The following is a 71,299-nucleotide window of genomic DNA, read 5'->3' as shown; positions in this document are numbered from 1 at the left end:
TACTGTTAAAGTGAAGTAATTTCTGCTATTAATATGACAAAGAGCGTATAGATAATTTTGAATGAACTATTAATATACAGACTATTAATATAGAGTGAATTTGTACTATTAAATGGAGTGAGACACTTTCTGGAAGGAAAGATATTCTTCATTGAGAAAAAGTGAGTCAAAGAAGCACCTGCGTGTATGAAAACGGCATAAAAATATATACATATATATATAAATAAAAAAGACAGGTACGAACATTGGGGCTATTAAAAACAACCGTGTACGGAGACAGGGACGCGGCTGTTTATAGGCTCCTCTGCCTCGGCGGGTCCGCCTCCTCTCCCGGTTCTCAGCCAATCAGCGGTCCGCCTTTCCAGCTGGTCTGCCTGTCAACCCACGTCCAGCCCACCGCATGACGTAACGCCCAGTCTGAAAGTGCAATGGCGATATTGGACAATAACAGCCATCGCGTTGGGGGACCACATCTGTATTATGTGGCTAACGTCGAAGAAAACACCTCGAGCCGGCTGCGACACCACATATAATAACGGCAGAGCGCACGAGCGGGAGTCTGCGAGCGGGAACGGGATTTCACAGCCTGCGCGCGGGATGACAGTTTAGACTAAAACCGTTGGTAAGTGTGAACTCCACCGCTGGCCGCGGCGCTCACAAAGAGACGGCGTTTAAAAAGCTACACGGTTTGTTACAGACGGCAAAAGCTTCACATTTCAAAGGGGCGTGGCCGCGCGCTCAGGGTACCACTCACTAAAGGAGGCTGATAGCTTAGCAACAGCGACAAGGAAGGAGCAGCAAGAAGCGAGCGGAAAGAGACAATGGATGTGCAGCCTGGCCGCTCGGTTTCTGGGCAGACTGCGAGGGAAAACGAGGGAGATCCCCAGCAGTTTGCTCCCGGTGAAGTGGAAGGAGCCGCGGATGCAGAGTGGAAATGTAAACAAAGGGTGTGGGCCTCTCAGCTGGCCTGTGATGCTCTGTCACACAAACACACATGCACACACACTACCCCTTACTACTGTAAGTCAGGTTTTACACACACAATGGAAACACATCTGCGACAGATTGTCACCATCCCTGAGTCTAATTTCTGTTGCCTTTGTCCTGGAAGAAAATAACAAACTTATTTGTTTCACTGATCGTTTAAAAGAGATCTTAGAATATTTCCACAGATCTAAGGAAAGCATAAACTATATTCTTTAATACGTTTCTGACCCTTCTGTGAAGATTAATGCATTTTTTTTGTTGAATGTCTTTTAGGATTAAAAAAAATGTCTTTTTATTAGGATGGAGCTCTTTATTGTTATTACAAAAAAAAAGAAACAAAAGTGAAATATCAATAATTATATCAGCTCACTTGGGGTCAACAGGTCTCCATTACAACCACCAGATGTGTTCACAACCCCTGTTAAACATATCACCTGTTTTGTAATTTGCAAAAAATGTGATCATGATAAATTATTTCAACATGTTCTCCGCATATGAGGTGACATTCATTTTGCACAGATGAAATATAAAATCTAAGAGTGACCATCACTAAGCTTTGTTGACTCTCCCTGTGACCACACAGGATTAAAGCCAATGGAAGAAAAAATAGAATCCTACTTCTGAGATTATGGTCAGAATTGTGAGAACAACAACAAAGTCAGGGCATAATCCAAACTCCGGTTTCTCTCTCTTGACCTTTGCCATCTCCACCCAGGTGTGACGTGTAAACAGACGCCATGGCCACACAGGAACCATCCCCTCCGTCGTCCATGGAGAGCAATAAACCCGGCTACCCCAAGAAGATCCTGGGCAACAAGCTGGAGGACAAGCACCTGTGCAACTGCTGCCACAACATCCTCAGGCGGCCATTTCAAGCCCAGTGTGGACATCGCTTCTGCTCCTTCTGCTTCAACAGGACCGTGAGGTCAGAATCGTGATTGGTCGAGGCCGGGAAAACGGGAAGCCGTGCGACCAGTCTTTGTTGCCGTGCTGAGCTTGTGCGTTTTTATAAGCAAAATCAACAACGCTATGCTTCAAGATGATCTTAGGATGCATTTAAATTTCATCTCGCATCTACAAAGGCACCAGTCAGCTCACCCACGCGCTCAGCGGTGAACACGGAGCCAGATATTTACCCCGGGATGCGGCGGAGCCTCAAAGACAGAAAGCAATAATGTTGATTCTGGAACTACGTTTCATTGAGACACAAAACTAAGTCGTAGATTTATGACTGTGATCCATAGTGGACTAAAAGGCTGCAACAAATGAGAATAATTCCAGGTTTCATTTTCTTTTCCATTTATGCAATTGCTCAGAGTAATCATCTGAAAATATTTTGTCTGATGAGCTTTGTTTTAGGCAAGATTAAACAGAAACAAGACCATTTTTCACAATCAAGCTGAGAACTTCAGTTCCTACAAAATAACAGCAAGTCCTATGTATGTAATTTTAAAGAATAATTAATAATAATAAAAAAACGTTCTTGCTGATCTCTAAACATCTGACATCACATTTTTGCAAGATAAAAGTGTAGTGGCCTTTCAGCCTCCTGACTGTGGGTGCGCAGCAACAGGTGGGGGAGGTGCAGTGCTGGGTTGCTCCCCTCAGCCCAGTAAAACGTCGATCACTCCAGCAATTTCTTTGGCATCGCAATAGCAACATTTTAATGCATTATTTTGAAATTGTAGGTTTTTAAAACTCTGTGCTGAGAGCTCCCCGACCAGCAGGGAGCGACGACGCACTCAAGTTTTTAAAAAAAGAACAATGTTTGGGAGTTGATTTTAAAAAAATCTTGTTGTCGATAACTGCACATAAAAATGCAAAGTTTTAAGTGTCAAATTCCTCATTCAACTGGCATATAGATGTCATTTTTCCATTGCTGCTTGTAAAAACAAACAATTACTCGACTTCACCTGGTCTGTATTTAAATCATAATGAATGTAGCTGCTAGCTTAAGCTGGAAAAGTTGTAATAAATAGCATGTTTCGATTTATTACATCTTGACATGTTTGTAATGAACATGTTTGGAGTCGTCAGAAGGGAGCAGAGAAGGTGTAGGGTTTCTGTTTTTAACCCTTCGTGGTGGGCGCCTGGTGGCAGTATGTATTCAAGAGAACAAGATATAAACTAACTTGTTTCATGTGAATCCGTTGCAGTAATGGACCCCAGAAATGCAACGCTTGCATAAAAGAAGATATTTTTGAGGAGCCGACATCAGTTTTGAAGCAGGGATGTGTGAGTATCACGGCACGTTGGGGTGGCTTAATTCGTCTATGTTTGTTTTCTTAATATTGAGCAGAATAAACCATGTTTATTAGATTATTTTAGTCCTTTTAAGGAATCACATTTATAGTCCCTCCTGTGTCTTTTCCAGGCATTTCCTGACAATGCCGTTCGAAGGGAAGTTGAAAGCCTGTCTGCGGTTTGTATCAATGAGGACTGTACTTGGGAAGGAACCATTAAAGAGTATGAGGTTTGTTCTACTCCTCTTTTGTTTGCATGTTTCATTGTGATTCTGGGAAACGTTTGCAATGCAAATAGTCATTGAATCATCCCTCAATAGAGACATTGCAGGCTATCAATGCAATGTAAATTTGCAAGCACCTAAAAGCACAAAAATGCACAAATTAAAAGTGAGCAAAAATATGGAAAATAAAGACAAACGTTATATATTTTGTGGAAAATAAACCTGCACAGATTTAGAGTTTTTATTTATTTTTATTTTTTTTTACATATTTTTAAAAGCCTGCTTACTGTGTCTTTAAGAAAATATGTAGCTTCTGATAGGTTTGTTTACAAGATGTAGGCCTAGTGGACAAGTAGCCGGACATCTGGAAAAATAAATCAATTCTTATATGTTTTGGCTTAAAGTCCACAAGAAAACTCTGTTTAATAACACTCAAAATGATTATTTATAAAAACTAAACATTTATGAAAACAAATTGCCACTTTAGTGGTAATTTGTAAAAACTCCATATTTCTGTGTGTGTGCTACCCGACATGGTCTTTGTCTATCCTGGCACCATGTTTACTCCCTAACAGGAAGTCGTGGTTGATTTGAAGTGATGCAGGTTTTGCACTGCCCCCTATGGGTTTAGCATGCTTAAAACACCGCTCAGTGGTGAATTTATGCGGATTCGTGTGGATGAGAACCTTTCTGAAACCTTTCATGTGTGTGCGATATTAGAGTTATTTGCATTTCTAGCCTGAGCCAATCACACCAGTTCTGTCTGAAGTTATAACCCAAAAAAATCCCAGCAAACTACAGTGGAAAGCTTTTGATGCAAGTCTCAAAGTTTGAAGGAAGTTCCACAAAGTACTTTCTGTTCTTGAAATTTCTGAACTTGAATAAATAATTTCACTTTCATTATCCTACCTTGAAGCTAACATAAACCAATTACCTGGAACACTGAAAGTTTCATATGAGTTAATGTCAGAACATTGAGGGAAAATGTTAGTGTGTCTTTAAATATTGCGTGGTTTCAACTTCATATATGCATTTTTAATATATTTATCCGGTGTTGCTCATCAGCCAGGCTGTCAAGAGATTGTACCACACCCTCACTGTGCAGATCCCCCTGCTTCCTGCTGAGATTAATAAACACACCCTGTGTTTATGCTGTAAACAGCAGTGTTTATGTGGGGAATTTCCATGAACTTGCCTTTTATGCTTGCAGGTTAATGCGGGAGCTTAATCTTCCGCTAAATGACTTGTTTGGACTGTTGCGGAGTGATTAGAACGGGATCCTTTAAAGTAGCGGCAGTGTTTGCCTTCGCGTATTTGCACAGCCGAGGGCGTCGCCGAGCCGCCGCTTCGGATTCCCCTCAGCGCCATCTCCTCTCTCCCCGCAGCTGAATCACGAGGGGAAGTGCGAGTTCATGATCATCCCCTGCCCCTCCTGCAAAGAACGAATCCGCTTCAACGAGCAGGAGCGCCACAACGAGAGGGGGTGCCCGGAGAGGACGCTCAACTGCAAGTACTGCAAAGAGCCATTTCACTTCAAAAACATCAAGGTCAGGGATCGCCGCTTTGAATTGTCGGCAGGGCGTGGGAGCCAAAAGCGTTGCTTCACTGAAAGCACTGTTGCTTCTTTTAGGCTCATGACGAAATCTGCCCCAAGTATCCGATGATCTGTGAAGGTTGTGCCAAGAAGAAAATACCCAGAGAGAAGGTACCTTTGTAAAATAATAACTATCAATGCACTGGCATTAAAATTCATCTAGAAAAACGCGTAAAACAGAAAAAGACATGTATGAAAACACTGGAAAAATACAGTCTCACCAAGTTTTCTTCTAGTTTCGTGTACAAAAGTCTTAGTACTCCTGAAATAAGACAAAAATAATTTACAAGTAATTTTTCAGCAAGAAATAGGAGCTTATTTAAAGTCAATAATTTCTCAATATTGATGAAAAAAAATACTTGTTCCATTGGGAGATTATTTCATTTAATCAAGTTTCCCACATTATAAGTGATATCATCTGCCAATGGAACAAGTGCTTTTCATTAATATTAATGAATTATTGACTTTAAATAGGCTCCTCTTTCTTTCTGAAAAGTTACTTGTGAGTAAGTTTTATTGTATTACTACTGTACTAAGATATTTGCACTAGAAACTCGAGCAAAACTAGATTTTATTCCCTATTCTACTAACTAAAGCAGCCATCAGTGCATTCATTCTTTCATCCATTTATTGACCTGGTATGAAAATTTTAGTAAAAGTGGAAAACTTTAACATTTAACAAAACCGATGAGATCGGAAAGGCGGAGAAAGGAATAATTTAAGACAGTAAAAGTTTTTTTTTTTTTAATCTCTTAAACTATTTGTAATTTTTAAAAAATAAAAATAAACAATATATCTTACCTGTTTTGGATTGTCCGAGTCAGTTGGCTTTGTTTTTGTGTTTTATTTCAGTATGTGGACCATATTAAACTCTGCACTAAATTCCGAACTCCATGTCGGTTTCATGTCGTTGGATGTGACATGTCTGTAAGTATCCTGAATATTCATCTCTTCTCTGGGTTGAATGGTGAGACTGCGTACTTGTGCACCTATTTGAGCAAAGTTTGGAAATCCTCTGAAATGTTGGATTTTGGCATGTTGCGAGAACACAGGACATAGTATTTTATTGGAGGTTTGTGTTCGTCTTACTCTGATACCCCTAAATACCGTGGCATCTGTGTGGGGTTTAGTGTCGGCATAAATCCAGCTGCTTGGCCAAGGTCAGAGATACGGTGGCCCTGAAGTGCAAAATACCTCAATAATTCACTAAGCACAACTACAAATTACAAAACACAATGACATTAAAACGGAAGAGGTCGCTCCCAGTCGGACATAGTAGAAATGCCAGCAACTGGCCTAAGGTAAAGGTGACACAGGTCAATTCAGTTGTATGGCGTCAATATAGACATAGAGATGTTGAAGTTCTCCATAATCTCACCTATGTGGAGATTATAACCACTAGATGAGGGGTGCCCAAAGTGGGTCCTCGAGGGCCGGCATCCTGCACGTTTCAGTTCTCTCCCTGAGGGAACCAACAACCTTCTCAGCATGTCTGTGTTCTGCTGAGGCCTCTAATGAGCCATCATCGGATACAGGGAGAGAACTGAAACACGCAGGGTGCCGGCCCTCCAGGACCCACTTTGGGTGTAGATGTTGAATAAAAGAGAACAGAGAATAGAGCCTTGTGGAACTCCATATGATCTTTTTTTGCCTAAAAGTCAAATAAGGTCTGTCTCGGTACCTGACAGTCTTGCTCAGCTGTCTGATCAACATCAGGATGTGGATGTTAAGCTAAAGTGGTTAAGCTATAAGTTTCTTGCATTGTCGTTCTCCACCTGTTGAATTTTCTCGCTTGTTTCTTTTTTGTTTAGGTGGAGAAAGAGAAGATTCATGACCACGAACGCGCTTACGCCTACGAGCATCTTAACCTGCTCCTGCACTACATTATGGGTATGAAGGTGAGCATGGAGGGCCTGCAGCCCCAGGGACTGGAAGTAGCCGGACACAAACTGTTAGAACTCCAACAATCCCTCAGGGAACTCGAGGCCAGAGTCTCCCAGCTCAGCATCACCTCTTCAGGGCCTCCCGTGCAGGGAGCTGCCGCTTCCTCCTCTTCTTCCTCCGCCTGCAGCGCCGGCCCGCCCGCATCGGCTCCTCTTCCTCCACCTCCCACTCTTCCTCCGACGCTCTCCGTGTCTACCTCGTTCACACCCCTGCCCAGCTCGGTGGGCGCGGCGCTGGAGCTCCAGCTCCACAGCGAGAAGACCAAGGTGGCCGAGCTTGGCCGCAGATGCACGGAACTGGAGGTCAAGGCGGGGACGTTTGAAAATGTGGTGTGCGTTCTTAACAGGGAGGTGGAGAGGTTTGCCACAACCATGGAGGCCAGCAACCGGCAGCATAAACTGGACCAAGACAAGATCGAAGCGCTCAGTAATAAGGTATGACTTCAGGCTGCTGGTGAGTTTCGGTTTCCTCGAGCCGACTGTCGTTTCAGGAGCTGAAGACGGCGCACTCACGAGTCGAGTTTTAACGTTCCCTTCAAGATCGACAACAGACTGTTCTGATCTCTCTATTCTAATTAAGAATATCACACATTTGTTCATTTTTTTTGTTCACCTTTTATTTTTCAGTTCAGCAACCTGAGAGGTCCCTGTGTTATATTTACAAATATGTCCAGGTTACAATATGAGAAAACCACAATTTTCTTAAGTTTATTCACTTTAGTAGAGCTGACACAAAATACTGTCAAATGCAATGTTCTTTTAAATTCAGCATATTATAAAATTGTTGCCCTTTAAAACTTTTAGGTGATACGAATGCATGCATGTACCGTCCAGGTGCGACAGCTGGAGAGGACCGTCGGACTGAAGGACCTCACGGTGGTGGAGATGGAGGGCCGACTGAGAGAAATGTCCGCCACCACGTTTGACGGCATCTTCATCTGGAGGATCTCAGACTTTGCCAAAAAACGACAAGATGCCATCGCAGGCCGGGCTCCCGCCATGTTCTCACCAGGTAACAGCATTTCTGACCTCGAGTTCGAAGCCCAAACAAAGAGGCCGGTTTCTTAGAAGGCGTCCCGCTGAGCGCGCCTTTTCCTTCTTCCAGCTTTCTATACTAGCAAGTACGGCTACAAGATGTGCCTGAGGATCTACCTGAACGGAGACGGGACGGGGCGTGGCAGCCACCTGTCCCTGTTCTTCGTGGTGATGAGGGGACTGAACGACGCTCTGCTCAAATGGCCGTTCAACCAGAAGGTGAAACGCATGAAGAGGCATCGTTGGCGTGCAAATGGCTTTTAAATATCTGTTTTCACTTAAAGGTCCCTGTGGATGTTTTAATCTGAGAAAAATAAATTATGTGCATACCAACATAGATTTCGGTTGTTATGGCGATCTAATAAGACCACACCCAGATGCACTTAAAAACCAAAAGCATAAATAAAAATGATAATTCATCTAATTTAGTTTGGGTAGTTTTTTTATGGAGGGACAGTTTTATGCATTTTCCTATTGATCAATCTTTTACTGTATTGATACCATTAGGTAGATTTAGTTGCAGTAAAGTGGGTGAGATTTCTCCAGAATAAGACATTTTGCACAACCGCACAATACATATAAATATAATCTGATTAAAGGCGACCGAGTGCTCAATCCTTTAAAATATTAAAAACAGTGAAATATCAAAAAAAGAAACCTCACAGTATCCTCATTAGCCACTGCAAGTCGACTCGAGCGTTTCAAAATGGATCTCACAAATGTTGTAACACCCAGGTGACACTGATGCTGCTGGACCAGAGCAACAGGGAGCACATCATCGACGCCTTTCGACCCGACGTCACGTCTTCTTCCTTTCAACGACCCGTGAGCGAGATGAACATCGCCAGCGGCTGCCCGCTCTTCTGCCCGCTCTCCAAGCTGGACGGGAAGAACTCGTACATTCGCGACGACGCGATATTCATCAAAGCCATCGTGGACCTCACCGGCCTCTAGGCGTCGACGGTTACGGCGACCAGGCAGCTCCCTGACCAATTGAGGCTTCTGTTTTCTTTGGCCAGCTGTGATCCCGTTTGGGCTCTGTGAGGGGCCCGGTACCGTCCCTCGCCCCTCGCAGGAGGAGGACGTGCTTGCGGCCGTATGCCGCATGTGGCTGCTCAGTCCAGAGGGCGCTGGCATTGTCATACCAGGTGGTATCTGTGCGAGAGCCATCGTCATTGATGTACACTTGCTTTCTTTCGACATCTTCCCCAGTGGGGAGAACATCCTTTCTTTTTAGGATTCCTGGTTGAGCAGCAGCGTGGCTCGGTGAGCCACGGCGTCGGAAGAGGGAGGCACGCTGCAGTGGCGTGACGAGGACGAATATTTTTAACCTTCTCAACTTGTTGGCTTTCAGCTCGTGAAAGATCGTCTTAGAACAGGATTGTAGATTACTAATAGTTTGTGTGGTTATTCCGATAAAGCTGGCGTGCCATAGAGGTAGGGCTTCTTCTTCTTCTCAAAGGTCGTCATGGATATCGTGAGCTTGCTTGTGTTGAGTGAATTTACATAGACAAAACGTGGAGTTACGTTACGAATACGATAACCGGCTTTTTAGCGTTTCTTTCGGCTTTTCTCAGCAAACTGCATGCCGCCAGAGATTGATTGATTTATTTATACATTTTCTTTTTAATGAACGACTCCTTTTTCTCAACCTCGCTTCGCGAAAGTCAGTCATTAAAACCCATCGGTGATTTAGCTATCCGTGATGGTGGACATTGCCTGCATGCCTTCGGAGCCAGGCTGTTTTTTTTTTTTTTTTGGTTTTGCTTTTGACATGTAGAGTTTTTGCGTGTTTGTTGCCGTTTTTAGGGTTCGGTGGTTTGGTACATCTGTGGAAGATACAGCGGAGTTACCATGGAGTCAGGGCAGCTTGCCAGTCAAGCCCGAGGCATAACACTTGCACGGAGTTCTCCTGCAGGATTTGCTCACTCGCTCACAACTCAACACATAGCACTGTGCCCCACCACGGACTTAGGTGAACGCAGATTCACAAGGAGCTGAGGAATCGTTCTTCTGTGCTCATAGTTTTTCCGGTGCGTACCGTTTCTGAACGCCGACGTGAAACTTTATGTCAGTGCAAATAAACTGCAAGAGATCGCAAAGGTCTCGAGGCCGTCCCTGACGATATTTACTGCCGATTTGATGATTAGCGCCGATAAATCTTGACGTCGCTCCCCCCCCCCCACCCCCGTTTTTGCAGCGACACACATTCGACGTTGCACCTGCTTGCGCCGTCATTTTCTTCTCCCGCTTCCCTCGATTCTTCCACTAGAGGTCGCTGTTGTCGTGTGATTTGCATGCCGAGGCGTTAAGGTTCATGCTGGCCTGTTTGGAAAACCAGTTTTGACCTGTATTGAAACCTCTCTGTGCATGGGAGGCTTCAATAAATTTTTTGCTATGGAACTTCGAGCCGGCTGACTCTGTGAGCCGCGCGCGGAAACCTTTATTTGTATTTGTTTGGATGAGGATACGTGAACATAGACTAGTAATTATGTTATATCCGGCACTGCTCCACACAGGCAGAAGCCTATATTCATAGTAATGTATAAATATGTACCTTTTATATCATAATGTTGAAATAATCTATATATTGATGTTAATATACACAAGATGTTATAATAAACATAGTATTACTCAATACCTTATTAAAGCTATATCTATAGAGCAACCTTTTTTTGTTTCTTTGATGGTTTGAACAGGCCAGGACAACCTTTTTGTGGAGTGAGGATTTGCAGAGTGCAATATATGATTACGTCCTTCAGCCAGCTTCGCGAAAAGGGTCTGAACAGGTCACACTTATTCGTTGCCGTTTGTTTACACGAGTCGCTTTTGGAGCTGATGAGTCGCGACCAGTTTTGAACCTTCTAAGGAAACGTGGCGCTTTTCTGACCACCAAACACACAACCTCGTCAACGTGAGGCTCTTTAGACATTTGTCGTTCGTGAAACTAGCTGGCGCGCTCCCAGTCAGCCAGGAAGAACCACTCAGCTGTTGGAACGTGTCGTGAAATCCGCCGCATTTTTGTTCACAATTTTAAAACCTTTTAACGAAAGTCTTAAGGATGTAAAAAGTCCGATTTACATTCACTTTTTAAACTTTTGAGTGTGCTTGTGCCGTGCCAAACTCTAATATTACCTCTATATGCTAAAAGTGTTACACTGCAAGATTTCCTTTATGTTCTATGCTAAAATATGGTGCCAAATATGCGTCTGTGTAAGTTTGGATGATTATTATTATTTTTTATTTATTTAAATGCGTATGGGTGTTTTGGCAAGCATGTGACTTTCTGTTGACATGATGCATGGGGCCATTACTAGTATTAGTAATTATTTCACACGCTTAAATTGGTCCTCACATGGCAGAGGTTTGTGAATGTAAACTTTCATTCTGCATTTGTTTTTGTTTTTTCTTGACAAGTTGTTCTGTCATGTGATGCAACTGATCAAAACCAACTTTATTTGTGCACTTTCTACCATTTGTCTAAGCAGGGTATATATTTTGTTGAGTGATTTATGTATCTTGAACTCAGAGCCATATATACATATATATATATATTCTGATGTTGAGAATTGATGTGTTGTGCTAAAACAGCTCTTGCAGTATGTAATAAAATTTGTTGTTTTTTTTGCCACCAGAGTGTTGACTGTCTCATTCTCTTAGAAATGTATTTGCTCAGGCCCGAAACCTGGGAGTAGTGAAGGACCCTGACCTGAACCTTCAGAGCCACATAAAGACAGTTACAAAGTCGGCCTTCCATTACCTGAAGAACATCTCCAGGATTAGAGGACTAATGTCTGAGCCAGATTTCGAGAAACTCATCCCTGCGTTTATCTTCGGTCGCATTGATTACTGCAACAGCGTAATCAATCAATCAACTGCAGCTGATCCAGAACGCTGCTGCTCGTGTTCTCACTTTTATGTTTGTTACGATGTAAATAAAATTCGATTGATAAAAAACAGTTGACTAAGCGGTATGGTCAGGTCACTGTGGTTCACTTTAAACAAGTCAACAAAGATGTCAAAATAAGCTGACAGGTTCACATTGCAAACCAATCAAAGCTCAAAAACAAATCACAACCAATTTTGCTGTTTGTTTTAATTCTTTCGGATTAAACTTCTCGCTTCATCACACCGGCCAGCACATTCTGTGCACATGAATCAGAGACATCGACGTTAAGTCTCCAGAACGGTTCCATCGCTAAGCTGGGCTTAAAATGTGCGCGCTTGGCTTTTTATCGCCCTCCGTAATTCCTCTCTCTTCTGTTCTCCATGGCTCCGCAGAAGAGACACAAACAGACCCTGAAGCACGTGTTAGGAAACCCGCAATGTCTCCCAAGCAATTCCACATCAAAAACCGCTTGGAAGCGTCGACAAGAGAGCCAGGACGGAAAGAAACGGGCAGATTTCGCTTTATTTCGTTTTCTGGAACCAATTCTATCCAACATCCAACAGCCACCTGCAAAACAGCATCTTCTACCATGATTACCAAGAAGAGTCGACAAGCAGACACGGACGACGGATCCAGTGGAACTTGTCTGCAGATTGAGCATGGAGCTTCCAACTGTTCATAAAAGAAATGAAAAAAAATCAGCCTTTTAGATTCAGACATAAATCTAAAAGTCAATCCGGTGAGAAAGAAAGGCTCTGAAACCTTATTAAATCTCATGCATGAGACTCATTCCTGCGCTCGCTAGAGGGCGCCACCTATCCACCAAATAATCACTACGCCTCTGCTCTGGTTTGCTTGTGCAGAACACCTTCAACAGGGACCTATAAAGTAATGAGACAGATGGAAACCGAAGACGTGGATATACATCGGGGTCGAGCCGTCGCTCAGAAACCGTTCTCTTGTCGCTCCGGATAAAATCGTTTTACCTTTCGAGACAAAGAAATCAAACGTGTGGGATTCACCATGCACTAGACATGTCAGTCTATCTTCACCTTGATATTTAAAAGGCCTCCTCGGCTCCTCTCTGAGACGCAGAGTGAAGGAAGTGAATGAACAAAGCAAACGGTTACTTCCACAGGATGTGGTCGGGCAAGTCAGCTGAAATGAGGCGTTTAATTTAAAAAAAAAGAAAAAAAAGTCTCGTCTTTCTGTTGCCTGAAACTCTTTTGAAGGTCAAGTCAGACGCTTTTGAAACTCTCAGATGTGTGGAAGCAAAAATAAATATTATGTAACACGCATTTACCCAAAGCCTAATACTTCTTTTAAACACGTGGCAAGTTCATTCCAACTGGACTTCGCCCTGAACAAAAAGAACCTGCCGTCTTTGTTTGACAGAAATGTTGAATGCATTTGTGTTTCACACGCGAGAACGAAACGTTGACGAAAAGTTTAACCAAATAACCAACACAGAAAACAGCGCAGACTGACGTGCTCAGTAAAAAAAAAACAAATAAAGAAGCGCCACAAATAGCAGAGGCACCCGAAGTGACAGCGCCAACATCGGTATCGGCCGTTATCGGTATCGGCCGTTATCGGTATTGGCCATTATCGGAGGAACTGGCTTGACGTTAATGTCCGATATTTATTTCCAACTCGTTGCCGTTTGTTTCCCTTCATAAAGACGGATCTTAATAATGGCCGCCGTCGAAGCTGGCCTCTCCAAACCTCTTGTTGTCGGTTACAGTGTTTATAACTGATGTCGTGAGGAGTACAGAACACGTCAGCCGCTGCAGTCGTCGGGAAAACGGACTGGAAAATGGCGAGCTGTCAAAAACACAAAGACCGCGTTTTGAAGAAACCGGGCCAGTTTGGTGGCAGCAGAGCGGTCGAGCTGCAAACGATTAAAGGTCACCGCGAGAATTTTCACAGGAGCAACCGCCACCAATCCCTGAGCTCTGAAGATTTTAGTACAACGAGCTGCAGCTCAGTTTTCAGAGCTCAGTCCCTGAGCTCTGAAGATTTTAGCACAATGAGCTGCAGCTCAGTTTGAGGGATTATTTAGACTTTGTTCTCCGAGAGTCGCAGTTCACACGTGGGCAGGCTAATGAAATCATTTTGTTAAATCTGTAGAGAGGAGCTTCTCTTACCTCCCAAGGTTTTAAAAACACAAAAAAGCAAAAATCTAAACATCTCGGGTCGGGTCAGTTCGGATTTTTGGCAAAGCTGACCGGCCTGCAGCGGGAAGCGACTATTTCTATTTCGTCTGGGATTAAGCAGCAGGGATTTGAAGACGCCGCCTCACTCAGAGGGAAATGTTGTGTTCACTGCCCGCCTCTCATGTCCCACATTAGCAGAGCAAATGAAGTTGCCGTTAAAATCGGGTCAGTCCTCAGGGTCTCGTCGATACATAATTAAAACAGGATGTAGACGACGGCTTCGTTTGCACTGTGAGCCGCGCGGGCGGCTGGATCCGGATCTGAGGTGGAAACAACGGCTTTGTCCTTTAACACGCCGGGAAACACGTTTGGACAAACATAGCAGCTGAGGGACATTTGGTTTCACGGTGTGACTCACTGGAAAGCAAGATTTATTTCACTATGCAGTTTTATAAACGATGATCAAGATTTGCACCAAAAGACAATTGCTTTTTCACATGTTAAAACTCAACCAATCATCCTTTTGTACGCGCTGCTAAATGAGCTCAAGGAACTGCATGCCATTACAGGAAGCTGTTTGTCCTCCATCGTTGGTAGCCATGCTAACTGGCATTAGCATTCATGACACGCCCGCTGTCGGGAGGGAGCTGTAGTGTGGCGGTGAGGAGCTGAGGGTGATTGGCAGCGCCAAGACCCTCCTCCCGGCTCTGATTGGCTGTTTCTGAGGAAGTAGTGCCTTTCTTTTTGATGTCTCACAGATTTATCTGTCAACTCCTGGAGGTAAGTTTTACAAATATGTGAAAGACATGTTTTTTTATAAGGTCGCATGCTGTCGCTTTAAGATTCACTACAGTTGTTGGAAGAAAAACAAAACAAGCTTCTAAGGGTGACACAGAAAGCCGGCAAAAAACTAAAACGTAAAACGGATATTAGAAAATCCAACTTTGCAGAAGACGCATGAACAGATGACAGAACGTTGGATTTTATCTAGTTGAACTAATTGAACGTTATGAAGTTTTGTGCGGCGTTTATTCGTCCTATTTGCTGTCCAGCATTCTTCCTTAAATCTGTCTCATAATGCGAGGTGGGGGGGAGAGAGGATATGGTTTAATTCATGACACGCAGAGAAGATTTGCCGGTTCAATTTCCACAACCACAGGAGTTTCTTGCACGCTAATGATTCCAAATGAAGCTGATCATAACTCAATAGCGCCCTGGAAATGAGCAGCTGGCAGTGAAACATTTTGACATCCTTTATAATGTTTGCACTGCTGTATTTCATCAGCGATGGAACAAGAAGCTATCCGCTTATGGAACAGGATTTTGCCATCAAAACAAATATTTGGGGGGAAAAAACAAAAACCAGTAAGCCAGTCAGAAAAAAAACACTCATATGGAGAACTGCAGGATTTCAACACAAATTGAATCTTAAAAGAGAGGCCTCTTAAAAACGCCGTTACTTGACAGATTTGTCACTTTAACTGCGTTCAGAGTTGATTAACTCGTTTCGCGTTTGAGGTTCGTTTCTGTTCGCCAGCAGATCCTCTCTTCTGTCTCCCCCGGCCAGAATGGATCAGTCTGGACTCGGGGACTTCACCTGGGCCGACCTTGGCTGCAATGGTCCAAATAATTTCCCTCCTGTTCAAATTGACGACTGGTCCGACTCAAAAAGAAAAAAACAACAAAAACAAACCATATTCTCTTTTAGCATCTTTTATCTCGGCTATTGAAACCAAAGGCGTCAAGAAGCGACCAGAGATCCTGTTCATGCATGTTGACTACATCTGAGTGCAGCACAACTTGCTGAGCAAAAAAAAAAAATGCAGAAACTTGAACGAGTTGTCAAAAACTGTAAAAAAGACAACGAAAAAGAAGGAGAATTTCTTTTTTATGACTTTATTTGTCTGCTGCCGCTTAGAGGCCGGCTAATAAAATCAAACTAATAAATCGCGCCAACAGGAACTTCATGTTCTTCTTGCAGTAAGTAGCCTACACTTGACGGCGACGACAAATAACTCAGACCAGAGAAACAAAAATCGACTGAACAAATCAAAATGTCACGACACAGTGAGGCCTGGATTCCTCCTTCCTTCCTGCTCGTTATCACCAGCATCCATATCCAACCGAAGCTAAAACCTCATTTCTTTCTCTGCACGCTGTAAAACTCCGGCGCGATCGAGCTTGTAAACTTTTGCGGCGGCGCAGGAGGATGGAAGCATCCAGGCCGCTGAGGCCGGACGCGCTTGCCAGCTCCAATCTCTCACTGTCTGCAGGCGCTGACCTCTTTCTGCTCGTCTGACGGCTTATTAGCCGTATTGATTTTTGGCCTCTTTATGTCGCAGCGCTTCCTGCAGGGAGGCAAATCCGCGGCGCACACATCAGCCACTCAAGGTCACCAAAAGCATGAAGCCAAGGCGGCTCTGGGGGGATTTCCTTTTTTTTTTTTTCCTTTTGTCCCAAGAAAGGGCTGCGATAGATGAACCTTGCTGAAGCGGTGGCGGCAGCGTGTCCGGCTCTGAGTCTTCTGCTGGACTGTTTTTTATTTATTTATTTTGTTGGCACTGAAGCAGGGGACACCCGCAGCTGGAAAACCTTCCTCTGTAAGTGTTTTCATATGGAAAAAAAAACAAAACAAAACAACCTTGTTTGCATGCAGCATCTTTTTTTTTTGTTAAAAATGACATCATTGTAAGGCGGAAGCATAGAAATTGTTTGGTGGATCGACTCTTGTTTGAATGTGGGGATTCATAGATGTTGTAGTTCTTCCTTTTAATTCTGCATAATTCATTTTCATGCACTAAATATATTGGGTTATTCTTGGATGTTGCAGCTGTGTGACTTTTATCTGTTGGGAATGTTATTGGCGTTTTTCTGGTTTTAGGGACTACAGAAATTCTCGAGACCTCTTCCAAAAATGCATATTTTAATACACCAACTATACCTTTATGTGCATTAACATGCACAGTGCAAACGTTCTTTATAACATCTTGTGAACGGTTGAAAACAGCTCATGGCTCCTTTTCTCAGCAAATTTGGTAGATGGGCAACATTATCTTCGGAAAGCGTTCCCTGATGTCTTCTAGAAATGGTCCAACCTGCAGATGCAACTGGTGACCTTCTCTCCCAGTGTCTTCCTCCATTTGGTGGTACTGATCTCTCTGATCCAGGTTCAAGGTTCAAGGTTTTCTGTGGTCCTTAATCCTGAAGATGCTCAACTCTGACCCCTCTCTGCTGAAACCAGTGTGCACTGGAAGGCCCTGAGTGCGGTTCATTGCGTGAATAACAAATCCCCAAAAGGTCCTCAGGAATCTCCGCTTCAAGCATGCTGCTTGTTAGCCAGACTGAGGGTAAATCCCTTTTAGCCACAGCGTAAATTTGGACCCATCAGAGAGAGCAGGGCAGGTCTGCCAAGGAAAGATCTGATCTAGAGAGCAATGGATGATGTCACAACAGATCTTGCGGTCTTTAAATGTAAAACTAAACGATGGATTATTTGTAAATGTAGTTTGTTAACCGGTCCAAAGCAAGCAGCTCTGTAAGATAAGCATGCCTGTCACCCTGAGGTTTCAGCAGCCAAGCAGGTCTGGATTTTCATGCCCGACCTCCAGATGTTTCGCCTCGAAAGCTGAGGCGCGTGCGGTCGAAGCTCGATTTCCAACGTAAAGTAAATATTGAAAAAGTGGCCTGACCTAAATAACTACTTCGAGCCAGAAATGGGGGGTTGGCCATGAAAATGACAACTGGTGCATCTCTAATTGTGTCGTTAAGTTGTCAGGACCAATCACCACACAGTGACATGACACGTCGTCTCACACACACACACACACGGATAAAATATATGTATGTTTAGTAACAGATTCAGAAATACTGCTCAATTTCCCAAACACAACAACAGAGCTCGTCAGGTCGAAAGCTCTCGGAGCGACGGTGAACATCCCGGTGTAAGTTCTTTGTGGTTCTGTTCAGCGGAGGGTTCGCCTTTCTCGCGGACAGATGTGACAGGGGGAGGAGGGAGAGGTTTTGTTTTTTTTTTCCACGAGGATTTCCAACCGCGAAGTGCCTGACGTCAAACTTGGATGGCACGGTTCTGCGCCTGCACACATTTCTGGCTCACGCTGTGTGCGGATGACTGCCTTCCCAGGCAGAGATCTGGCACCTGGGTAGGTGTAAAACTGGAACATTAACGTTCTGACTCGACCCAACGTCCCCGCCTCAATGCAGAGGCGACTTCAGTGGAGCAAGAAGGAGGAAAGGGGTTATATTTAGCCCCTTTGACAAAGTGAAAACTGAATAGCATTCCCTCTTAATGATCTGCACATGTTTTATGAAGCACTCAGAGCTGAAAAAATACCATACGTTGCTTTCAAAATGTTCAAAAGTGTAAAGTCACTGCGATCCATGGCCTGTAAATAAATTCCAGTGCATCCAATTGTTAAATACGTTTGATTTTTTTTTTTTTGTTAAACAGAGATTATTGTGGATCAACAAAATACAAATTTTTGCAAAGTAATATATGAATAACATTTAGTTATTATTTCTAACACTGAATACCTTCTTACTTACATCAAAGTAAAATTTATTTATGTTTGTAAAAGAAAGTGTTTTTGTGGTCAACCCGTTGGCGTGGGAACCATTCAGCTGCGCAAAACACCTGAGTGGACCTCGCCCTGCGTTCGAGGACGAAGCTCCTGCAGACTAGCCAGCAGCAATTAGTAAACACCGGGTGTAAGTGAGCATGTGTTGAGCCTGTATTTCAAGCTTCTTCACGTTGCAACTCCGGTAAAAACATTAAAGGGTTAAAAGAGGAACCGTGTCGTGATGACTTCCTGAAGGCAGAGTTCCGCAAAGAGTCAAAGCTTCTTAAAGAGACAGAGGCCCAATTTCAAGGCGCTAAGTACAAACTCAAATTTGACATATATAGCATTTTTGTAAAAGACACAGTTGCTTGAATGTGCTACGAAATGACACGAGGTGGCTCTAAAACGCAACACTGCCCCTTTAAATTGAAGGCGACAGAGCACGCCTTACACACCTGCTGGCAAGTTTCTGTGTTTACGTCATTGCTCTCCTCCGGAGTCGAGTCAAAGTGAACTTGTCTGTCTTCGTCCAGTAGACGGTGTCCTCTGATGTTTTAAGAAATCCCATATTTTACGTCCAGTACCTTTTATTTCACCTTTGAAAACATTAAGCGCTGCAGCCCCTGCCTGCAGGAGCAAACCCCGATGTTTTCTCGATTACGTTTCAAGTAAGCTCCAGTAATGAATCACCCAAGCACACAATGTACAACCTTGTTTACCTCCGGGTGGATTATTTATGAAGTCGTTTCAGCCGATCTGACGTTCTCCCGCAGCTTGTCGAGCAGCTTGTCGTACCCGGATGTCTTGAACGTGTCGGTGGAGCCGACCACCCGGCATCACTCATCTCACCCGGCGACGGCGGTCTGGAGTCGGAGATGGATCTTCCTTTCGCAAAACAAGAGAGAAGGGGAAAAAAAAATCTTTAAATCAAAACCAAAACAGTGAGACGTGTTGCTGTGCTGAGTGAGGCCTTAAATCTGATGAAACTGTTTAGAACAAGTGACGGCCGGAGTGTTAACTTCATTCCCTTCTGCTGACGCAGGAATCTTTCCTCTATCAATTTGCTGCGAAGGTAAACATTTAGTCCAAATGTGACACGTGGAGATGGTGGAGCTGCGAGCGGCTGCGTGCTGCAGCTGCCCCTCTGCTGACTCAGCGTTGGAAAGCCGAGGGTTCCTTAAATCGAAATGTTCCCATGACATCACCAGGAGAAAATGTGTTGCGCTGGAGAACCACCGCTACCTGTTACTGATCAGTCAGAGTAAATTCAGAAACTGAAAAACATTACTGAAGGAAAAGAAGAAAAATAGAAAAAGTCTGTCCTGCTTAGTGATTTTTGTTGCTGTTGTTTTTTGTCACACTGAAACGTTCTTGATGGTTCCCACATATGTCTGGTATTCACAGAAAAACGTTTTCCTGCTTTGCCCGCAGTAAACGAACTCGATTCAGTGAAGGTAGTGTGACAACCACTGAAGGCCTGCTGTCGTCACATCAGCCTTGCAGACCACTCAGGTCTTGTCGTTCCAGCATCTCTCTGGAACCGGAACCGGAACCAAACCTTCTCTGGTGACGTGAACCAGTCTGCAGACTGACTGTGGCAGTCTCAATAGTGAAGAATATCACTCCTCCTGTCCAGATGTAGAAGGATTTGCACTTTGTAGACATTTCACGTGTAAATAGTCTGTAGTCGTTTATTTTTTTTTCAGTTTTAGCTTCTTCCCAACTCACCGTTCAGATTTGCAGCTTCGTCATTCCTTGAGCATTCGAGAGAGCGTCGCCGCAGAATAATTCAGGCTCCCCCATCCCAAAGATTTTGCTTTCGACGAGTCCCTGTTGGAGAAATCCCTCGGCTGCGCGTGCAAAAACAGAGTAGCTGCTAACAGAGGCCACGCAGACTCTGTGAAGGCCGTCCGTCTCCCAGGGTGGCGAAACGTCAGCTGGATGGAATTAGGCAGGTTCTGCAGGGGGGGGAGGCTCTTGGTAGAGGAACAAAGGCTTCTGCAGCGGGGAGTTATGGTTTGTGCGCCGTACGGTATTTTGCCTCAGCCGCAATAATAAGCAAGAAGACGCTTGAGAAATGGAGGGAAACCGAGGGTCTCCGTGGAGCAACGGCGCGGCGGGAAGGACTCAGCGTTCAAAACGTCTGAACTGAAACGAGAACACGAGACGTTCACAAGATCTGGAAGATATGGAAGAAGATGAAGGCCACTGCAAAAAACAAAAACAAAAAAACAGAATCCTCATAATTTTATGTTCAAGCTCAAATTCCTGACTTTTTCTCAGAATTGTCTTTGATACAGATTAGAGCTCCAGTCTCATGTCACATGAAAATAAATCAATGCCAGTAATTAAGATAAATAGCTTTAAAGTGCAATTAAATAAAGCAGTTTTCATCAGCGTTACCCGGGCTACTTAATTATTGAGTGTGTCCCACTTAACTAAATCACCAATCAAATCTTGAATCATCACAATTAATCCAGTTGCCTATTTTTCGCAATAAATAAAAAAAAGATGATTATAATTAAATGGTGAGATATTTTTTAAAACTATTTAATGCATTAAAAATATAGGGGGAGGGGAAGAGGGAACCAAACAACTTCTCTCTGGTTGTTGTGACCGTAACAGAAAATTGTCTTATACTGAGGTGATTGTGTTTGTCTATTAGAGATGTTTTTATTTGTTTTGTCATTATTATTATTAATATTATTGAACTTTTTTTAAGAAAAAAAAAAAACACCTCTCCCCTCCGGTTTTACTTGAACAGTGCTGCCCTCTATGGGCCGTTGATGGTGATGAAAAGAAAAACTGTTTTGCAATAAAGAATAAAGGGTATGTGATGAACCGCAGACCAAATTTGACTGCGGTTTGGTCTTGGTTAAGTCGTTTAATGCGATAATCAAATATGTTGAAATGAGTTTATCTGAAATTTGGCTCTAGTTGAGGGACAACGGTGGCCCTCAACCGTAACAGTCAACGTGATTTTAGCTCATTTCAAAAAATTTGTCTCAAAAGATGAAAAGAAGTGATAAAAAAAAACCCTCTTTCATGCACTTAACCCCACACCGACCCAACGACTCCAGGTTTCCGAGCGCGGGGATCGGCGGGGCATGCAGGAGCGACACCGCGTCAAAAGCCGCCATCGCCCGTTCTCGTTTTAGTCCTTTGTGTCTGCTAATTGGCTGCGACGGCTTCGCTCTCAAGCGGGCCAGTCCATTAACTCGGGAAATGAAACGAAGGGAAAGAGGGAATGAGTCACCACTGATTTAATTGGATAGCATTGTCTCCACTACGTAGCACGCGTTCCCGCTTTTTACTGCCTTATGTTTTATTACTGAAAGCAATTACAGCTGTTTTGTTGGAATCTCTTGTATAAAACGTAGTCGATAGGGAGACTGTTGCCCCTCTTGAGGATGTTGAGATGAGATTTTGGGTCAAGAAAATTGCAGTCAGAATGTTTTTGAGGCTTTTCAGCCCGAACCTCATAATAATGGACACAAGAGAAGACTTTCTGCCTGTCTGAAATCTTTACCCATATTTTAAATGTTACTTTTTCCTCTCGCAACGGAGCGACATTGTTAGCTCAGGTAGAGTAGAAACATCTTCTGATGTTCGTCGGTTCTCAACGTCTGGAGGTCAGAATGGGTTTTCTCTGTCTCAAACTAAGAGTCTACGTCTTGAACTGGGCTGTTCGTAAAGGTTGCCAGTGGGCGCAGATCGTTCGGCGTGCCACACTGAACCCGAAACCTCTGCTTTGACTCATCGACCCCGTCATCCCTAAAGCCCGTTACGGCTGCCACAGCGAGCACAACAAAGGGAAGTCATCTCCTCGGCGTCTGCAGCTTTTTCCGATCCCAGCCGCTCTGAAGTACAGTCAAAAGCTTCCGCCAAACGTGATGGCAGGCCTTAGGAATGGCCACAGGAAGGTCTACCGATGCCTTCAGAGCCTTATTAGTTCATGTTTGTGGGAGCTGCAACTTCTCTGATCTGGTTAGCATCAGTGCGTGGCCTGTGGGTGACTCCTACTTAGGATGTGTGGATGTGATGTCGCCTTGGACGACGCAGGGCTCTATTTCTTCTGAGCCGCAGTAACAGCCGGGGTCGGGACGACGATAGCTTTTAACTTTATTTTGTTGGTTGCTGGACACCCAGTTCTCCCACAGCTGGGTGGGAAACGTGTGCAAAGCGTTGTCGATTGCAGCGCTCCCGTTGAACGAGCAACGCAATTAAAATTGGACGAGAATGAGTTTGCCTACGCAAGTCTTTAAAAAGCATGTCGCTCCGTCGTTCTCCTACCTACTTCCTGTCGTCGTTGTATTCTTCTTTTCCGCCAGTAGTCACTTCTGGTTGTTTATCATGCTTTAAACGACATCTTTCCAATGCAGTTTTGCAAACCACACTTATTTCAAAAGAGTCAAAAAACCACCTCATCTTAGCGCAAACATTTTTATTCTATTGAAGGAAGTTGATTTGGAAAAACAAATATTTCTTCTGTCTGACTTTGTAATCGTGACATTTCTAGAAGTTATTTTCGTTTTTGGTGTTTAAAATATCAAAACGTCCACAGGACTTTGTGTTTTGGTCCATTAAGTGCCCTGATCCTTCACAGTAGTGAACCGGGCGCAACCATCAAACCCAGAGTATCATAGGTTTATGAGATTTATGTCGGGTCCTAAAAACTAACGAGGTCATCCAGAAGGAAGCCCTTCTGTTTAGCTGTGTTTAAAACATGCGAAGTTTGCTGATAATAAATCAGTTAAATACTCTGAGGGGAATTGGAGCCACAAAATAAACAGATGTTTCCATAGAAAACTAAAAGTTTCATCAGTGCGTTAAATTTAAAGCAAACCGAAATCTAAATCAGAGCGTCTGAGATGAAAGATGTAAAAAAAAAAACGAAAAAAGAAGATTTGATTAGCTTTTTATTTATTTTTACTTTGAAGTCAACGAGACAAACAAGACATGTCTGTTTCAGATTAAAGGGGTTGGATTTATCTCCAGGTCAAAGTTTGTGATCCAAAAGGAACAGTTTGGGGAAGAACTGGCTTGTGTTATCAGCTGGTTCACCTTCATGTCAGCACTTTGTGACACACTTTGTGGTATGGATACGGGCGGCGGCCCAGGGCGGTATTGGACATGGGGATCGTACGATCACCTTCCTAAAATAACAATCTAAGTAGTTTCTTTTACAAAAGTGATTTTATTTTATTTTTTTGCCTAAATCATAGTTTGGCAAAAAAGAACTTGTAGACCATTGTCGATATAAGAACATACAGCTTATCTCTCAGGTACAAATGGTCAAAATTCACCACTTCTTTCATGCGGGTGTCAACAGGATGTTTTATCATCCCCAGACGTTTGATGATTTGCTTTCCTTGCTTTGTTAAGACGCTATTCGAACGACACTTGCCACTACTGATTTGTGTGTCTTTTCGTCACACAACCAAGCGACTGCTACCTTCAGTTGTCGGCCTCGTTCAACACCGATGGTAGACCCGTTTCATTAGAAAAGATAAAGACACGTATCCTTCAACAACATCTGTTTGTTGTAGACCCAAATTCCAGAAAGTTGTCTTCATGACCTCTTGTTCCTCTGAAAGGACACAAAAGGTATTAATTTAAACATTTCTGAAGGTAAACTATAAGTTCCAGGAAAGTACTTTCTAAATTCTTTGAAAAACCCCCAAAAAACTGCAGATTCCAGAAAGTAACCTGTAAGTTTCAAACTATTTCATTCCTTGCTCCTCCCAGCATAGAAACTTGCAAAGCGCACATTTCAGGAAGTAAATTCTCTAAAATCAAATCTGTTACACCCAGAAAGTAGCTTGTAATTTCCAGGAAAGCGCCGCAAGTCTCAGCAGGTCACTCATGCGTTCTAGCGACTTCCTTCTAAGCTCCGCCGATTGGATTCCAGTCCGGAGTCAGACCGTCGGACTAACAGCACAAAAAACAAGAAGTCAGCCAGGCTCCCCACCGCTTTTATCTGTTTGTTTAGTTACTTGCGCCGCTGGTCATTCAAAGTTTAAAGAAAACCTTCTGCTTTTGAGGTCAGAGTGCAAAACGGAGTGCTTTCTGTCCAAAGCGACGCTGCCAACCCATAGCGCAGATATAATCCGTTGTTTCTTGGGGGATAAGAGAGACTGAGGAGCTCAGTGGGGGACTTTAAGGCTTTTCTGACCCGCTGACCTTTGCTTTGATGTCACTAAGCTGCTGATCTTTGCTGCTTTGAGCCTGAAGCGCGAAATGAATTCCCATGAAATTTGAGGCAGATGTCCGAATAACGAGACGATGTTGAAAGATTTCTTCACCTTTCAGTTTAATACTGCAATGCAGTAATGCATCTCAAAACTGAAAGTATTTTAGATGTCCTCCACAGTTTAACAAGCAGGATAGATATGTTGGTAAATACTGTATATCCCCTCTTAGCAGCTAAAAATCATTTTTCCTAAATTCGCCTACTTTTCTTATTTTTTTCTTTTCCGTTATTCTTCTTCAGGCTACATCCCGAGGAGTTAAAGCTTCAGAGTCGGGATTGAAAAATCGATCCTCGTTTGAAAAGACGTGCTTGAATTCAGCAGCTCCGAAAAGCATCCGGGCCAACCTTGAATTTTGTTGTTTCATTTTTTTTTGTTTTTTTTTTCGTTCTTTTACATTTTGTCACATGACAAGTGCAAATTTTAATGTATTTTCGGGGGACTGTGGAGTTAAAAGGGACATCACACCATTGAACAGAAACGCTGAACAGAAAATTAGTTTTATATATAAGTATATATAAAACTTGCTATTGTAAAGTGAGAAAAATTCTTCAGAAAAAGTTCTGGGTGTGAATATTTTTTGCAACGTGCTACATTTTGCTTAGTTTTCCAGGCGCTTCTCGTGTTTCTCGTCCTTCTTGCAAAGGAAACTGGCAAAGCTACTTAGCTCCTCTGCGCCATTAGCCTAATCTGGATTTATTCCACTCCTGCTTTTCTCTTTCCCTCAGGTTTTCATTTCGCGCAGAGAAAGCAGCAAAAAATGACAGTTCCCAACGTTATCTCGAAGAGAGGCCTCATTTATGGTCACAGTTCCTGTAAATAATAGATCAAAAGTAGATGAGAGCTTTTATTTGCTGTCATAACCTCACGGCCGAATCGACTCCCTCGTCCTTTACCTGATAAACCAAACGCAGGAGCGTCGTCTGTTTGCACCACCTGAGCTTCGTTACAGACCGTGGAGCATCTTGAGTTTGTTTTTTTGTTGTTGTTTGTTTTTTTCCCTTTTCCAAGAACTGACACAACCTCGGTTGTCCGACAAAAGTACAAGAAAGCGTCCGGGAGAGGAGGGGAAAAATGTTTCCTCGAGGAGCCAGGGATGGATTTCAGTCTGTCAGTGATTTATCAGATTATACCGAAACGGTGCAACCAGGAGGAGGAACGGTGCAAACTTAGAGGACGAACTTTAGCTTCACTTTACGTGACAAGAGCTGGAGAGGATCCGCTGTCTTTTTGGCGGGATAAAAAGTCCACACATCCTTTTAGTGTGAAAAAAATAAATCAATAACACTAAGTTTAATAATTTCAGAACTTTTTGCATGTTTTCTAATGCATTTTTATACTTCAGATAAGAAATAAGGAAGCAATGTTTAGGGAAGAGCAAATATGGATGGCAGGGGTGTCCAAAGGGCGGTCCGGGGGCCATCTGTGGTCCTTGGACTGATTTTTGTGGCCGTGATTCAAAAATGCTAAGAATTTGTCTCATCCATCACAGGTTGTTGAAGCAAATGGAGCCTTTTCTTTTTTTTAAATTTATAATCAGAGTAAAACTGTTACTGGCGTAATTTCTAATAATCATAACCGAATTCGTAACAAAGTATTTGTCTTATTTATGACCTGGACGAACAGAACCATGTTTATCCAGAGGCGAGCGAACGTTGCCGCGCTCAAATCGGATTTTCACACAATCTGGATCAATTGAGAGAATTTATCCAAATTTCACTCAAAGTTTGAGTGAAATTTGAGAGAAACGGAATTTCCCGTTTCTCTCAAAATGGGTTTTTGAGAGAAATCCCATTTTCAAAGCTGCAAATAAATTCATCTGTTCAACAGACACCGAAACAATTTGAGAGACAGACGCCTTTCTTTTACTACTGCGTATTTGTAATATCCCTTTAAAGTTTTGGATCTACGATGAATATTATCCCTGTTCTAGAAAAAAGACAAAAAGAGGGAAGAAAATAATAGCGCTGCTTCATGTGCTCGATTTTAGTTCTTTCAACTTCCTTCTAACTCTGTGATTTTGGTCCAGATGTGCGATGCATGGTATCGGTTTGTTCGTCAGAAAGCACATGGTTTCTGCAAGCGGCGACCTGAAGGTAAACAGTTTGTGTCCAGCATGTGTGGGGTCTGCAGAGAGGCCAGTTCCCCTTTTTACCTGACCCCAGATTTGTTCAAGTCCTGGACCGGCGGAGGGCAGATAAACTCCCTCCTTCAAGACATGACTGCTCATTGCCGCCTGGCCCTTCCTGTGCCATGGATGAGCCAAACCACACAGTCACAGGATGAACACAGGGCAAACTGAGTAATGGCCGGGCAGAACATGACCAGCGCTTCCTGTGACAGCTTGTTGTACTTCTTGAGTTGTTGCAGGAACTCCAGTCTCTTCTGCTGGCGTTTCTTCCAAACGGCGTCTGTTTGTGATGACCGTCTCAGATCCAGAGCAAGGAGCGGCTCTTAGGAACCGGACGTAGCTGCGTTTCCTTTCCAAATGTGCGCAAGTCTGTAAAAAAATAAGAATTTTTACATTTAACAACTGCTGTGTTTCCCCGAAATAAGGAAAGCTATTAAACTCCCGAATAAGTGAGTCGTTAAAACAGCATGACCCTCCAACTACTTCCTGTCGTCTTCTTCCTGTAGTTTGCTTCAGTGGCAGCATCCGGATCACATGACTCCAGTTTTTTGTTTTCCATTTTGTGGAGTAAACCGATTTTAGTCCCTCAAAACGCCTCGTCCTGGCACCAGCATCCTTTCAGCAGAACCCGGGAGTTTTTTTTGAAATTGCAGAGCAAATTTATTTTCGAGACGTCAAATCGCGCAATTATGTGGTGAATGGCAACGCAGCTAATGATCCACGGTAGTCTGAGGGTCGTTGAGGATGACGTAGGGAGCCAGAGCGGCAGGCACACGGCACGACATGACGAAAAGGATTACGTTTCTGCCAGGCGTCTCGGAAAACTGGAGAACAGTTGCAGTAATTTTTGAGGAAAAAAAAAATCGGAAATTTCTTAGTTTTAAAAGTCGAGTCGAGAATTAACTTAGAAAACTTCTGAACAAGTTTTCGACTTGTCAAACTCAGAAATGTTCAGAAATGTTTTCGAAAGCCTAAAAAAATTCAGATATTTGGGGGTTTTGGCGTAAATTGACTCCTTTTCTTCTATGTTCAATGGCGCTAACTCGCTGTCGTACCACGGTATTCTCAGGAACTCGGTGAAACACAAATCTTTCAGATGAAGGGATTTCGACTTGTTTTTGAGCTTCAGCTACACATAGGAAGAGGTCACTTTGGTTCTCTTACATCATTAAAACCCTGCAGATTTCAGCTTCTTATCCACGGCAGCTCCTCAGCGACGGTTTCACTGAACTTTACAAACACTTCCCCGCTTCAATCGTGAAGTCGGACAATCCCACATCATTACAGCAAAGTGAAATGGCCTGAAGGTAGACGTCTGCCATGCTGTCTGCAGCCTTTCTGAGACTCTCCTCTCATTTTGCTCTCCTTTCTCTACCCCCCTCTCCCACCGCGCCTCTAATTTTCCTACTCAACCACAAGGTCCGCTCTTTTCCTGTCATGACTCCCGGTAACAGTGGCATCTCATTTAGAGGCAGCAGGCCAGCTCTGCATCCATTAGCTGCAGCGGAGACGGGGAGGGAAGGACAGGGTGGCAAAAAAAAAAAAAAACAGCAGGGAGGGAGAATGACGGCTATTTAAGGGGCTGGAGTTTAAAAAGCAATGGGTGTCTGACCTAAACACTCCTCAGGCTTTAAAAGACATTTCCTCCCACACCAATTCTCCCTCTCCTCCCCCCCTCTCGCTCTCTCTCTCTCTGCTTTTCTTTTCTTCTCCTTTTTTCTTCTTTGACTCACTCCTCCTGTCAGAATCGGAGCTGAGCCCCAGCCGGAGTCTGTGAGCGCTGAGGGACGACAAGGAGCTCTGGCTGAGGGAGGATCGACGGAGCCGTCTGCCACCTTGCTCGGAGCGGCGACAGAAGACGGAGCGAAAGCATCCTCCTTTCTTCTTCTCCTCCTTCCCCCTCAAGCCAGCCGAGCTGAATCAGGAAGGAGTCTGGAGGAGCTCCACATGTTGAACGCAGAAAATCTGATCTGATCTGATCACGGCAAACGCAGGTAAGAAGAGACATTCATAATACATAAGAGCAAAAAAAAAAAAAAAGCTTCCTATTGTTTCGGATGTTGCAGAAGTGATTTCTGTTTTCCAGGTTTTGCCCCTATTGTGTGCACAAGTTGTCAAGTTTGACTTCAGTTCCTGGAGAGATCAAATAAAATCAGTGGGTGCCGCATGGGGGGGATGAGGGAGTCATGAAATCCCCTCATCCGCTGAGATTTTGCATCCTTTTGCAGATCCAGTTTTTTCCCCTCACCACGAAGCTGAAATAAAATAAAAAGTGGGCTGCAATCAGAGAGGGGCAGGAATATCTCTTCCCATCCAGTCCATTTCAGTTGAGCTTAATTGAAGTCCAAATGTGGTAGATTTGAGGTTTTTTAAAAATATTTTTGGTGGAAAGTTTGAGTCACAGGTTCCAGTTCACGCTCAGCTGATGAGAATCGGAACCGTTCGTCCTTTGAAGTCCTGTCCACTAGCGTGGATTTCTGCCTCCCACAGAGGAGCCGGAGGGGCTTTTCGGTGTGAGCCTGGATCCCTAAGATGTGAGCTCACACCCCCCCAAAACCCTCCAGACCCCTGGACCTCCCAGATGGACAGCCGGGTTTCGGCTCGTCAACACATTCCAGACACCCGGGGGGCGTCAGGGTGGCTGATCGTAACTCACCTTCACACTCAGCCTTGGTTTTCCTGTTGAAGGTGTTTAGATTGTTCTTCAGCTTCTGGTTAGCAGTGGCTGCAGAAACCTGAATAAGGGTTTGTTTTTGTTTTTTTAAAGTGTTTCTGTTTCTTTTAACAGAGCGTTGTGTTATGTAACACCAGCCTCTGTTCAGCATACAACCTTCAGCTCTTGAAGCATTTCTTCTGATATTTAGTGGAATCACGTTTTAGTCCCAAGAAAATTATTTTCCACTTCAAAATTACTCTGTAATTTTTGAAGTGTGGGGGGGAAACATGGATGGTTTTCTATGATTTTTACAAAGACAAATCAGGAGTATTTCCAATTCAATTGAGTTGAGCCCCCTTCACTCTGACACACTTAATAAAATCAAGTGCAGTTTTCAAATAGAGAGTTTCGTGAAGGGAAACGGCAGACAGATCAGGGAGGAAGTGATCGTGCACATTATTTTTGTCCCAGGGTCACGAAGGCAAATTTTACTGGACGATAAGTTATACCAGTAATTATTGCGATGAACGATGATATTGTTGCCTGAGATGATTTTCAAGCCATACGGTCAGGGCCGTGATTAGAAAGATGAGGGCTCTGGGTAAAACAAAAACTAAATAAAATCCAAACAAAAAAAACAAAAAAGCTATTCAGCCATAAAAAAACCCTGTGCATTAATAAATAGGTCTATACATCAGCAGGTTTAAAAAGTCCCATGTAAGATGTGCTTTAAGTTAAGAATGTTCTAGTATTTCAGTTTTGTCTTCATTCGTAGAAATGTAACGTTAAAAAAAAAAAAAAAAACTTCATATGAGAGTTTTGTATTTGGTACAATATAAAACATGAGTGCATCACATTACAAATTACAAATCTTTGGGGCGCCCCAAAGATTTGCGCCCTGGGCTACTGCCCCTGTTAGCCCTTTTGTAAAGTCTAATGCTGCAAGTTTGTGGCTTAATTTCAATTTAAAAATAAATATTACACTGGAACGGAAATATATTGTCAAAAAAATGTTAGTTATCGAAATAAAAATGATCTAACTCCTGATTAATTGATTTATTGCTTATTGCTACAGGTTTGTTCCAGAGGCAAATTTTAGTCTGCAAGAATAGTAAATCTGCACCCAACTATGAACACGCCATCTGCACTGTGAAACATGGTAGTGGCTGCAGCATGCTCTGTGGATTATTTGTGCTCAGTCGGGTCAAGGAAGCTAATTGTACGACCGTCGGTTCTAAACGAGCTCAAAGTTTGAGGTGTCGATGTTGGACTCGAATGCAAACAGGACACAGAACGGCGAAAATAAATGATGCCGGACAAGGAAAAGCGAAATATTTCTGAGCAAAAACATGAAGGGAAAATAACAGGAATGGCAAAAGTAATAATGAATGACCTCATTATCAGGTGGGGCGGTAATTATCAACATGGGAACCAATGTGAGAACGATAAACGGAGCAAGCTGCTGGTGACGAGGACTCAGGAAACTAAGGGAGGAACGCCACCAGACTGAACCAAATTGAGCGCCAGGGAAACAGAAAACCAAAACACTGAACCTAATTAAACACTCAGAAAGTTGGAACATAAAAATAAACCATGTGTGGATCATTACACGCATCAAAGTCCCACACAGCACAACAAATACAGGGCGATCCTGGACGAAAACCTGTTTTGAGACTGGAAAAAAAGCGCTGGTACTGGGGCGGAGGTTCACCTTCCCATGGCAAAACAGCCATAAACATGCAGTTAGAGGTACAACCAAACGCTTTAAGTCAAAGCCAAGTCACTCGTTTTGAGCGATCCGGGAAAAGTCCAGGCTGAAATTTGTTTCAGAAACTGCGGGTGAATTAAAAATGGGCTTTTTGTGTGTGTGTATATGATTTTCAGCCAAATTGACTGAAAATTAAAGTTGTTTGCGAAAAAGATGTGGCAGCTTTCAGAGCCGAGATTTATCTGTTTATCCGCCGTCATCAGTGGCCATGCTAAGTAACCTTAGCACACGGGAGGCTACCGTTCAGAGAACAACTGGGTCAAGTGCGCACACAAAGGTGATTGACAGCGCTAAGACCCGCCTCCTGACTCTGATTGGTTGTTTCTCGTTAGCATTGGGAGCAATGGCTTGTGGGAAAGATAACACGGGCTCTGTGCTGATTTATCACGTGCAATCGCAGCGAAAGCCAATGAAGTACGTGGTTGTGATGTTACAAAAGTGTGAAAAAGACTCAAAAGGAAGGAATTGTTCGGCAAAGCAGCTGCTGCGACTCGAAAGCCGTTAGCCGCCAATTTTCTAGATGGTTTTCCAAAAACGGCTAAAACCTTCTCACCTCTTCCGGGGATGTTTGGCATCCAGGCGTGCCCAGCGGAAACTTCTCGGGTAATCAGCTGCCGCATTGTTTTTTTATCGTTACATCAGCCGCAGCGACTGCTCCTGTTAAGCGGCGCGGGATCGTTTCCAGCTGTGCCAGATGTGAAAAGGATGTGGATTTCCTAATGCATGGAAACTAAACAAACAAACCCACAGAAAACCGAGCGGAGCCCTTGTTTTCTGCTGACCGGCCGGGTCCCCGACACTCAGTGTTTCCAATGAGGAGTGTGTTGGGCCGGGAGCGCGCCGCGGGGTGTGTGTCGGCGCTGCGTCACCCATCGGAACCGATTGTGCAGACGTGACCGAAGCGCCCGTGCGGGTTGTAATTTGAGATTAACCTTCTTTTCTCCGTCTGGATACATGACAAGCAACTTCATGGAGCTTTTTGGGTTTTTTTCTTTTTCCTCCTTGACTTTGCAAAACAGATGTCGTCAGTCCACGGCCAAAATTCCCAATTCCCATTTTTTTTCCACGTGGGAAATTTTTCCTGATGCTGCCAACGTGGGGGGAAAAAAAGCACTGAAGCTACAGCGAATGGATTACAGCTTAATGCTCAGGTTATATTAGAGTTTAAATTTTTCTCCCAAAAATCGTCTTCCCATGCCTGAGAGTCACAGAAGATGTCCTTGCTTCACCCGGGCCTGCTATCAATGATGCATTCTGGGGATTTTTACTGTAACAACCAATACTTCCACACACTGTCCAGAAACGTCACATAAAATGCGTGTCTCTAACAAGTTGCAGTTGCTTCATAAAACAATCCTTAAATTTGGATTATAGCCATGTCTATTTTTCTCACTTCCTACAAATTGTAAACCTGGAGGACATTTTCACACGCGGATAAAGAGGCTGTGATTACGCTGCAGTTCTAATACGGCTACAGGTTGAACGGATGGAAACATGATTTCTACATATGTGTTGTGGTCAGTTTGGCTTTCTGCCTGGTGTGTGTGTGCTGTATGAGCTTCAGGAGCTTCACCAAGGAGCCAGAGCCACAGTCATGGGAGAAATAAGCTTCCCATGACTGACATAGGAAGAACTTCATAAGTGCTAATGATTGCACTGGGAGGAGGTGAAGGAGATCCTTATATTAACAGATTGTCTGTCTCATATTATACTTGTCAATACATGGCGACTGCTGGACAAATATGTAAAAATTTCAAGATGCTTAGAGGCGCCGCCTTCATCTGTTGGAGCATTCATATGTTAGCATGAAGAAACGACTCTCGTAACACGAGCTAAAAGAGCACTTAGAGAAGAAGACGCTAATGCTGAAAAGCCAGGTTAGCAATTACAAGCTTACAACATGTCTTATGATTACTGTTTAGCCACAATGTTTGCTAGCTAGCAAGCTGGCTTGCTTTGCTCTATCTTGCTATATTTAGCTAACTACCTAGCTGTTGCTAGCTCTGTTAGATTTAGGGGTTAGAGTTATCTAGCTTTGCTCTAGCTATCTGTTTAGCTAGCAAGCTAGCTTTGCTCTAGCTATCTATCCATGTAGCTAGCTTTGCTCTAGCTATCTGTTTAGCTAGCTAGCTTTGCTCTAGCTATCTGTTTAGCTAGCTAGCTTTGCTCTAGCTATCTATCTCTGTAGCTAGCTTTGCTCTAGCTATCTCTCTAGCTAATTGTATGTCTGTCTATCTAACCTATATCACAAAAACAGCTAAGTTTTTTAGAAAGTCAGGTAAGAACTACTTATGGATAGTTTTCTGACTTACAGAGTTAATATTTGGCTTGTTTATATTTATTACCTCATTCCTATTACATAACTTTGCCTTCCACTTGGATGCCTTTACAACTCGTATGAAAGTTCTTCAGACCAAAAGATTTACTTTCGTCATGTCTGCCACACCATAAATATTCAGCAGTGCACGTATTTTATATATTTGGCCAAAAACCCTAATAAAGCATGTTTTTGCGTTATGCAAGCAAAGTCCAAAATCAAGAGTGAACTGCATCCAAACTCATGCAATAGGAGCCCTCCTGGGGACTTTATGAGATCTGTTCTGTACCTTGAGGATCACAAATTATCTTTGTTGCGGTAATGTTTTTTTTTTTCTAGAAGGGGATCAAAAAAATGTATACTCTAGAACCAAGTTTTTAGATTTACAGCTTTCAGTCACATCCCAGCCCACTCACCAGATGTGTGAGAAATTGTGAAACTCCAAGTCATTTTTTTTTTTTTTTTTTTTTTAAGACCTGTTGTTAAATGTAAAGATCAACAGAAATGCTGGTGACGGTGTGAGGGGAGGTGACACCAAAGGCACAGTGAAAAAAAATAAGATGAGACTGAGAAGAGGTCTTTGTAGGGACCGTGCTGCGATGGGAAAGAAAGTGGTTTCATTCTTTTCTCATCACTGTATGATCATCAGTTCACAGGACACAAGGTGAGTTCAAAGATCTCCACGGCCTGAAACGTCTTCTCCCTCTGCTGTGTTGTCTTTCCTCGACAGTAAGTCTTTTGGCGGACCTTGCAGGAAAATTCAGCACAACCCGTTTTCCTCCCATTTTGGAAGAAATACATTCATATTAAGGGGTCAGGGGAAACTCTGGTACTGGGATGAGCTTTTATTGGTAAGACTAATGCAGAGATTTTTCAGAATTATTTGAAATTTATGAGGCTTTCCACCCCCCCATTTCATTGTTTAAATATTTATAGCTGAAGTGTGAATTTTTACTTTGTCTAAATCTGCATTTTCTGCTGAACTACAAAGCCTTAGGAATGGCATGGCTTTGGCTGTTTTGGGGTTTCTCGTAAAAGATGTGGAAAAGATTGAATTTTTTTCAGTTTGATTCATGAGGTACTATTTGGACTTTTTGTATCCCTGTGGTAAAATAACGTCCTTTTAAATTTAGAAGAGGCAAGACATAACAGTTCACTGTCACGGCAACGGAGACGCAACAAACGCTGAGAAAAATCGTCTGAGGATGTTTTTCTTCCCGATTGCACTCCTGCGAATCAATCGACCCAGGTGCACGTCGTGGTTCTTTTTTAATTATTTTTATTTTTCTTTATATAAAAGTGCAGGTACTGGTCCTCTGTCTACAAGGTTTTTTTCTTCTTTTTTAGCTCTTCTGAACAGATGCTACTAATAAGAAAAAAAGACATGACACAATCCTTAAGCTCTGCCAATATGCAGCTTACTGTAAAGGAGCAACATGTCTACCAGACAAACCAGCAGACTGTAAGAAGCGGTCTCTATGACATTTGCAGGCAGGTCGAGGATAAACTTTCGCACGCCATTATCGTCGGCTGTCATGTAACTTAAAAAAAAAACAACAAAAAAAAAAAACGGAGGAAGTTGTTTCCAGTCATGTGGAAGAGGTCATTCATCACATCAGGCTTCTCTATCCATCTTCAGTCATCTGTCATTACTCAATCGCTGAAGAGACTCATTACGAGGTCTTCCCACCCTTGTTGCTCCACTCCTCCAAATCAGGTGTTAAAAGATGCGAAAAAATTTGTGGGTGCATCAGTGAATGGAGTGAATTAGGATTTGTTATTTTATTTTATTTTTTTTACAATTTTCCCCCTCCCGTAATTGTAAGTTCTGCTGCAGCAAAACAGCTGAGATTTTTCTACACTCGCGCCTCTAATCCCTGAAAGACGCTGACGTGCCAGCGCAGATGTGGATTCTTTTGTCTTGAGACATTTTTAGGGATGCGTAGCATTTTCTGGCACGCTCGAAAGTTTTTTATTTATTTATTTTATTATCATTTTTTTTAATGATGTATCTGTGGTTTGTTTTGACATCGATAGCCCCAGACATAGTTCGCTGCAGCGTGTGGATGTTCACAAACTGTGCAGACGTAGTAGAAATCTAATGATTCGCTCTGAACATCTGGGAGAAAAACTCAGACTCTGTTTTACGTTGACCAGTCTCTCAGTCACTTGTTGCAAAACTGAACCTCATTCAAATTCAGCTCTTCCTTTTGAGTTGCTTTACTTTCTGTAATACCGTTTGAACTTCTCTAATTTTCTGTTTTGCTTTGACTTCTGAAAATGAACCGGTTCAGAAATTCAGAAACGTTGTTTAGAGAGATGTCTCGCAAGCTGAACAAGATTTTCTCAAGCATTCGTCGGCGAAAACGACTTGCTCCTTCAGTGTAATCCTGGAAAAAGACTTTTGTCTTTTGAAAAGATTTCAATTCTGTTTTTTTCAATTGCTTTGGTGTATTTCTCTGATCAGAATTCAAATTCTCATCAGTGCTACTTCAACCTCTCCTACAATATACTGGTATCATGTCAGTCAACTTGCTTATTAATAAGTGCTGAATCGTCATTCCCTATATGACAAAAAGGCACTATTTTAGAATTGCAGTCTGCCTGTAGATTTGGCAGTGGCAGTGGAGGAAATGAACAAAGCCGTTCATTCAGTCTGTGTTGGTCACGCTTCCAAATATTGAGTTATCATGAACAGCCGCCTCGATGAGCTTGATGTGTCTCTGCTGATTAAAGCGCAGGCAAATCCTCATTAGCTTCATAGTGCCAAACTCAATAGCTGGGTGTCTAGAACCTCTGTACGAACCAAAGCGCAGAACAAGGGGCTGGTTTTTACCAGACTATTGTTTCTATTAGTCTCTACTGTGCAGTCATATTGCTTTTATTGTACTGGTAAATTTACTTAATAGCACTTTACCTTTGGTCTTTTCAGACTGTCCACTGGAACCGGGATTGCCCCTCAAACCAGAGGTCCATACAGATATTTTTTTTCACCTGTATCTTGCCCCACATCTATCATGGGCGCACAAAGTCTTCTGGGCTGCCTCCTTCTGTTTACTTTGATGAGTTTATCAACTGCTGGGCTTGTGAAGAAAGTCCTCCGCCATCGACGACAGACTCTCCCTCCCCATACAGAACACAATGCCACCCTTCCTGGTGTAGGCCACCCAATGGTTTTCAGCCATGTTTATAACATCAACGTCCCTGCGAGTTCCCTGTGCTCGGTGGACCTGGAGGCCTCAGAGGGCACACAGGTCCATCCCAAAGACGCAACGGCATTCGCTCCAGGCCATCATGTCACCGAACATACGCTTGATGGGGAAAACCAGATTGTTTTCACCCATCGCATTAACATACCTCGCCAGGCCTGCGGTTGCACCGATGACTTTCCAGGCCTAAAGGACCTCGTGAGCCGCCTGGAGATGCTTGAAGGAGAGGTTTCAGCTTTGAGGGATCAATGCAGCAGTGAGCAGCTCACAGGTAGGAGTGTCACCCAACAAAGAAATAGACTCCTGTGTTTGTTGAAATGTCACACTAAAAAGCGCTTTTCAAATATATCACATAATCCCCGGAGTCTCCCTCAGTATGAAGTACATCTGTTTGATTCATCTGTTTGGAGTGGTTTAGGTTTTATTGTGGGAGTGTAACTCTGTCTCTAAAGTACAGCCCAACGTCTCATGAATTACATTTTAATAAACCTTGTGGTGAAATGTTGTGCCAATGTGATGAGATACTCTGCAAATCATCCGTTTCTTCATCCTTTTTTTCTGTATAGGTGAGTTGGGAACAAAACCGTATTGCAATGGCCATGGAAACTACAGCGCTGAAACTTGTGGTTGCATATGTGATCCTGGCTGGAGGGGACCCAACTGCACTGAGGCCGAGTGTCCTGGGAGATGCCAGGACCGTGGCCGCTGCGTGAACGGAAAATGTGTGTGCTACAAGGGCTTCGACGGAGAAGACTGTGCCCTCGAGACCTGCCCTGTGGTGTGTGGAGCCCACGGCCGCTGTGTGGGAGGCGTCTGTGTCTGTTCTGATGGTTTCTTTGGCGAAGACTGCTCTCAGAGCCGGTGCTTGAACAACTGCCTGGGCCGCGGTCGCTGTGAGGAGGGAGACTGCGTGTGTGATGAACCTTGGACCGGCTTTGACTGCTCCGAACTCATCTGTCCCAAAGACTGCTACGACCGCGGTCGCTGTGTGAACGGCACCTGCCACTGCGATGAGGGCTTCAGCGGGGAGGACTGTGGAGAACACTCTTGCCCCTACAACTGCCAGGGCAATGGGGTTTGTGTTGACGGCAAATGTATTTGCACGGCTGGGTACAGTGGTGAAGATTGCTCTCAGCTCACCTGCCTGAATGACTGCAATGGCAGAGGAACGTGCTTCAATGGACTTTGCATCTGTGACTCAGGGTATCAAGGTGAGGACTGCAGCCAGCTTGCGTGTCTCAATAACTGCAACAGCAGAGGTCAGTGCATCAACGGACAGTGTTCCTGTGACGTCGGCTTCCACGGAGACGACTGCGCCGAGCTTTCCTGTCCCAACAGCTGCCGGCTGAAGGGTCGCTGTGTCAACGGCCAGTGTGTCTGTGACGAAGGTTTTGCAGGTGAAGACTGTAGCACGCGCGTCTGCCCATCGAACTGCTACGGCCGTGGGGAGTGCGTGGGAGGACGCTGCGTGTGCCACGCAGGCTTCGTCGGCAACGACTGCAGTCAACTGAGTTGCCCGAACAACTGCAGAAACCGCGGCCGTTGCGTCGACGGGCAATGCGTCTGCGACGAAGGGTTTAGCGGGGAAGACTGTGGCAAGAAAGCTTGTCCCAACGACTGCCTGGCACGCGGCCACTGTCTGGACGGCAAGTGCTTCTGTCAGGAGGGCTACACGGGAGACGACTGCTCTGTGCTGGCTTGTCCGGACAACTGCAACAGCAGGGGGCGCTGCGTCAACGGGAGGTGTTTGTGTGAGAGTGGATATGAAGGGGAGAACTGCGCGGACCTGAGCTGCATCAACAACTGCCAGAATAAGGGCCGCTGCGTGAATGGCCAGTGCATCTGCGACGAGGGGTACATCAGAGAGGACTGCTCCGAAGGTAAGACGCTCGACACACACACACATTGAAGGATTCTGCTGTTTTACTTGCTGGGAGTTTCCAGTTACCAACTTGATGAGAATATAAAATCAAAGTCAGGGTGATGTGATTTCCTTCTATTCTCAGTCACTACCCACTAAACTATTTTTGGTGAATGTGAAATAGGCTCTTGGTTTGTCTTTTTTGTCACACCGCGTCCAGATTGTATGTCTGGAGTTTGCATTACTGCCACATAACGGATATTCGCCGACACACAGAGCACGAGAAACCATCTGAAAACAAAACCACAACATCCTCTTTTTTTTTAAAAATTAAACAATAAAAAAAATTGGCTTCCAGTGTCTCCTCCCAAGACCCTGACTGTCGGAGAAGTCAGCACCGAGACCGTGGACCTGTCCTGGAACAACGAGATGCTGGTCACAGAGTACCTCATCACGTACGTCCCCACCAGTCCCGGGGGTCTCCTGATGGAGTTCACCGTTCCTGGAGATAAAACTGCTGCCACCGTCAAAGAGCTGGAACCTGGCATCGAGTACCTGATCAGCGTCTACGCGGTCCTGAGCAACAAGAGGAGCATTCCCGTCAGCGCACGAGTGGTTACAGGTATGTCACAAGTTTTGCTGCACTAAACCATCTAAAATGGGGTAAGAAAAAAAGGACTTAACTATTTTTCCTCCATTTTGGCAGAGCTCCCACAACCAGAAGGTTTAAGATTCAAGTCAGTGAGAGAAACCTCTGTCGAAGTCGTCTGGGACCAGCTGGACATTTCCTTTGACAGCTGGGAGATTTATTTCCGCAACACGGTTAGTATGCCCGCCGCTCCTCTTAAGACTTCCCTTCCTGTTTAATAACCGTCACGGAAAAAGTGAGAGGCGATAAGCTGTGCCAGCTTTTTCAAAACTTCAGCATAAAAGATTTATGTCAGTGCTAACCATTGAATTTGCTTTGACATAAAAAAAAAAAAAGGGAAAATCTGGATGTCAGCTAAACCCGCTGCAAGGAATCCGAGCCAGACATGCTTTGAAGGAAAATGACTGTGCCGGCTGATTAGTCAGAGCTTTTGATTTTCTATCCTCTGTTGACTTGTATTCCCTTTTAATAGGCTGTCCTTTTACTGACCTTTGCTGTGAGATTCCTGCTTAGATGCAAGTTTCTGAAATCAGCATCAGCACCTTTTCACTTTGAATGATTAGTAAAAACTGATGCAGATCCACATAAAAAGAGCAGGCTGTTTGCAACCTTATGTTACTGCGACACAAGATAATGCAAACATTAGTGGTTGTGTTCTCATGCATGCTTGTCTTGAATTTCTTTTTGTGCTTTCCTGCACTTTGTATTGAAACTGACATGAACTATTCAGTAACTCATGAATTTAGGCTCAGGTTTGTTCTCTTTGCAGAATATTTGTTTTCTTTTCCTTTTATTCCGTTGTTTGGCCTGTCTCTGCAGAAAGAAGAAAACGGAAAAGTCGTGAGCACCCTTCCACCCTCCCAAACCGACTTCCTCCAGTCTGGGCTCGGACCAGGACAGGAGTATGAAGTCTCCATCAGCGTCGTAAAGAACAACACCAGAGGGCCCCAAACATCCAAAACTGTCACCACCAGTAAGTTTCTAAGGTCCTCATCAGTGCAAGCGTTTAATCATTCAGCGAAAGCACTTTAGCGTCATAAAGACACTCAGTGAAAGTATTAAGTTACCAGCCGTCTTTAAAGGCTGACAAAAGTTAAATTGATGTTGCTGAGTGAAATTCCATAATAATGAGAAGAATTACAACAGGAAACCTATGTTGGTTTTGATTAGTTCACAAGGCTACATCATACCTGTAATTTTTCTCCTTTTTTTCAGCCCCTATCATGTGTTAAGTGACTTTTTTATTGCTCCAAAACCCAATACTAGATGTTATGAAATCCTTCCAGGACCCTTATGCAATGGTTGCATCCTGCCAGGCCAAACATCTTCAGATGTGTGTCTGGCAAAGCCATTTATGGTTTTTAAGGTCTGCGGTGAGGGAGCCCCCTGCGGTGAGGGAGCCCCCTGGATTTCTGGACCCCCACATTTCATAGCCGATGTCATTTATTTGGGAAGGTTGAAACTTGACGCAGATCCCAGAAAATGGCTGATAAAAGAGAGCTGAAAGCGTTCACAACGTCAACCTCCCAGAGGTTTTTTAAAACGTGGATCTAAAATATGAGGGACAGAGGTCTCCTCTACTTGTTACCACAGGAGATTTAGCAGGTAGTAAACACGAGGCTGGAGTGAAAGGGAACGACATTGTATAACAGCTTGTCCTTTTTGGATCAGAGGTTTTCCTTCGTCCACCAGGTGTCACGTTAGGTCTAATTTCCGTTGACTTTTCTTGATTGTCACATTGGGAACAGTGAAAGTGCATTTTGATGTATTGCATTGGAAAGGTTTGACAGAAACAGCTAAATTCGAAGTGGCTTCTACGTTTGTGCAAAAAATTCTTCTATGATTTCGAAGAGTTAATGTGCTGAAAGGGGGAGATGGAAACTTATTTGCCGAATAAATTCTAACGTACAGAGCAATTGCGTTGCATGCATGGCAGCCATGGTTTATGTCAACATTTATGTGTAGTATGGTTGATTCTCTCCAAACCAGTTGATGGAAACACGCCTAATTCACATTTTCTCTGGGTTTATTTTGCGACATCTCAAAATTCGCATGGCAATTAAATGGAAATATAGCTATTGCTTGGAACCTCAATAAACATTTTTAAGATATTTTCTCTTTCGCTTTTGTGTCTTTAAGCACTTTGTTTCCATTTCAAATTTCCAAAACTTTCACTTCACCTTCCTGACTTCCTGCCACAGAGATCGATAGTCCCAGGCAAGTGGAGGTGAAGGACATCACGGACTCCTCGGCGCTGATTAGCTGGTATCTGCCGGTGGCTCCGGTGGACAGGGTCACCATGTTTTACATGCCCCGCTCCGACCCCTCAGACGAAACCAGGGTGGACGTTTCCCCACCGGACAAACAGTACAACACCGACAACCTGAGGCCGGACACGGAGTACACCGTGTCGATCATCTCAAGGCGTGGAGAGGCAACCAGTGACGCCGTCACCACCACGTTTACTACAGGTCAGAGTTTGGTAAAAAAATAAATAAAAATACCCACAACATTTTGATTTATGCTTGATAGCAAGAGAGCAGGTAGAATACTAGTGTTTAATTTTGATAACATTTGCTGGTGCTGAGGACACCAGTGTCTTCATGAACACGGTGACTAAAAACATGGAGGTGTTTTGGGGGTGACAGTAAAGTTGTGTTAAAGCAAGCACTACGTTTCTGAAACAAACTTCTTCTGTGGATTTTGTCCACTTTTGGAGCCAAATCAAAAAGGTAGTGATCTTACCATTTCACAACTACTTAAGAGACAACAAGAGCAATATTTTTTTTAACCGAAGACTATAATCGGCTGTATGTGGTATACTGCCGATTCGTGATTCAGCATTCACCTAAAGTGTATGTTTCTGTGGAAAATGACTATGTGTAGTGGAAATGTATGTAAATATTGGAGGAAAAAAAATCTCACTTGTGAAAGTTGAATTTCACACGAGCACAACGTTAGTTGATGTGCAATTAACTGCCGATTGCAAAACACCCAATCCAGGAACGCCATTTATTTTCTTCAGCACTGATTGGCTGTACTCGCCAAGTGAAGAGGTAAGGAATACAGTCGATATGAACATCTATGGTAATACTGAGACGGTTTCCACTGGAGATACGAGCTTAAACAATGAATGATGGAAGATTTTCAAATAAAGTAGGATACTTTGTCCGTGGTCGAGGCTTATAACAGGATCCGTAGAGTAAATACTCCCTGAATTATGAGCGCTTATGAGCAATGAACCACTCTGCCTTCAGGAAACGTCGCAGTAACAGAGACTAAACAGATGGGAAATGATTTGAGCAGATGAGGATGTGATGTTAGTCTCGTGCATCCTTCTATTCTTCCTGTTCAGTTTTTTTTTTTGACAAATAGATCTTCATCGCCTTAGTTGTCGCTTCTCACTTGTCTCGATTCGAGACTGTGATCGGTAAACGGCAGCATTTTTCCAATCTACTCGTTTTGCCTCCGATTGACACAGTTTGCAAGCGACTCAGAAACCTAACTCCATGGCATGGCTCCTGTAGCAGCGTCTGGATATTGCTCTGCATTTCCTCCAAAACAGCAGCCAGGAAGTTAGCTGACATCCAGTTGCAAACACCTTTTAAAGTATGTGCAAAACAAAGAAGAAGAAGAAAAAACAGAGATAGTCTGGTGAAAGTCCTGCTGGAACAAAATTTTATACTTTATTGGCGTGTGCATTGAGAGCAATGAGGACCAAAGCGACATAATAAATGCAAGAATAAAAAGCAATTCTACCAAATGGACTGAACTAAGATTAGAGTATATACTAGATCAAAGACTGAATGGAAACTAAAACACAGAAACAGGAAAACTAAACCATCACCAAGCACAGAATATCCTTATTGGAACATTAGATTAATAATTCCCACATGTTTGGTTAAACAGCTGTGCAACTTAGGAATGACAGATATTAATGTTACACCACAGGTCACATTAAAAAATATTTGCCGTTTTTGACCTTCTTTCTTTAAAGTGACGGAAAAACGCTGTCCGTCAGGTGTGTGTGCGATTCACACACCTGACCACGTGGTGGCGATGCGCAGGCATTTTTAACTTGGAGTACATCGCAGAGATAACTGAATAAAGAAAATGAAAATAATCAGAGCATTACATCTGACCTGGTCACAGAACTCAATTCATCTTACTGCTGGAGGGAATCTGGATTTTGCTCTCGGTTTGGTGGACCAGCTACTGCTAAAAACAAACAAAAAAAAGCATAGAACATTTCAAAACTCAAAAAATAGAACATCTATTGTAAACTATAATCCTATCAACACTTTTCTAGTTACTTTTCTAGTTACTTTTCTAGTTACTTCCATGTTTTCTCTCCCTCAGCTCTGGATCCCCCTACAGACGCGCAGGCCGTGTCTCAGACCGACGACAGCATCACTCTGGAGTGGACCAACAGTCGAGCTGATGTCAGCAGTTACCGAGTGAAGTACAGTCCCATCTCTGGTTCCGCTCACGGCGAGAAAGTCTTCCCACGAGGATCAGGACTCACCACACAGGCCACCATCACTGGTCAGAGTGGGACAATAAACAACTTGCACTGCAAAAACACAGAAATCTTGCCAAGGCTTTTGGGCCTCGTTTCTAGTGTAACAATATTAGACACGTATGTAAGCCAAAATTAGAAAAAAAAGAGTAAATTTTCACCAAACAGCTCTAAAACTTTTTGGATTAATCTCAGAAATTGTGTCTCAAGTAGTAAATTTTTCGTTCTTGGAATTTTCTAAGTTTCAAAAAGTGGCAAATTTTTGACTTTTCAAACTCAGAATTTGAGGGGTGTTTTTTAGACAGTTATCTGATATCAGTCTAAATCAGAGTTTCTCAACCTTTTCTGGGCTCTGATCAATGAGTTTATGATGGGGCATCTCTGTGCTGCCTTCAGAAGAATGGGACATCAGAGTATCATCCATAAAATTTCACCCACATGGCATTTACTGTGCAAACCTGAGCTTTCAGTGGAAAAACAAAAACTCCAGATGCTTTTAATGCCATACAAATATGGGACAGAAACATGGATTATATCTTTATATAGACCTGTCTATTGGTGACAGCAGCGTCATCAGCCGGTGTCACGATGAACTGATGTGGTGACGCTGCAGTCCACCGCGGAGCTGCGCCAAGAAGATGGCAAACACTGAAGAGAAGAAGAGCTGCTGTCGATACAGTTGCAGCCAAGCTTGTTTTAATGTTGCACAATACAGTTTTAGCAAATTGCTCAAAGTCCAAACTGGTATTGTTGTGCATTTAAGAAGCAAAGTTTACCTTCGAGCAAACGAAGGAATCGCAGCGCCCCCTGCAGTCCTCTGATCGCCCCCGTTGAGAAACGCTGCTCTGAAACATCCTGAGTTTTTCTGGCAAATTATTGACCTTTAAAACTAATTAATTTTGAGACTAAACTCGAGTTTCAGAGTTTTTCTGGTGAAAATGTACTCCTCCTCTTTTTTTCTATTTTCAATGGCCCAAATATGCTGCCGTACTTTTGATCCAGATATAAGAGCTTGTTTTGAGTCAGTAATTTTATAATATTGGTAAAATAATATAAGTGAAATAATCTACACCAGAAATTAGACAAAGAACAACAACAGAAACTGTGTTTTTGCAGTGTGTGGATGAGTGTTACTCTCCAGAACTCCTTTGCTCTCGCCATGCAAGTCATTCACCCTCCATGTTGTTTCCGTTCCAGGGCTGAAGCCGGGGACGGAGTACGGAGTGGGAGTGACCGCTGTGAAGAACGAGGCAGAAAGCCTCCCCGCTACTACCAACGCAGCAACTGGTGAGAGGAGACGCCACACAGCTGTCCACATGCACTCCACCCAATAAATCCACAAAACGTTCTGTTGATACAAGCGCAGATAAAACTTGCGCTAGCACTCGGATCACGCTTCTTACGCGAGCCGCCGTGTCCCCTTGTCAGACCTCGACGCCCCCAGAGACTTCAGAGAGGTCCACTCCACGGAGACGTCCCTCGAAGTCGCCTGGCAGAAACCCCAGGCCAAGGTCGGCGGCTACAGGCTGGCGTACATGTCCAGAGACGGCCAGGCGGGGCGGGTGGAGATCCCGGCCTCTGAAACCAGCTACGTGCTGCCCGACCTGATTCCCGGTATGAGCTACACGCTGACGCTGGCGGCAGAGCGGGGACACAGGAGGAGCAAACCCGTCTTCCTGACGGCGTCCACAGGTGGGTCGCCCGAGAGTTTGGAAATTAATTTTACAGGTGGATGTTTTTTTTTTTGAGCAATGGTTTTAGATTTACATGCAGTCTGTTGAAAATTGGGGGAAAAGTGTCGCGAAAAATGAACCTGCTTAAGATATTTAGTCTTTTGAAGAAGTTTATCAACGGAAGACCTGATAAAACTGGTGAAGATTGTTATTGCTTTAAGGAGCACGAAGGCCAAACTAAGAAAATTTGTTTTGATTACAAGAATAAAAGTCATGATATTAATAAAGATGCAATATTACCTGGAGAATGTTGCAAAATTTTCTCCTACAACATTTTTCTCATAGTATTGTGACTTTATTCTTGTAAAAAGAAAAACATTTCTCAGCCCGGTCCTAAAGCTCCATCTGATAAATTAGACCCTGCGGCGCCTTGCAAAACGTACCTGACACTTATTTTCACCATTATTGTGAGATTTACAAAAAAACAAAAGAAAACTGTGTTTTGTTTGTAAAAAAAAAAAAAAAGGTTTAAGGGGAAACATCATTTTATGCAATATTGAGAAAGTCTGAAACCATAAAAATGTAGCTGTCACGTCTATTCTAAGCACTCATTTATCGATGAACATTTGAGTAAATCTTCTGGAAGCACTGGAGATGAGATGTCATTCTGTCTGGATTTGTGCCTTTTTGTTTTGTCCTTGTAGCCACTTTCACTTTTTATTTAGCCGCCTCAGATGACCGTGAACAGACGACCCCTACAGGCTCGGAGGGCAATGTCACTAGCGCTGTAATTTTAGACCCGCCAGAGTCACAGATTTCCGAGACGGAGGCCGAGGATGAGCGTGGAACGCTGACCGCCTCGGGCGTCGCGTTCGGCGGTCTTGACCTCTCTCGGGAGCTAGAACCTCCCGGCGCCTCCGACAGCGTCAGCGTGCGGTATAAGAACGCTCAGGTATCGGGGGGCGGGAGCGAGGGCCAGCTCCCTGGAGATTCCAGCAGGACCGGAGTCGGCGGCCCGGAGCCGACAGCAGAATATCAAACCGAGTTGTTTGGAATAAAGAGTAGCCAGGGACCTGCACTACGTGAAGCTGTTGCGGTTACAGGTACAAGGGTTTGTTTCAGTGAACCATTTTTCAGTTTCTCATTACAAAGCAGACCCTGTGTGTCACAGACCAGCCTCCATAACTCTCGCATGCCTTCATACGAACAGGACACATCGCTTCCACGCTGACTTATCTTTCCAAAAAGGCCAAAGAACTCATCCTGCTTTCTAAGGTTTTTCTTGTTTGTTTTTGCTCTTCTAAATTGCAACTGTTTTACTTTCAGGGCGCGTCGTGCCACTACTGTTAAAGTATTCACACCTCCTGAACTTTTTCAGTTTCTTTTTTTCTTCTTTTGTTAAGGACTCCACAAATCTGGCTGACAGTGAAAAGCCATAAGACGTCCTAATCATGTAGAAGAACAAATTAGTCCGAAACATCTTTATTTAGAATAGTAGAGGCTAAACCATTACCTAAATAAAACTGGGCATCAGCAGCATGACTGGAACATTTCACAGACTGTCTCCATCCAATCAGACTGAGACGGAGCTATTTGGCACAAGAGTGGGGAGGAATTGTCACTAAATGTTTAGAGTCTATAGAAGCAGCTGTTCCATTGCTTTAATGCCGCTAAAGCATTGACTAGTGACCAGGGCCGGAGGTAGAAGGACGTGGGCCCCTGGGGCTGGAGCCCTTTTCAGCAAAAGTGTATTTTACACTTACAAATAAATTACTGTGCACTGGTAGGTAGACCAACATGTTGGTGGGTACAAATATGGCAGATGACCACATGTTAAAGGAGGTGCTATAGATTCAGAATTATTATTTCAAGTTCTATTGATTTAATTATTTTTAGTCACTAATATTGCTTATATTAATAAAAATCCAACAATATTAAGATATCTCATTTGATGATTTTTCTAGTTTACTTGCAAAGTCTGTTTGTTGTAGTCCGTATATTCCTGAACCGCTTGCCTGATGGCAGCGGCACAAACAGTCTGTTTGGGCCACAGACTGTGCCGCTGCCATCAGGCAAGCGGTTCAGGAATATACAGACTACAACAAACAGACTGAGAAACAGTTTCTTCCCCACAGCCGTCAGAGCCATTACTCCCTGCCGCCCCCTCCCACACATATCATAACCTCACATACCCCCCACCCCCACACAGCCATATTGTTCTGCACTTGCACTGTCACATCATCTGCACTTTACCATAATTGGACCTGCTGCTTCTTCTTTGGTGTGGTTGAGTGCCTTTAGTTAATTTTAGTTGTATATATTATTATTATTGTGTGTTTGTTTATTTAATATTGTATTTTTTGACTTTGCACGGGAGTTGCAATAGAAATTTCGTTGAATCCTGTTCAATGACAATAAATGCTACTCTCTACTCTCTCTCTCTCTCTCTAAATATGTATTTGTAAAAAATAAAAAGAAAAGAAAAATAATAAATAAATCTTTGGGGTCCCCAAAAACTGGTTTAAGAATAATTGCCATGAAACTTAAAGGGGCAGTATTGTGTAACATAAACTTTTTTGAGCTTGACGTCACGTTATAATGATTGTCGGAAAAGCAGTTTCCACGCTTCCCAGCCTCCGCCTCACAGAGCGTGACTCCTCCACTCAGCTCCTTCAGACTAGCCAGCAGCAATTAGCAAAGCACTGGTAGATCTAAGCATCTGCTGAGCTCGTTATACGAGCTACTTCTCAGTGCAACATTAGTAAAAACATCGTTAAAGGTTTAGTGGAGGAGCCATGTTGTGATGACTTCAGAAAGAGCAGGAGTTTCTTAAAGAGACAGAGACCCGATTTCAAAGTGTTAAATTATATATATATATATTTTTTATATATATATATATATACGTGTGTGTGTTTGTTGATATGTAGCATATTTGAAACATCTGAAGTTAACATAGGTACTTGGTTGTGATACAAAATTGCACTACGTTCCTTGATAATACACAGTACTGCCCCCCTTTCATTTTAAAACAACCAAATGTTGATTGATCTCCATATAATCTCACCGACGTACTGGAGGTTTGAGACCGGAATGTAAAAAACGTGAAAGGGTTCAGGGGTGTGTGAACACTTTTCCAGGTTACTATTCCTCCTGCTGCTTGATTCACTTCTTTACTTCCATTCCCGCAATCTAATAATTCTCTTGCAGTCAGAAGAAAAGGCGGCGAATGTCACTCACAAGTCCGTCCGTCCAACTGACTCTTCAGTTTTGGTTTAGAGCGGCAGGAAGCCGAACGGCTGTGCATGGCTTCGTTAGTTGAAGAGAGCTGCGTACTTCCACTGCGGTGGGCTACTCAGCTCCTTCAAAAGGTTAATGGCGCCCGGTCAAGTGCCATTAATGGCTTAGATGGAGCTTGGAGAAAAGTCTGTGCAGAATTGTTTGTTTAGGCTCTTCTTGTTTTGTTTTTTTCCAAGGTATTCTACAAACTTAGCAGGAAATTCACAAATTTAACCAGCTTCTATCCACTGTAGCATCCCCAGACGTTCTCGCGCTGAGCATCAAAGAACCCCCGACGGCCCCGGAGCCCGCCAAGGAGGAAGAGAACCTTGAACGCGTCGATAAGGTTCACAGTGAAACGCCTTCAGAAAACGATGCGATGGTCTCTGGGGCCGAGATCGAAAGCTCAGGCATGGAGCTGATAAGCGGCCTCGCGGTCAACGTTACCGCCACAAGCGTGAGCCTGACGTGGTCGGCGCCCGACGCCGCGTTCGATGGCTTTTTGGTGGAGACGGTTGCCGTGTCGGCTGCAGCGGCGCGGCCTCAAGCGAACGAATTGCCCGGGAGTTTTAGGAAGGCCGAAATAGAGGGGCTGTTGCCCTCGACGATGTATGAAATAACACTGCAAGGGCTGATGGAAGGGAGGCGATCTGTACCGCTCAGAGTTTTTACTGCAACAGGTACACCGAGCAAAATATCTCCTGCCACCGGCATCATCCCAACCCCATCATCATCATCTCATTGTTTGTTGTCTGTCATGTCAGAGGCTCATGCTGGGTGAACGGCTGCTTTCCTGCCACAGATGGTTCATATTTCTGTCTTACAGGTTTTCTTTGCCTTACCATTGAATAGATACTGTGACCAGTAATGGGACCAAACAATTGGAAGGTTTTGGATCAAGTCCAAAACGTTTTGGAACATAAATATTAAAATTGCCCTGACATACATTAGAAATTTATAACAAAAAAGAGAAGAAAAACTAGCATTAAAAACAACTATAAATTATAACGTCCATAAAACACATTTTTAAATTTCACAAATTAATTTTTTGTGGTCATGAGGCTTACATTTTAGGAATAGTTGGAAAACATGGAGGATGGGAAATAGTTGCTCAAAATTAATATGACCATTATCAATAGCGATTCATTGTTCTATCAATTTATTTTCAGATGATTTATTTCAACATGATTTTCAAAATTTGAAAAAAAAAAACACGACCTGGATTCAATGAAGTAGTACGTTTAATAAAATGTAACAAAGTCATTTTTGAGGTAAATACTTCAGGCGAAAATCTCTCCGTCTAAAGGTTATAAATGTTATGGGTTTTTAAAACAAATTCAGCTGATCAGATCCGCCATTGTTGTTTTCATTATACCAAAACCCCCCAAAAATCTTACTTTATATCTCCATAATTGTGACATTTTGTTGAGCTCTTTGGGGAATCTCCACAGAAGTTCAAAAGTAGAAGGTCAAGACGCGCCGTTCTGAAGATGTTTAGTAAGTTCTTGCTTGTGGCAAAGCTAACATGTAATTTAAATGGCAAAGAAGGACTGAAGTAAATGAGGGCAAATCAGAGCGGTGGAAAAGAAAGAAGGAGTCCAAAGATTTTAATCCCTCTACTCAGTCCAAAATCTGTGGGTAAAATCCACCAACTGGCCGACTTTCACACAGAAATATAAATGTTTCCTAAAATCCAGTGGCACTTGGCAAGAAAAAAAAAAAAAACCCAAGATACATTACTGAAAGAATTTGTTTTTTCCCCACTAAAAACAGTTCTTGCGCAAAATCGGATCCATTTCCAGCAGAAACCCAGAATGAATGAATGAATGAAACGATTTGGATTTCCACAGACCGAACCACGTCATTATTCTGTTACCATTCTAAAACTTTATTCCTTTTAGTTTTCCTCCTCCTGATGATGTACTTTGAACTTATGTAGATTGACGTTTAAACACTTATATATTTAGTCACATTATTAATGTAACCTGTCTTGGTTTTAAAGGCTATTTAAAATAGCGGTGGGTGTTTCCTGCTGCTTTTTATTATACAAAAGTCTTAATAAATGCCATATTTTATATTTCAGTTGAAATCAACTATTGTGAATCCATGTTTGTGTGATGGATTGACTTACATTTAGTACACACTTCATACATTAAAACAAACAGTAGGGAGGTTGTATTAGTCTGAGTTGTTTTTCTTAAAATAACATTAGCGTTCAGTATTTTTTATTTATTTATTTATTTTGTCTTGAGCTAAACCTAAAAAAAAAAGTAAATTAGATGTTTTAAACAAGAAACATATTGATCTCCTTAAGCCCACACTTCATGCTGCTGTTTTAGGATCTGGTTTAACACTCAACGTGATTTTATTGGAAATAATTGTGAAGCCGTTGTTTTTTCTAACATTTGTGGCAAGCTGCTTTTATTTTTAGAATTTTTGGAACAAGTAAAACGAGAAACGCCTTTTCAATTTCGAACAAATGGTCCCCAAAATTGGCTGAAACGTTTGCTCTTGATTGAGGTGACAAGCTAAAAAACATGAAATAAAACCTCAAACATCTATGTCTAGTTTGTGTATTTACAGTCATGTGAAAACATTAAGACACCCTCTTTGGACACAAGAGTATCTAAGATCAAGTTAAATGGTACTGGAAAAAAATTACGAATCTCATCAAAACAATGAAACCTTTATATATTATGTATATTTGTTTACAAAATGACATCACTGTAGAGGATTAACTCTTGACTAGTGGGATCCAAAGACATGTCTGAGGCCTTCTGAAAGAAGACTAGACGGTGAAAGAAGTTTCAAAACAATCTGAACTCACCTATTCCACCGTCCTGATTTTCAAAACAACACTTCAGGTCTAAGCAAATTTCACACTAAGAGTCGACTGAAAGATGCCAAAAGTTTACAAAAACTTTAAACCATCTTCACAAGACCTACTTTGGGATCTTCCGTAATGTTCTTTTCTATAGAATCAGTCTAAAGTCGCCTTGTTTGGACACCAGAACACAAGACATGTTTGGCATAAACCCACAACTTCATGTCTACTGTGAAGCACGGAGGTGGAAATGTCATGGTTGCTGCAGGTTCCTTGAAGGTTAACATCTGTAAACAAAATAAAGTTGGATTGGATCCTGTAACACGACAATGCCCCAAAGCCAACCTGGTGAAACCCACCACAAAACAGAAACTCTTGGTCTGAGTCAAAGCCCTGGTTTTGAGTTCCTAGACCTTATTGGGTCGCTTGAAATGGGCTGTTCAGACTGGCCACAAGAACCGACTCACTAAAGCTGTTTAAGCTTAACAAGCTAACACTAGTAGTTAATCTTATTAGCATCTTTTGTTCAATATGTAAAACAAGGTTTATTGCTGACCTTTTAAGTAAATAACTTTCTTATTTCAAAAATAATGCATGTGCTTTTGAAAAAACAAATATTCAAACGGTGGTCCTAATTTTGTCACATGACTGTACCTGTCGTATAGTGGAACTTGAAAACGAGTGATCTCTCCTGCAGCCCACCTGACCCCCGTTTGATTTGTCTGTCTACCAGCGGGGCTGGAGCCAGCACTAGGGAACCTGGTCCTGTCTGACATTACATGGGACAGCTTCACAGCATCCTGGAGCCCCACAGGGGGAGACTTTGACAGCTTTGTCATTGAGGTAATAAACATGGAGGATCTCGCAGAGAGACAGAACCTCACCCTGTCCGGAGACGCGTCGAGCCTGGTCATCTCCGGATTGAATCCCAATACCAACTACATGGTTGGCTTGTACGGGATGCATCAGGGCTCCTACCTCGAGCCGCTGTACCGTGAAGCCACAACAGGTACTCGCAACTTGCCGCGTTGCAGTTAAAACTTTCCATTACATCCTTTCTACTTCAGTCTAGGTTTTTGTTTAGTTTTTTTTTTTTTTTAAAGCACCAAAAAGCATAACTCGTATGTCCAACGCACAATGGAGCGTGAACTCTTGGCTGCATGAACCGAGTCGATCGCAATAACCTGGTTTGTGTTTTTGGTATGAGGTTCTGACGCCGTAGCCTCGGTGCATTGAACTGCTGCATCCTAACCAGCATTACCTGTTTCACCCCTCAAGTCACTGTTTGTTTCATTGAGAAAAGGGAAGGAGAAGGCTACTGGGCAAAGGAGCAAACATTTTGTCCTTACTCTCATCCCGATTTCAGAAGTGCATGAAGCCTCCCCTTCTTCCCCCCTGCCATCATACTTGCATCGTGGTCAGGTCTGTCGCTGATGTGCTACAGTGATTGCAAAAGCAAAAACCAGTAACTCACCCTCTCCAACCCCACTCCCACTCATTCCACCCCTTCAACCCCACCCACCCGACTCCGTTACCATTTCAATCCATCCGTCAACCTTCGTTCAGTGTGTCATTGATTAACCTTGAGCAATCATTTGCCCTTGTGCTCTGGAGCTCACGGCATGTGTGAGTATTCATCTCAGCTGAACTCTGTGAGTCTGTGGGAATGAAAGTCAGGTAGTTTCTTTGTTTTTGTCCCGGAACATCAACAACAAATACCGTCATCTCCTTTTGAACCACCAGGTGGCAAATGATTCAATCTTCTTTCTGTCATCAAGGCAAAAAAAAAAAAAAAAAGCTAAAGAGGCTCACCATATTCTGCCACCTTGTGCATGTTTGCACTAAATTGTCAACCTGCATCGACGCATGTCAAATAAAAACATTATCAGTAGGTGAAGCATTCGTTCCGCATGTTGTGACAATATGTCCATAACATAAGTGATGTGCTGCATGGTCAATAAGTAGTGCTCCGCAGGCATGATGAATCCTTCATTAACCGCATTGACAGCATTAAAAACAAATACTTTGGTTAGGCTTTTACAACAGTAGATTTCAGCGATGTGAACACAGGCTTTCTGAAATACTTGTCCTGAAATTAATTGATGCTTGTAAGTATTAATCCTTTCCAAAAGAGCTAGCAGGTGTAATTTGTGTTCAATCCAAGCTGCAATTTAACTACTGGTGCAGGATGTTCAGTTAGTATCTATGCAGATACATGCATGTAACTTTTACTGAGCTGCTCACACTGTCAGGTATTAATGCTGGTTAATGGTGAGTGCTTTTATTATTCTTTTAACAATAAGTCAATGGAAGCATTAGCTAATAACACTTGAGATGTGTCTCTGATATATTCGTTTTACAGAATGACTGACTCATTTCTAACTGTGGTTTCTTTCTTCAGTTATTAGACCAGTGGTTGGCAAAGTGTATGTCTCAAACTTAACGTCCGAAAGCTTTACGATCCACTGGAACAGCACTGAAAGGCAGTTTGATGGTTTTGTTCTGGAGATAATTGACTCAGACTGGCTCATGGAGCTGAAGGAGTACAACATTTCTCAAAATGTATCGGCCCATGACGTCACAGGGCTCAGGCCCAGCACTGATTACATAGCCTACCTCTATGGGACGTACAAGGGATCTCGAACACGACCTGTCAGTATTGTTGCATCAACAGGTATTTGGACTTCAAGTACTTTAAAATGTCACAGAAAGTTAGGACGATAGGTTTTTCTTTTGTCTTAGTGTCAAAGTGATAGACAACTTTTGGAAAAATCCCAAGTTTCCCTGTCATGCGAAAACTAGGTACACCGTTACTCAATTACTTCATACTTGATTTATCAATTTGGCCAACTTTGCTCTGTCATTAAAACTGAATAGTTTTAGTGAGAGATTATAAATAGTTTCTGCCCGTCTGAGAAGGGTTGTAAGGCCACTCCTACCCAATCTTTAGTTCATCATCTGACAGTGACAAAGAAGGTTTACACCTGAAGATAATATTTTCCAAAAGTTGCTTCTATTGTATTTTACTAAGTTGAGTAGATTTCTGAAGTAATTGAGTAGGTCTTTAGGCATGAAATTTTAAGAGACCAGCTCAAGCTTGTAAAGTCATTGAATGTGTACCATTTTTTTTTTCTCCCCTGTAGCTGAGGAGCCCGATTTGTCCAATCTAGTTGTTTCCAACGTTACCTCAGACAGATTCTCTCTGTCATGGCGAACGAGAGAGAAGGCCTTTGATACGTTTGTAGTCGAAGTCAGAGAGTCTGCTTTGCCGTCGCAGGCGATGGGGCGCATTCTGCCCGGAGATGTTCGCGCCACGGTAATGGCGGGGCTCAAAGCGAACACGAGCTACAATATAAAGCTTTACGCCAGTAAAGGCGGCAGACAGAACACACAGCCTCTCCTGGCTGTAGCTACTACAGGTATCCCAGTAACACTGCACTGTGTTGGACGGTATATGTGCTCCGGACAACGTAACTCAAAACACATTCTTCTCTTGTTCAGAGGATGTCCCGCAGTTGGGGCCGATAGTTGCTTCTTCTGCTAACCCCCATTACCTCAGCTTGTACTGGAACACATTGTCTGGCCACTTTGATGGCTTTGTTGTCCAGGTTAGTGACTCGGAGCAGCAGTCTGACACGCTGGAGTTCAGGCTGCCCAGTGAAGCCCGTAACGTTACAATCCCTAACCTGATGGATGACACGGGCTATGATATCGAAGTGTACGGTATTTCTCATGGCCGTCGCACTCCGTCTATGTTCATCCATGCTGTCACAGGTACTACGTATTTTACTGATATCCATTACTTTAAGAAATTTTCTGAAAGTTTGGTTGAATCCAAAAATGCACTCAGAGCCAAATGGGCATGCATCACCAGCAGCAGTATATTTCTTCTTATACGTAGATCCTGTCTTTAGGTGTCACTTGACTAAAAATTGTGAACACTTGAGACTCACTCTATGCATTAACACACACAGTGGAACACCTCTTACCACTACCAAAGAAGCTATTATTTACAGTTTTTTGGGTTACCACCAATCAGATCCAAGAAAGTTAAATGGTTCTTCTGGATTGGGTGCTTTGAAGATTCTGGTCAATAGCATGTCACGTAGGACTGCTTCGAGGCTTATCAGCCTCTCAAGCTGTATTTTCTTTCAAATATTTTAGGTATACTCTACAAACAAACACAAGGATAGGCAAGGATTTCTGCGATCTCCTTGTATAGGCAGGGTTCCACTGTGATTACTTATGTTTTGTCTTTTACTTCAGACTAAAAGTCAAGTGTAGAAACCAAGATGTTCAAAGTTTCTGCTGTAGATTTTATATGTTCAAAGCTAAAACAGCACAATGAACACCGTAGGCATTATGGCGTATAGTTGCAACTGGACAATCACAAGATAACTTGACGTAAAGTACTTCGTTTCATCAACTTGACGCTTCTCTAAAAGAAAATAGGCACATTGTCACCTTCCCAAAGTGATTGTCTGTGTCATTTTCTGGCAAAACAGAGGTGATTATTTTTGCCATAATCTCTGACTTACCATTATTTTAGGAAGGTGATGATATTAAGCTACAATAGAAAGCAGTCCACACCAAACAAATGCACGACAGCCGAATACATTTGATTAGCAGGAAACTGAAGAACCATCGATGCATTTATTTTCAATCACTAGTATGCTTAAGAGAATGCTTTTAGAGAAACAGCTTTTTGTATTCATTTAAAATTAAACAATATGATGCATGTCACATTTTATTTTAGGGTGTTGTTGACAGATAGATACTGAAAATATTGCACTTTTAATGCATCTTTAACCTTTTTTTTTGTAAGATACAATGGCACACACTTGAAAGAACTGACGTATGTATTTGCTTTTGCAACCACTGCATACATCATATTCCCTAAATGAAATGTCATATCCCCTCCAATCAATCCCCTTTTCCCCCACACTCCACTTCCTTCCCAGCTCCTTTACCTAAAGTGGAAAACTTGACCATATCCAACATAACCCCCTACGGTTTCAGAGCGTCCTGGGAAGTGAGGCAGCAGCCACCGCCGCCGCCACAACAGGAGGAGGAGTTATCCCCCTCTGGTGGCAGTTTTAGCCACTTTCACATAGTGGTGACAGACTCAGGCTGGCTGCTGGAGCCTCAGGAGTTCACCGTGCCGGGAGACCAGAGTCACCTGGACATCTGGGGCCTCATCACCGGCATTGGCTATGAGGTCAAGCTAACCGGGGTGTCTGAGTCGGGGCTTCTCTCTCGGCCCCTGACTACGGTGGTTGTGACAGGTACTGCTTACAGTGCGCTGAGAGGCCCAGAAAAAAAAAACCCAGAAGCGTTTTACTAAATGCTTCTGGGTTTTTTTTTGTTTTGTTTTGTTTCAGCTGCCATATCAACTTATCTCTCGAGACCCAATTAGGAAGTTTCACTATCGCAACATGATGTATTCATCTTGATCTATTCATCACGATTAAAACCTTCGGACCGGAGAATAAATTCAAAGTGTTCACATTTGGTGCTGGTGGATTCTAGCCAGGTTGTCGGTACAACTTTAAAGGCAGTAAGAAGAAAAAGGAGTTGAAGACAAATTAAAAACAATAATAGATAAAAAAAAAATAAAAATAGAGGACTCAAGTTATTGAAACTATTTCAGTGCTTGTGAACGGACTTTCCATCAGGTCATGAAATGGCTTTCCTGTCATTTCATGTCATGCATTCACAATGTTGTAACCCCCCCCCCGAAAAGACAAAAGGCCTTTCTGTCTTTGAACATGGCTGGATCTCTCAATGGGACAACGACAGAGTCCACGACACCTGTCAGATGAAGATCCTCGGATTTAAAGCACAGTGAAAATGTTTGGGGATGGATGGGAATAAATGTTAGTGCCGGACCAATGATGCCCTTCATAAAACCATCTTCATTGCTTGTTTTACTTGCTTAGTTTCGCTCTATGTTGAAGTCCAACATCCAACCTGGTTACAGTCCATCAGTGTGAAATGTGAACGCCTTTAACTCTTCCCTATGTTTGAAGGTTTCAGTCATGGATGCATCATGTTTTTTATGGTGAAGCTTCACCTTCAACCTTCTTCTTTTTATCCCTGGCTCTCATGTATAGTGGAACTATTTCTCCTCTTTTCCTTGATTTCAAGCCTTCTCTCGGTATCCAGCTGCATCGGCATAAAGAAGAGACATGGAGTTTCTCTGGGTTTCTTCTTTCCTCCAAAATATGAGCCAGCATAGTTGCTTGGTTTCATATTTTGCCATGTGTTTTCCTCCACGTTGTAAATTCGCAGATGCTACCTTGCTGTCGACCTCTGCTGCTGCTTTGTAGCTCAGGTCCCAAAACACTTTTTTTTTTTTAATGCAGGAAAACACTGATAAATCAACAGACTCTCTGAGCATGAATTTGTCTGTTGATTTTAATCCTTTTAAATGAATTAAAATTTAGGTGAATGAATCCAGTTTGCATGGGGGACTCGTCTCGACCGACACTCTGACGTCAGTAAACAACTACAAGAAAATCCTCTCATCTTCGTCTTCTTCTTCTCGTATGTGCTTCCCGGGTCGTCTTCGGTCTGATTTACACTAACGGATACTTGAGCAGGCTGGATGATGAACCTTCTGCTTTCCCTGATATCTGACCTCTTCCACAATATCACTGTTGCCAAAAACCCATTGCTTCCCGTTCCTGTTTCCCTGTCTAACCAGAGGCAGAGCCGGAAGTGGACCAGCTCTTCGTTTCGGACATCACGGCCGACGGCTTCCGCCTGTCATGGACGGCCGACGAAGACCAGTTTGACAGATTTGTGATCAAAATAAGAGACAGTAAAAGATTAGCTCATCCGCAGGAGTACAACGTCCACGGCAGTGAGCGCACAAAGGTTATAACTGGGCTCATAAGTGGCACTGAGTATGAATTTGAGCTCTACGGCCTCACGTTGGACCAGCGTTCCCAGCCTATAACGGGGGTTGCTCAGACAGGTATAGGAAAAACAAACAAAAACCACTACTGTGTCACATTTTCAGACTAACTCTCCCTTCTTTCCAAGCGTTGTTTTGGCGCGATGACGCGACAATTCCACTAATCGTCTTTAATCCTCTGGTTCAGGCCAATCACATCGCATGGGATTCAGTCTGATGGGTTCCTGACATTTTCCTCACAGGAATTCATCATCTGTGCGTTCACTTTTGCGCTCCGCTAGGTCTGAGTGCGCCGAAAGGACTGCGTTTCACCGAGGTGACGGACTCCACGGCGGTGGTTCACTGGTCCATTCCACGCTTCCCGGTGGATAACTACAGGATCACCTACGTGCCCTTTGAAGGAGGTAAAACTGATGTCAGGGTTGTAGTTTTCTGACGAGGTTCACTGCGCAGCTCTAGTTAGTTGTGTTTTTGTATAAATGTACAGCAAAAGAAATCACGCAAATTAGTCAGAAGCAGAATACGGTAGTTTTTGTCGTGTGCAGAAACAACCCGAAACTTTCTAGATGTTTGTTTTTTGGGGTTTTTTTTGGGGGGGTGGAGGGGTTTATATGTGATAAGTTTGACAATTCAACTCAACATTAGACTACTGATGAGTGGCTCTTTTGCAGAACAGCACCAGAACCCAACAGTATTCTCCTGAGACGTGGCTGACCAATGACTCCATCATTTTTAGCATTTACAGACTTGGTCACATGACCTGTTTGCTGCAGGTTTTCCCAAAGTTTGTTCTTCAGTTTCGTATCTTGTTTTTGGCTCACCAATAGATGCTTTTAATGTTTTTTTTTTGTTTTTTTTACATGATTACTTTGTACATTCAAGTTTTGCTTGACTGGTACAACACGGATCCAAGCCATGGTGTTGCTCTTCTAAAGCTTGCTCTGTAAACTCGTTTTAAAGTGAGCCGCAGGACATGGTGACATGGTAGTGCTGTAAGTGCAAACGGTGAAAGCAGTGTGATGTGTCACCATGGCACCGACATTTGTTTGTTTGTTCCCTCTCTTTCCCAGGAAGCCCATTGATCGTGACGGCGGACGGCGGCGTTTCTGAGACGGTGCTGATCAATATGTTTCCCGGAAAGACGTACCAAGTGACGCTGAGTTCCCTGAAGGGTCTGGAAGAGAGTGAGCCCAGCACCGGCACGGTTACCACAGGTTTGGATTTAATCTGTTCCTAGAATTTGAAAAAAATGGAAAAAAATTGTCGAGACATTAATATTAGATGTGTTTTTCTTGTCCAGCTTTAGACAGTCCGCGAGGCCTGACTGTCACCAACGTCACGGACACGTCGGCTCTGCTGCTGTGGCAGCCGTCTGTAGCCACCGTCGACGGCTACGTCATCACCTACAGCGCCGACGCAGGTGATTTGCTCGCGCAGAAGTCAACCAAAAACCTTCCTGATTGACACAGCATTTCGATCTCTTTGATTGGACTGTGCCATTTGGCTTTCGCCCCAGTGTCCCCAGTGGTGGAGCATGTTTCTGGGAACATAGTGGAGTTCCAGATGAGCACCTTGGTTCCAGGAACTCTCTACACAGTCGGGGTTTATGGTATGAAAGAAGCTCAGAGGAGCGCGTCCACTGTTACTAAATTCTCCACAGGTACGTCAGAGAAAGGAATATTTACTGACTTTTTGTGCATGGCAGCTTTCCAGAACAATTATTCTAAAATTCACTGTGTTTTTTTTGTGTTTTTTTAGACGTGGATCCTCCTCGCGACCTGACGGCTGTTAACGTTCAAACTGACAGCGCCACTCTGACATGGCAGCCGCCTACCGCTGCCGTCTCTGGCTATGCGCTAACCTTCTTCTCCTCTGAAGGTGCAATTAGAGTATGTACACTTTTAAATTGCTTACTTTACTGCTTCAGTTTTTCCTCTAGAAACTTGCATTGGATGTTTTAGCCAAATAATATGGAGGCATAATTTCAATGAACATAGTTTCACCTGACAAGAACAGGTCCGAAGATCAGAATGATTGAGTGTTATTTTCCGTCAGTCATGTTTACCTCCATGCAGAGTTTGGTGGTAACTACTTCCATCTATTTGGGTGATGAATGCTTTTACTATGCTCTACTTTATATTTTTACTTGAGTAAAATAAAGTATCGCTGTTCTTAATTGAGTAAAATGTCTGGACTCTCTACTCCCCTTAAAGTATCGTCACTTAATAGAAAAGGAACAAACACACCTGCAGTTTTTGTTACAGTTTCACAAGTTTTACTACAACTAGTAATCCAACCATCAAGCGAGAGAGTCGCTGTGACGAGACTATCCAACATAGTCCAGCAAATTCCAAGATTTGACCACTGAGTTCACCCCGGTGCAGAGCTTGGTCAGAAACGGCAGGAGGAATGGCTTAAGTGGTTTTGTAAGAAAGGCACGTCTGGATGGTTGCTCATTTGTTGCTCATTAAGGGCAACAAATGAGCAAATTATTTCCAAGAAAAGCACCAAGCTCAGACTGACGTTTTGCTGGGTTGGACTCCAAAGGATTGCTTGGGACATTAGGAAAAAGGACTGTCCTGATGAAGAAAAGCCAAGACACTCACAGGTCCTTTGCCGAGCTGACAGTGAAGCCTCTGGAGGCCATTCAAGTGTGAACCAAGAGATTTCACTATTTCCCCAAAAAATACAAACCAAGAATGAATGATGAATGGTGTCAAATCTTCCAAAAGCAACTTTTCCCAATGATTAAGCAGCTGCTGATGAGCAAGGCTTTTTCCATCAAGACAAAGGAATGTGTCATGAGATGTAACTAAAGGCGCCTTCACACCAGAGGCGTTTGGACCAACTTAAACAAGTCAGAGTTTTTCTTATCAGATAGTCTGCTTCATCCGACCTCTGGCGTGATCCAAAAAATAAAACTGGACCCAAAAACATTGGTCTTTGTTTGAAAGTATATCAATCAATCAATCAATCAAATGTTATTTCTATAGCACATTTCAGCAGCAAGGCATTTCAAAGTGTTTTACATCATAAACACAAAAACACAAAGTCATGCAACATGGAATAGACAATACATTGTTACATATTACATTTCAGATATAATTCTAAACAGGTGTGTTTTTAGTTGAGATTTAAAGGAAGTCAGGGTTTCCGCTGTTTTACAGTTTTCTGGAAGTTTGTTCCAAATTTTTGGTGCATAGATGCTGAAAGCTGCTTCTCCTCTCTTGGTTCTGCTTCTGGGGATGCAATAATCTGAATAATCTGCACAGCAACAGCTATTGAAAGAGGACTTTATCACGCATTATATGCCTCCTAGTCTTCAATCTGGTTTTAGAAAATATCACAGCAGCTTTGAAGGTTGCGAAAGACTTTTATCTAATCTTTTGAGAGGAAGCAACACTGCACCACTCTTGTCACCAGAACCTCTTGATACAGAAACTGTTTGACGTAGGACTTGCAGAGGATGCGCCGTCTTGGTTTCACAACTCTTATTTCCAACATGTCTCTGAATATATAATAGAAAGATGTTTTCATTTCTAGATAGCTGCACATTTTTTAAGGGTGTTCCTCAAGGTTAGGTCATTAGACTACTGCCTTTTATCATCTGCATCAGTGATCTCTCGCTTAGTGTCCCCATACATATTGTTCTGATGACTCAAATGTTTTGAATCTAGATAAGTCGAAACCACTGCTATATTTAAATTCAAGATCAAAGGTCATAAATTGCAGGCTGAGAGATTGAGCTTGGATTGAACTGAAGAAGAACTCTTGTCAATATCCCTACCTAACTAAAATCAATGAAATCAAGGAGCTGGTCTCTCTGGGCTTCTTGAGAGCGTTTTTAAAAGTCTTGGAAATAAGTACATCTTGTAGATCCTTCTAAAACTTTTGTTATTGGATGCATCATATAAGAGTCTTTCTTGGTGATGGTTTCCTAGTGAAAAATAAAAAGAGAAACTGAACCAAGGCATGTTTTATTGTCCATGTGAAAACGTTTGAAACCGTTGCTGCTTGTCTCCTGTTTACATTGGGCAGCCTTTTCTGATAGCTCCCCAAGCTAGCATCTGTTGAAACTTCATGACAAAGTTTTGAAGGGTGTGAGTCACTTTAACAAGCATAGCGTGAAAAGAAACCAAGCCAAACAAAGGTGGTCCTTCCTCCCCACAACAAACTCCCAGTGTGAAACTGGCCTAGGTGGAAACCTTTCAGATTTTACAGCCAGGAAAACTCCAAATCTGAAAACGTTTGGCAACAGCCTTCTGTTCATTTAGATTTTTGTCCCTGCAGGAAGTAATGCTAAGCCCCACAGCGTCGTCTTACAGCATGTCTCAGCTCACTGGCTCGACGGAGTACAGCGTTCGCCTTCAGGCCATCTCCGGAGGTCAGAGGAGTCGCTACATAACCACAACCTTTTCCACCAGTAAAGGTAAGAAAACCTCTGGGTATTTGCATCCATCACGAAAAGTCACCTTTTATTGTGATTTTTGTCAGCACCGAAGGCTCTGATTACTGCTTACGCAACATTCCAGATGGTTCCTAATGCTAATTCCAGCAAAAGCAGATTACCCGCGCCTATTTTTCCTTTTCCCCAAACTACTCAGATGGAAAAACCTTCTCTCTTTTTTTTTTTACCGTCTTTACTTTCTTTCCAAAAGTGATTCCCACTCATGACCCTGAACATTGTGGGATGGATTTCTTGAAGATAAAGTGCTTCTATCTTCCTCTGATGTCTTTCAAACATGCGGCGTTCCAGCTGGACAGATGTACGCTCGCCCCCGCGACTGCGCTCAGATTCTGTCGAATGGGGAGATCACCTCTGGTCTGTACACCGTCTACATAGGAGGAGAGGAGAGCCAGCCCATTCAGGTTTACTGCGACATGACCACAGATGGCGGAGGATGGTTGGTGAGGAAGCACTTTCACACCACAAGATCACACAGAATAGGCTAGCCGCTACGCAGCACCTGTTTTTCTGATGATGTATGATAGACAGACCCGAAGAGACCTTAGCTGTTGCTGTGGCACTCATGAAAGCCAGTACTCCTCAGGTTTTCCTCAGGCGCCAGAACGGAAAGCTGGAATTCTTCAGGAACTGGAAGAGCTACACAGCTGGCTTCGGGAACATGAGTGATGAGTTCTGGCTGGGTAAGAGAATTCCCCTTCTGGCATCCATCACTCTCCTCCCTCCCCCACACGCCTCCTGACACACGCTCTTTTCAAACTCGGCCTATAGGTCTCTCCAACCTCCAAAAAATCACGTCCCTGGGACATTACGAGCTGAGGGTGGACTTGCGAGATAACGGAGAGTCGGCCTACGCGCAGTATGACAAGTTCACGCTTGCCGAGCCGAGAACACGATACAAAGTCTACTTAGGAGCTTATAGCGGAACAGCAGGTACGCACCAGTCCAAAGTTAATCTGAAGTTTAAATCCTCGTCTTTTACAGTGGGTGGCTGAAATATACCCTCCATCTGAGCTTTTCCACATGTCATTATTGGGATTCTATTAGTTGCACAGACAGGAGTGCGTGGTTTTGAAATCCAAGGGAAAATGGCACATGGTTTCCATTTCATGTTTTTTTCCCAAAGCAAAGAAAGCTGAAAAAGCATGCGAATCATTTTTATGGAGTGGACACTCAGTAGATCATAAATGGAAAAAAATTTACCACAGATTCTCAATTGGCTGCAGATCTGGACTTTGACTGGGTCGTTGTATGTTAAGAGTTTGCTTTGATTGGAGGGGTGTTTAAAGCTTCCGCTGATTGATTGAAATTGGTTTCCCCCTTGACGACAATTTGTGAATCGTAGAACTTTGAGCCGCCAGAACCGTCAGCTTGATTCTGACTAAACAATTAAATCTAAACGGAAAATACTCTGGAACTGCATAAAAGCTACGGGATAACTCTGATCATTTGAAGTCGGAACAAAACCTCTTCCTAAAACTTATTTTAACCAGCAGCACTGAAAACTTAAATGGCCTAATGTCTCCTAAAGCACTGAAAGGATCTTTCAGCTTCAAATCTTTTGTACTTTCATTTGGTACTGAGACAGGCAGATGATTGTAGAAATGTCCAATCGTCCTTTAAAATTCCCCACTTCTCTGAATAGTGTGGCAAGCTTCAAAAGTACTAACTCTTTGACAGTGGTGTTTCAATCATCAACACGTGATGTCAAGAAGCAGCTGTGTGGTTTTTGCATTTATTGGTTCTATAGGTATCAATATTCAATGACACTCCAGTATTTTGGTGCAGAAGGCAGCCAGAGTGAAAATCAGCTTTTCTCTTAACCCCAAAAGAAGACGGTGCTTCCTGCAGGTCAGGGGTCAGACTCTGCCTGGAGTACCTTGAAGTCTAGTTTACTAGTGAAGGTAGGGTGGACTGGAAGGTGGAAGAGACGAATATAGGACGCATATGAGCTCTGGTTAAAAAAGAGCTCAATTTTGGGTACAAACTACTTACATGAACCTCCTCAGTGGAGAGGGTTTCTGGATTTTTCTCCGTTTCCTCCGTGGCCCGATCCTGGGAGAGAGGAACACAATGGCAATATAGGTAGATGGACAGATCCGAAACATTAGAGAGAGAGATATTGTTCTTAAGAGTTTATAAACGTGACTTGGTTCTCCATTTGTTGAAGTCTGGGATTGTTGCGAGGAAACATTTCTACTTTTTAACTTTAGTTTATTGTTTTTCATGTGGCAGAAGGTCATATTTAAGAACATAATTTGCACCAACATATTAGTGCTATTTACCTTGTGAATTAGATGCTTACATAGTTGATAATGAGCCCAAAATATATGTAAAAATAAACACCATGAGTTGGTAAATTGGGGCCTATGAGTCATGCGAAGGCACCTTTGTAAGAAAAATTAAGTATTTCCAAGCATGCTGAACTCTTCCGTGGATAAAAACGATTTTAAGCGAGTCAGTCCTTTGGAGTTGAACGCGTGGAGCTCGTTATTATGATCTTTCATGTGATGTGCCACCAGGCGACTCCATGTCCTACCATCAGGGCCGGCCCTTCTCCACCTACGACAACGATAACGACATCGCTGTGACCAACTGCGCCCTGTCCTACAAAGGTGCCTTCTGGTATAAAAACTGCCATCGTGTAAACCTCATGGGGAAATACGGCGACAGCAGCCACAGTAAGGTAGGTGATGTTGTTTTGTTTTTTTGTAAAGTTGAGTGGGATGTTTTGTTATCATTAACTTAAATTTAAGTTAATGAACTATGATGTGAGAAAACTACTGTTTCACATTTTCTCACTTGAAAGAAATGAAGTTAACATCTAACGTTCCAGGTCAGTCAGGATTGCTAAATGTCCGATTTATAAGTGAGAAAAGTTTGCATTTTCCCCTGTTTGTTTTCATGTGTATATTTCCTCAGCATTTGGTAGACGCACCGTTTAAACTAAGAGTCTGTTTTCTTGAATGTCAAGAAGAAATGCCAAAATTACATCAGGAGCTCACAAATTCTTGTCATCATTTTAGGTTTTCTCAAATTATTTAAAAGCAGAGGACGTCATTTTTTGACTATAAAGAAAAAAGCATCGCTGAATTCCTCTCTCTCGTTATTTTGGCTTTTTTAGGTCCGGTAATCCTCCTCACCCCCCCCAAAAAAGTCAAATTTGCTTTGATTTAATGCAAAACAGTGAGGATAAAAAGATTTGTGTCTCTCTGCGGAGCGTATTTAATGATGTGTTAGCAGCTGTATTTATGGATTTTTCTTTCTCCACAGGGGATAAACTGGTTCCACTGGAAGGGCCACGAGCACTCGATCGAGTTTGCAGAAATGAAGATTCGGCCGGCCAACTTCAATAACCTGGAGAGCAGAAAGAAGCGCTCGTAAACTCCCCACTCCAGACCCTTCCTCTCCCAAAGAGCGCCCCCTGGCTTTCAGAATCGCTCTCTAAAAACACACACTAACCAGCACAGTGTGGCTCACTGGAGTCCAGTTCTGACTTTTACAAAGCAGTCCGGCAAAATCACATCAGTGGCCCAGATTGGCAGAGCGCAGTTCGTTCTCCTGGCCGTGTGACTTCCTCCCAAGCAAAGTCGTTGTTGACCTGTTGTCTTTTTTAACAATAACGCCCCCTGCTGTACCCCAGTGACATTGTATATTGAATTCATTTTCAAATAAGCAACAAAAAATACATCATTTTGATGAGCATAAATTAAGTGTTTATTGTGAAACCACTCATCAGTGTGCTTGGTGTTCATATTTAAAATCTGGTTTGATTTATAATTTTTTTTTCCTCCCTCGATTGGAAAGAAAGCAGCATCCGCTGCTCTGCATACAAATAAAATGGTTTGATACGTGGGAGTTGAGCTCTTGTGTTTTTCCTGTTAACCTGCGTCTTGTCCAGCAGGCGGCAGTGTTTACTCTGTGTTCAAAAACCTCCTAATGGCTGAGACATAGAGGAGAGTTTTTTTTTTTTTACACAACAGCAACCGGAAAGTAGTCTTTCTTATTCGGGTCGATAAGATAAGAGCTCTGGAATTTAATGTCAATTTAATCATTAATGTATTATTGATCCGCCTCTGTGCAGTTTGGTGAAGACGGTTTCCAGGTCACATAAATTTAGACGCTTCAAAAGGAAGGATTAATCACTGCGGAGGACATTGGGATACATGAATTTGCGTGAAGAAGTTTTCTTCTGTTTGGTATTAGAAATGCACAAAAAGAAGTTCAAGCAATTTTTTTCTTATCGGAGGTTTTATTGGCTCCACATCAAAGTATGTCAATTGCGTCTCAACTGACCATATAATTGTGCAAGCTGGAGCTACAAAAATTAATTTGCGGAATGGAAACACAATAACTTGGGGAGGGCGAGGAACTCGCTGTACCAAAATTAATGCATTTTGCAAAACTGCCGTGGGAATTTTTTTTTCCCCGCATCAACAACCGGATGTTAGTACTGACGGAAAAGACAAAGAAGAAGACAACAGGAAGTTGTAGGTAGGATGATGCGCAGCCTGATTTTTAATGGCCAACGGTTTGAACAGACTTATTCACTTGCGATTTCTGTAGCTTGTCTCATTTGATGGAAACGCCACAATTTCAAAAATAGTTTTTTGTGTTGTTTTTAATATTAGTGGAACATCAACAATGTTTTGCACACATTTGTAGTGAAAATGCAGCTACAGATGGAGCTTTCAGCCTCGGTGAATAAGGTCAAAAGTGCAGCCGGTTCTCATCGCTGTTCCAAAGTTTGAAGTTTTATCTTTTCTCTTTTGCAACAGGAGCCTGTTTTAGCAAACCACTCAAGGTTTTTGCTAAATCAATACACTTTCTGCTGATTTCATCGAATCCACTTCGCAGTAAATTGGAGCAATGTGCAGATTTGGTGTTGGCCAATCTGTTCAAATCAGTCTTTTGTGACACAGTTTGGCTAAAAGTGATTGATTTGTGTCCTACTTCCACTTAAAAAGTAGGTTGTCTCAGGTTTTCAGAGTTTAAAACGCCATAGTTTTTGTTTCCTCTAGCCTGTTTCAGTTCAGAAGCTTTTACACATTTTTTATATCATAGTCACAAACTATTGTGTTTTACTGAGCTATGAGATTGATGAACACAACAGCACATAGGGAAAATATGGTTTTTGCAAATAAAAATCTAAAACGTGAAGCAAGTCTTTCTATTCAGCCCCTCTGAGTCAACACTTTAAACATGATTTACTTGCAGCCGCTGTTCCTTTGGGGTTTCTGCCCAGCCAGGGTGTTTGTTTGTGTTCCCGTGTGAGACTCTTTCCTGCACAGAGGATCTCTGCTGCAGGGTGCGGCCATCCTGCTGCAGACCACACACCTGGCTGCAATTATCTCATCTGAAGAGCCTGACGGTCAACCTCTATGTTAAGGTGGATTCAGATCAGCTTTAACCAAACTCTGATTCTGGTTTGTTTGGGAAGGTGTGAGAGCTCAGACCGGATTTAGGAAGTTAAGTCTGGTCTGCCGAAAAGTCTAGGTTTGATTGACTTGAGCTCGGACAGCCATGTTTTGGCAGGTTTGCAGTTGAACCGCACGCCTTGTTTTTTTTTTTTTTTTTTTTTTAGGTTTTATTGGCTCTGGCAGCCTTCGTCTGATAGTGAATTGACAGGAAACGGGGTAATGAGAGAAGAGGGAAGGCGTGCAGCAAAGGTCGCCAGGCTGGGAATCGAACCTGCGACGGCCTTGTGCTGTGCAGGTTCGATTCCCAGCAGGGAATCGAACCTGCCTCTGCGCCACCACAGCACCCGAAACTCTTTGCACAAAATGTTGACTCCAGTTTGCGTCATCTTCCCCCTCCACCTACATACATGAAATCCTAATAAGATCTACTGTCCTTCGTGGTTGTGACGTGACGGAGCGTGAATTAGTTCGAGGGATTCCAACGGTTTTTAATCCCTCATTCGGTCCATCTGGTGAAACAGTGACTGCTTAGTCACCAGCGGAGGAGTAACAGCTTCTGCTTGGAGGAGCGAGTTATCAGCCTTTTTGCATGTCTGCAGAAACCCAGGAGGTTCATCTGTCAGCTGGTTTTGGTTTTCAGAACATTGTGTTTGAACACGACAAAGAGGAATGATGAGACACTGGCCGTCTGCCGACTCAGAGCTGGGAAATTTTCCATATTAACTTCAAGGTGTAGAAATAACTTCTGACCTGGATTTCTCCCAGTGCATTCCGCTCCGGTCTAATTTCATCCAGAGATGTTTCTAAATGCAGGCAGTCGAGTCAAGTGTCCTTCTAATAAAGCTCAGCTGCAAAAGCAATCAGAGCACTCAAGTAAATTCTGTACATCTTTTCAGGAACGGCAACACTTATTTGTCACGGTCAGGAGTCTATTTACACCAACCCGCCTGGAGGATGGCATGATGAGACGTAATCTGTGCTTTTCATGGCTTGCGAGACGTAAAAAATGTTCTTATGTTTATTCGTAAACATCTGCTCTTATGAGACATCTTTAACCTGACTTTTAATTGGCTCTACCGAGTATTGCTTGACGTTTCTTTCTCGTAGAAACAGCCTTTCGGATCGCAGTGTCTTGCAGGGAGCAGATTTGCTTGGGGAGCGCACAGTTTTGACAGAACTGTCATCTTTCGACTCAGAGTACCTGTCGGGCTTTGTGATTTGTGTGCTTTGGCCCAAAAACGTCTTGCAGTTCCAACCCCCCAAAATGTGACGTTTCCTCTCACTCTGCATCACATCTGAAGCTCTAAGTCATCGGATTCCTGTCGGTTCATGAGACTGGTGGATGAAACATGAATATGTGAGGGATTATGTGGCCTCTGGGAAACACTGGCAGCAGAAAAACAGGCCCCTAATTAACTCATTGGTAAGGACTGCACTCTGTAAATGGCAGCTTGTTGGCTTAAGAATTTACCTTAAAGGAGCAGTATTGTGTGTTTTCCAGCCGGTTAGTGCCATTTTATAGAACTGTGTGCTATAAAATGTCAACTTTGTTACATTCAATTGTTGCAAAAATGCTCAGTTCATGAAAATTTGAAATTGGGCCTCTGTCACTTTAAAAATCCCCGCTCATTCTGAAACGCTGCCTTGAGGAAGCCATCACAACATGGCTTCTCTGTTAAACTTTGAGCAACGTTTTTGCCAGCGCTAATTGCTGCTGGCTAGTCTGAAGGAGCTGGGAGATTAAAGGATTTTCCAAACATGCATGACAGAATCAAGTATATTTTTGATGAGGGAATAATATTATAATATGATGTGAAGATCAAAAACGTAGATTCTAGATACTTCCCCTTTAAAGTGGTTTGCATGGCTATGGGTTTCAGTTGCTATAGGCAACAGATTTGTACAAAAAGTGTTTAATAAGGTCATCCTTACTGGGACGTTTGACCAAATCTAGACCTTGCTGCACTGCTACTTGAAATCTAGGCTATCAAGTAGCAGAACAGCAGCATCCATGTCACAATAGCAGGCGCTACGAGTTCCTTTAGTGTCAGGGATTAAAACCAGGGTCGAATGGAATATAATATAATATCATATATTTACATTCACCTTTCAACTCTATTTTCACACTCTGGAGATTCCCTCGTCTTGCAGGGATGATCTTGGGATCCATAGAAAATGTATTTACTTGACAAAAGCTTCTCCTGGATGCCACTGAATATCAGCTGAAATTTCCTTGAGCAAAAAAAAAAAAAAAAAACCTCGACTCTGGTTCTGTTTTTGGCTGGTCTCTTCTGGAGGGAAAGTCTGTCAACTTTCTGCTTCCGCCAACCTGGAAGATCCAGGCTCCCAAACAGATAAGACTTATGTACGTTGATGGTAAGATTCCAGCATTAACCAAAGAACATTATCAGTTAGATAAAGATGTATGAGGGTAGTTGTTTCAGACGTTAACCACCAGTGGTCACCTGGACGCACACTGTGTAGGTTCTCCGTCACTATGGCTCTTCAGTACAATGGTGACGAAATTACATTCCCTTTCACAGCTATTGCGGTTTTATGTTTTGGCCAACAAATGCTCTGGAGATGTTCCGATAATCCACTAAATCTGAAATCTGAGTAATTGAGTCAGTTCTCATTATCACAAATAGCCTGGATTGGACATTTCAATGTGTTGCATGACTCCTTATTCAGAGTCAGACATGGATCCAACCTG

The 71,299-nt window shown here is 43.0% G+C and overlaps 2 protein-coding genes across 8 annotated transcripts; both read left to right on the top strand.

Moving 5' to 3' along the window:
- The first annotated feature begins 261 nt into the window (after positions 1–261).
- Positions 262–11,916, top strand: LOC129374289 (TNF receptor-associated factor 2-like). The gene is made up of 11 exons (XM_055052633.1): positions 262–622; positions 1,703–1,912; positions 3,144–3,222; positions 3,362–3,460; positions 4,840–5,001; positions 5,085–5,159; positions 5,901–5,975; positions 6,860–7,426; positions 7,826–8,003; positions 8,097–8,245; positions 8,762–11,916. Exons 2-11 carry the CDS (start codon positions 1,725–1,727, stop codon positions 8,978–8,980), a joined length of 1,791 nt encoding a protein of 596 aa, XP_054908608.1. The 5' UTR covers positions 262–622; positions 1,703–1,724; the 3' UTR covers positions 8,981–11,916.
- A 16,731-nt stretch (positions 11,917–28,647) lies between these two features.
- Positions 28,648–67,024, top strand: tnca (tenascin Ca). Of its 7 annotated transcripts, XM_055052336.1 has the most exons (29): positions 28,648–29,024; positions 36,704–37,251; positions 37,547–38,860; positions 39,200–39,463; positions 39,548–39,663; positions 40,310–40,463; positions 41,692–41,961; positions 43,850–44,035; positions 45,207–45,296; positions 45,438–45,701; positions 46,387–46,785; positions 49,213–49,638; positions 52,516–52,791; positions 54,184–54,456; positions 54,926–55,201; positions 55,284–55,556; positions 56,744–57,067; positions 58,489–58,761; positions 58,983–59,105; positions 59,772–59,915; positions 60,002–60,121; positions 60,218–60,361; positions 60,460–60,590; positions 62,992–63,130; positions 63,458–63,609; positions 63,753–63,849; positions 63,938–64,099; positions 65,689–65,852; positions 66,440–67,024. In XM_055052336.1, exons 2-29 carry the CDS (start codon positions 36,789–36,791, stop codon positions 66,548–66,550), a joined length of 7,128 nt encoding a protein of 2,375 aa, XP_054908311.1. In that variant the 5' UTR covers positions 28,648–29,024; positions 36,704–36,788; the 3' UTR covers positions 66,551–67,024. The 7 variants fall into 7 exon arrangements, with proteins under 7 accessions (XP_054908311.1, XP_054908312.1, XP_054908313.1 ...); XM_055052337.1 differs by lacking the exon at positions 46,387–46,785; XM_055052338.1 differs by lacking the exons at positions 46,387–46,785; positions 49,213–49,638.
- Positions 67,025–71,299: the final 4,275 nt, after the last annotated feature.

The sequence above is a fragment of the Poeciliopsis prolifica genome, unplaced genomic scaffold (genome assembly GCF_027474105.1).
Source record: "Poeciliopsis prolifica strain line A6 unplaced genomic scaffold, Auburn_PproV2 SCAFFOLD035, whole genome shotgun sequence".
NCBI lineage: Eukaryota > Metazoa > Chordata > Actinopteri > Cyprinodontiformes > Poeciliidae > Poeciliopsis > Poeciliopsis prolifica.
Note: the sequence above shows the minus strand (reverse complement) of the source record. Positions and strands in the feature narration are given on the sequence as shown.

Excerpts from the sequence above, each read along its gene's own strand:
- LOC129374289 (XM_055052633.1), top strand. The coding sequence starts at position 1,725 with ATGGCCACACAGGAACCATCCCCTCCGTCGTCCATGGAGAGCAATAAA. Across the intron at positions 5,160-5,900 it reads AGAAAATACCCAGAGAGAAG|TATGTGGACCATATTAAACT; the intron begins GTACCTTTGTAA and ends GTTTTATTTCAG. Across the intron at positions 7,427-7,825 it reads TCGAAGCGCTCAGTAATAAG|GTGCGACAGCTGGAGAGGAC; the intron begins GTATGACTTCAG and ends TGTACCGTCCAG.
- tnca (XM_055052336.1), top strand. The coding sequence starts at position 36,789 with ATGGGCGCACAAAGTCTTCTGGGCTGCCTCCTTCTGTTTACTTTGATG. Across the intron at positions 45,297-45,437 it reads TACTACCAACGCAGCAACTG|ACCTCGACGCCCCCAGAGAC; the intron begins GTGAGAGGAGAC and ends TCCCCTTGTCAG. Across the intron at positions 63,610-63,752 it reads CAGATGGCGGAGGATGGTTG|GTTTTCCTCAGGCGCCAGAA; the intron begins GTGAGGAAGCAC and ends AGTACTCCTCAG.